This window comes from Tachyglossus aculeatus, chromosome 2 (genome assembly GCF_015852505.1).
Source record: "Tachyglossus aculeatus isolate mTacAcu1 chromosome 2, mTacAcu1.pri, whole genome shotgun sequence".
Lineage (NCBI taxonomy): Eukaryota > Metazoa > Chordata > Mammalia > Monotremata > Tachyglossidae > Tachyglossus > Tachyglossus aculeatus.
Window position 1 is genome coordinate 175,192,187 of NC_052067.1, and position 59,370 is coordinate 175,251,556.

General features: G+C 51.6%; 3 protein-coding genes across 3 annotated transcripts; 2 read left to right on the forward strand and 1 right to left on the reverse strand.

The window, feature by feature from the left end:
* The first annotated feature begins 6,984 nt into the window (after positions 1-6,984).
* LOC119939344 (prolactin-inducible protein homolog) lies at positions 6,985-11,859 on the forward strand. Its single transcript, XM_038759327.1, has 4 exons — positions 6,985-7,222; positions 9,072-9,186; positions 10,598-10,715; positions 11,656-11,859. The coding sequence occupies exons 1-4, from the start codon at positions 7,146-7,148 to the stop codon at positions 11,781-11,783; spliced, it is 438 nt and encodes a 145-aa protein (XP_038615255.1). The 5' UTR covers positions 6,985-7,145; the 3' UTR covers positions 11,784-11,859.
* An 8,958-nt stretch (positions 11,860-20,817) lies between these two features.
* KEL (Kell metallo-endopeptidase (Kell blood group)) lies at positions 20,818-51,949 on the forward strand. The gene is made up of 18 exons (XM_038772016.1): positions 20,818-20,940; positions 23,192-23,333; positions 23,889-24,083; positions 24,410-24,534; positions 26,922-27,068; positions 27,543-27,599; positions 27,713-27,901; positions 28,540-28,694; positions 40,798-40,927; positions 41,031-41,141; positions 42,102-42,200; positions 44,501-44,578; positions 44,816-44,916; positions 46,754-46,864; positions 48,889-48,956; positions 50,399-50,559; positions 51,510-51,605; positions 51,695-51,949. The coding sequence occupies exons 1-18, from the start codon at positions 20,818-20,820 to the stop codon at positions 51,854-51,856; spliced, it is 2,250 nt and encodes a 749-aa protein (XP_038627944.1). The 3' UTR covers positions 51,857-51,949.
* A 285-nt stretch (positions 51,950-52,234) lies between these two features.
* LLCFC1 (LLLL and CFNLAS motif containing 1) lies at positions 52,235-55,486 on the reverse strand. The gene is made up of 2 exons (XM_038742485.1): positions 55,315-55,486; positions 52,235-52,667 (listed from the first exon to the last, which is right to left on the reverse strand). The coding sequence occupies exons 1-2, from the start codon at positions 55,484-55,486 to the stop codon at positions 52,453-52,455; spliced, it is 387 nt and encodes a 128-aa protein (XP_038598413.1). The 3' UTR covers positions 52,235-52,452.
* Between the last annotated feature and the right edge of the window lie 3,884 nt (positions 55,487-59,370).

Genomic DNA, 59,370 nt, shown 5'->3' on the forward strand with positions numbered 1-59,370 from the left:
TGATCTGTATCTTGAAGGACAAGGTTGGGGCCCGGTACAAGCAGCGCAGCTCAGTGGAACGAGCACAGGCTTGGGAGTCAGAGATCATGGGTTCAAATCCCGACTCCGCCAACTGTCAGATGTGTGACTTTGGGCAAGTCACTTAACTTCTCTGTGCCTCAGTTACCTCATCTGTGAAATGGGGATTAAGAGCCCTCTGTGGGACAACCTGATCACCTTATAACCTCCCCAGCATACATAGTAAGTGCTTAATAAATGCCATCATTATTATTGTTATTATTATGGGTTCAAATCCCAGCTCCGCCAATTGTTAGCTGTGTGACCTTGGGCAAGTCACTTAACTTCTCCGTGCCTCAGTTACCTCGTCTGTAAAATGGGGATGAAGACTGTGAGCCTCAAGTGGGACAACCTGATCACCTTGTATTCTCCCCAGTGCTTAGAACAGTGCTTTGCACATAGTAAGCGCTTAAAAAATACCATCATTTTTATTATTATTACAAGGTGAGCCAGGAAAGAGTTGGGGGTGGCGGGGATGATGCTCATGACTCCCCTTCCTTCTCCCCTCCCCCGCCGGACCCCAAATGTACCTATACATAAAGATGTGTACATATCTATAATTTCATAATTCTATTTATCTATTTTAATGGTATTGACACCTGTCTACTTGTTTTGTTTTGTTGTCTGTCTCCCCCTTCTAGACTGTGAGCCCATCGTTGGGTAGGGACCGTCTCTATCTGTTGCAAAATTGCACTTCCCAAGCGCTTAGTCCAGAGCTCTGCACACAGTAAGCGCTCAATAGATATGATTGAATGAATGAATGAACACACGTGCCCCCAGGGGGAAGAGGGAAGAAGAGTCAGTCAGTCAGTCAGACATTTACTGTGCAGAGCACTGTACTGAGTGCTTGGGAGAGTACAATAGAACAATAATAATAACTTTGGTATTCATTAAGCACTTACTATGTGCCAGACACTGTACTAAGCACTGGGGGGGATACAAGCAAATCAGGTTAGACAAAGTCCCTGTCCCAAATGGGGCTCACAGTCTTAATCCCCATTTTACAGATGAGGTAACTGAAGCTCCGAGAAGTGAAGTGACTTGCCCAGGGCCACCCAGCAGATGAATGGCAGAGGCAGGATTAGAACCCATGACCTTCTGACTCCCAAGCCCATACTCTATCCACTACACCATGCTGCTTCCCAATATACCAACATTCATTCATTCATTCATTCAATCATATTTATTGAGCTCTTACTGTGTGCAGAGCACTGTACTAAATGCTTGGAAAGTACAAATCGGCAACAGGACATGGTCCCTGCCCACGATGAGCTTATAATAATAATAATAATAATGATAATAATAATAATAATAATAATGGCATTTATTAAGTGCTTACTATGTGCAAAGCACCGTTCTAAGCACTGGGGAGGTTGCAAGGTGATCAGATTGTCCCACGTGGGGCTCACAGTCTTAATCCCCATTATACAGATGAGGGAACTGAGGCCCAGAGAAGTGAAGTGACTTGCCCAAAGTCACACAGCTGACAACTGGCGGAGCCAGGATTGGAATCCATGACCTCTGACTCCAAAGCCCGTACTCTTTTCCACTGAGCCACCATGCTTCTACCTTGCAGCCTAGAGGCCTAATCTCACCGAGGAGAAGCTGCAGGAAGAGAAGGAAGGGAAGCAGCATGGCTCAGCGGAAAGAGCCCGGGCTTTGGAGTCAGAGGTCATGGGTTCAAATTCCGGCTCCGCCAATTGTCAGCTGTGTGACTTTGGGCAAGTCACTTAATTTCTCTGTGCCTTGGTTACCTCATCTGTAAAATGGGGATTAAGACTGTGAGCCCCCCGTGGGACAACCTGATCACCTTGTAACCTCCCCAGTGCTTAGAACAGTGTTTTGCACATAGTAAGCACTTAATAAATGCCATCATTATTATTATTATTATTAAGGAAAGCTGGGAATCTGGAGCCGCTCCTGAGGCCTGGGAGAAGAGGGGTGTCAGGAAGCTGGTCCCCAGAGAACGTTCCCTCCCAAGATCCGTTTGTAGCCGGTCACAGCCCCGGGGTCTGGAGCAGAGCCTGGGCAAGCCTGGCTCGGGGCTCGGTCTTGAGTGCCAGGAGTAACTCAACCTTCCTGATCCAACTTCCTTCCTGGAACGGGAGGGCAGAGCCGGGAGGGTTTCGAGTGAGGGGGTCTTCCCCTCTCCCCCTCGTCCCCCTCTCCATCCCCCCATCTTACCTCCTTCCCTTCCCCACAGCACCTGTATATATGAATATATGTTTATACATATTTATTACTCTATTTATTTATTTTACTTGTACATATCTATCCTATTTATTTTATTTTGTTAGTATGTTTGGTTTTGTTCTCTGTCTCCCCCTTTTAGACTGTGAGCCCACTGTTGGGTAGGGACTGTCTCTATATGTTGCCAATTTGTACTTCCCAAGCGCTTAGTACAGTGCTCTGCACATAGTAAGTGCTCAATAAATACGATTGATGATGATGATGAGTGAGGGGGTCCATGGGGAGAGGGGGGATTCGGGTGGGGTGGATGGATGAGGCAGCTTGGGGTGGGGGGACCGGGGAGAGTTAGGGGCCCAGCCCGGCCCCATCTTCAGTCAATCGACTAAGTCAAGACATTTATTGAGTTCTTGCCGAGGGCTACACATTGCGCTAAGTGCTTGAGGAGAACAACGGTGGAACAATCATATTGGTTAAGCTGTTACTGTTTGCTAAGCATTGTACTAAGCACTGTACTGTAGAGAAGCAGCGTGGCTCAGTGGAAAGAGCACAGGCTTTGGAGTCAGTGGTCATGGGTTCAAATCCCGACTCCGCCAATTGTCAGCTGTGTGACTTTGGGCAAGTCACTTCAGATGCCCTAGTAGCTAGCTCCTTTTTAGATTTAGAAAAATGATGTTTGTGTAATTAAGAAAAGGCATCTGCAGTTTATTTAGCATTGAAGGTGGACAAGAGTATTTTCTGGCCAGTTTAATATGTGGGAGGTTTAGCTTCTGTGTATATATGTACATATGTTTGTACATATTTATTACTCTATATATTTATTTTACTTGTACATATCTATTCTATTCATTTTATTTTGTTAGCATGTTTGGTTTTGTTCACTGTATCCCCCTTTTAGACTGTGAGCCCACTGCTGGGTAGGGACTGTCTCTATATGTTGCCAACTTGTGCTTCCCAAGCGCTTAGTACAGTGCTCTGCACACAGTAAGCGCTCAATAAATACGACTGATTGATTGATTGATTCTCTGTGCCTCAGTTACCTCATCTGTAAAATGGGGATTAAGACTGTGAGCCCCCCATGGGACAACCTAATCACCTTGTAGCCTCCCCAGTGCTTAGAACAGTGATTTGCACATAGTAAGCACTTAATAAAGGCCATTATTACTAAGTACTTGGGAGAGGACAGTTTTTTTGTTTGTTTTTCTATGGTATTTGTTAAATTCTTATTATGTGCCAGGCACTGTTCATTCATTCAATCGTATTTGTTGAGCATTTACTGTGTGCAGATCATGGTACAAAGCGCTCACTGCTCTAAGCCCTGAGGTATTCATTCATTAATTCAATCACATTTATTGAGCGCTTACTGTGTGCAGAGCACTGTACTAAGCGCTTGGGAAGTACAGGTCGGCAACATATAGAGACGGTCCCTACCCAACAACAGGCTTGCAGTCTAGAAGGTAGATACAAGTTCATCAGGTTGGACACAGTCCCTTTCCCACATGAGGTCCACAGTCTTATCTCCATTTTATGGATGAGGGAATTGAAGCACAGAGAAGTGAAGTGACTTGCCCAACATCACACAGCAGACTAATGGCGGAGCTGGGATTAGAACCCATCTCCTTCTGACTCCCAGGCCGTGCTCATTCCAGTAGGCCCTACTGCTTCTGTTCCCTGCCCGCAGTGAGCTTACAGTCTGGGGCGGGGGGAGAACAGAGACATTAATATAAATAAATAAATTATAGATATGTACAAAAGTGCTTTGGGGCTGAGGATGATGGAAATATGAGGGAAAATCCAAGTGCAAGAGCAACACAGAAGGGAGTGGGAGAAGAAGAAATGAGGACTTACTCGGGGAAGACGTCTTGGAAGAGGTGTGGATCGACGATGGGGAAAGCGATCGTCTGTCGGATATGGGAGGGAAGGGAGTTCCAGGCCAAAGGCAGGAATGGGGGCAACAGGTCAGTGGTGAGATAGATGAGATCAAGATACATTGTGTTGGTTGGCACTAGAGTGAAGTGTGCAAGCTACTGTGAACTTGGCTTGGGCAGGGAATGTGCCTACCAACTCTGTTATATTGTACTCTCTCAAGTGCCTAGTACAGTGCTCCGCACACAGTAAGCATTCAATAAACAGGATTCAGAGATTGATTGGGTTATAGTAGGAAATCAGGAAGCTAGCTCTCTTCCTCCCTTCAAGGCCCTACTGAGATCTCACCTCCTCCAGGAGGCCTTCCCAGACTGAGCCCCTTCCTTCCTCTCCCCCTCGTCCCCCTCTCCATCCCCCCATCTTACCTCCTTCCCATACCCACAGCACCTATATATATGTATATATTTTTGTACATATTTATTACTCTATTTATTTATTTATCTTACTTGTACATTTCTATTCTATTTATTTTATTTTGTTAGTATGTTTGGTTTTGTTCTCTGTCTCCCCTTTCTAGACTGTGAGCCTGGTGTTGGGTAGGGACTTTCTGTATATGTTGCCGACTTGTGCTTCCCAAGTGCTTAGTACAGTGCTCTGCACACAGTAAGCGCTCAATAAATACGATTGATTGATTGATTGATAAGGTAGGGTAAGGCGACTGAGTGCTTTAAAGTCAATGGTAAGGAGTTTCTGTTTGATGAGGAGGTGGATGGGCAACCAGTGGAACTTCTTGAAGAGTGAGGAAACATGGACTGAATGGTTTGTACAAAAATGATCTGTGCAGCAGAGTGAATAATAACCATTATTATTATTATGGTATTGGTTTATTTGATGGCATTTATTTAAGCGCTTACTGGTTAAGCGCTTATTGTGTGCCAAGCACTGTTCTAAGCGCTGGGGTAGAGACAAGATAATCAGGTTGTCCCACATGGGGCTCTCAGTCTTAATCCCCTTATTACAGATGAGGTAACTGAGGCACAGAGAAGTGACTTGCCCAAGGTCACAGAGCAGATAAGTGGCAGAGTCAGTACTAGAACCCAGGTCTTTCTGACTCCCAAGCCCCATGCTCTTTCTACTGAGCCACGCTGCTTCTACAAGTACGGACTGGAAGTATGGAAGTATGGGCTGGAGTGGGGAGAGACGGGAGACAGGGAAATCAGCAAGGAGGCTGATGCGGTAATCCACGTGGAAAAGGATAAATGCTTGGATTAACATGGTAGCTGTTTGTATGGAAAGGAAAGGGTGTGATGTGAAACTGACAGGATCTGGAGACAGATTGAATATGTGGGTTGAATGAGAGAGATGAGTCAACGATAACACCAAGGTTAGGGCCTTGTGAGACATGAAGGACGGTGGTGCCGTCTACAGTCATGGGACAGTCAGGAGGACAGCCGTTGGATGGAAAGATGATGAGGAGTTCTGTTTTGGACATGTTACATTTGAGGTGTCAGGAATACATCCAAGTAGAGATGTCCTGAAGGCAGGAGGAAATACGAAACCACAATATCTCTGCCCTCAAGGATCTCCCAATCTAATGTGGGGAGGAGACAGACAAAAATGAATTTTGTGCAGTGAAAGCTGTCTCACGTCACTGATTTCCAACTACAGCTCGGCCGACACACTTCATTCCTCGAAGCAGCGTGGCTCAGTGGAAAGAGCACAGGCTTTGGAGTCAGAGGTCACGGGTTAAAATCCCGGCTCCGCCAATTGTCAGCTGTGTGACCTTGGACAAGTCACTTAACTTTTCTGGGACTCAATTCCCTCATCTGTAAAATGGGGGTTAAGACTGTGAGCCACCCGTGGGACAACTGATCACCTTGTTACCTCCCCAGCACTTAGAACAGTGCTTTGCACATAGTAAGTACTTAATAAATGCCATTATTATTACTATTATTATTATTATCATCTCGCCACCCACCCCTTGCCCACATCCTCCCTCCCCCTTTAATAATTAATAATATTGATGGCATTTATTAAGCGCTTACTATGTACAAAGCACTGTTCTAAGCGCTGGGGAGGTTACAAGGTGATCAGGTGATCAGGTTGTCCCACAGGGGACTCACAGTCTTAATCCCCATTTTACGGATGAGGGAACTGAGGCACAGAGAAGTTAAGTGACTTGCCCAAAGTCACCCAGCTAACAATTGGCAGAACCGGGATTTGAACCCATGACCTCTGACTCCAAAGCCCATGCTCTTTCCACTGAGCCATGCTGCTTCCTCTGCTTCCAACAGACCTCTACTCTCCCCAACTTCAAAGCCTTATTAAAATCACATTAAAAGCAAGCTGTAACTTTGTTGTGGGCAGGGAATGTGTCTGTTATAGTGTTGTATCGTACTCTGCCTGGTGAGTATATATGTTTGTATGTATTTATTACTCTATTTATTTATTTTACTTGTACATATTTATTATATTTATTTTATTTTATTAACATATTTTGTTTTGTTCTCTGCCCTTCTAGACTGTGAGCCCACTGTTGGGTAGGGACCGTCTCTATATGTTGCCAACTTGTACTTCCCAAGCGCTTAGTACAGTGCTCTGCACACAGTAAGAGCTCAATAAATATGATTGAATGAATGAATGAATTTATTTAAGGAAACAAATGGACAGAGGGCGGATGAAGGGATGGATAGAGGGATGGACAGCAGGAGAGAAGGAGGGAAGGCGGGAAAAAGGTGGAAGGGAAGCAAGAGTGCCACACGCAGTAGCTCAGGGTAGGTGTGTGTGCCCAGGCTTCCCTGCTGTTCTGGCCTTCTCCTGGCTCCGGGCTGTGTGCCTCCCTCTCCCAATGATACTTTTTTTTTCAGAAATGGGAACTTGGAGGCTGGAATTTTTGTGGGAGGAGGAACTGGACCGGGTGCTGATTGGCTGCCCCGAGCACTCCCTGCCCCAACTCCTTTCTCCGGCTATAAGTTTGGGAGCTGGCCTCAGGGAAGCAAGGCTCCCTGGATCTCGACCCCCTCTGGACCTCCGGGATGCGGCGACTGCAACTCCCTGTGATTCTGCTCCTGGGGCTCTGCCTGCAGCTCATGGCTCAGAGCCCCTTCCAACCGTAAGACCGCAGGGGCCCACCACCAACTCCATGATGGGGCCCGACTGAGAGCTCAGTTTGGCACTGGCCCTAAAGGGTGAGGGGTGAGGGACCAAGGGAAGGGAGGGGGTTGGGTGGGGTCTTCCCACTCTTCAGCTCCTCCCACCCTCCCACCCTCCTGAAGTCAGTCTCAGGGTAGGGGTGGGAGCGTGAGCCTCTTTTGCCCCCCGTCCTGCCCTAACAACCTCTCTCCTGTGGACCCCACTCTGTCCCCTACCCACAGTGTCCTTCCCCAAGGCTGGAGCTGCAGAGAGGGTGACCAAGTCCTCCCATGGCAGGGGAGAGGAAACTGAGGCAGGGCCCAGGAATTAGCGAGAGCACGTAGGTAATGAATGGGACCCAGAGTCCGTGTCCTCTTCTTCCTGGGCTGCCCTGCTGAGAAATGGGGCAGAGGGCGAAGTCAAGATGGTGAAAGGTGAGGGCCAGAGCCTGAAGAAGCAGGGTGAGGAGGGCAGAGAGGACTTGACTCTCCAAAGGAAGAACGGGACTGAGTTCTTGGACTGAGGCAGGGGACAGGTTGTTCTGTAGCTGGCCCAGGCTGGGAGCACCACAGGCCACTGAGAGGAGTGGGTTGAGGGGAGAAACTGAGGGGAAGAGGGGAGAGGAGGAGGTGAAGACACTGCTTTCTCCTCTGGGCTGAGAGCTGGAAGGGCCCTAGCCAGAGAGGCTCTGCCTTGTATCTACCCCACCGCTTAGTACAGGTCCTGTCACATATTAAGTTCTTAACAAACACTTAGAGAAGCATCATGGCTCAGTGGAAAGAGCACGGGCTTTGGAGTCAGGGGTCATGGGTTTGAATCCCACTCAATCAATCAATCGATCAATCAATTGTATTTATTGAGCACTTACTGTGTGCAGAGCACTGTACTAAGCGCTTGGGAAGTACAAATTGGCAACATATAGAGATAGTCCCTTCCCAACAGTGGGTTCACAGTCTAAAAGGGAGAGACAGAGAACAAAACCAAACATACTAACAAAATAAAATAAATAGAATAGATATGTACAAGTAAAATAAATAAATAAATGGAGTAATAAATATGTACAAACATATATACATATATACAGGTGCTGTGGGGAAGGGAAGGAGGTAAGATGGGGGGGTGGAGAGGGGGACGAGGGGAAGAGGAAGGAAGGGGCTCAGTCTGGGAAGGCCTCCTGGAGGAGCTGAGCTCTCAGTAGGGCCTTGAAGGGAGGAACTGACTCTGCTACTTGTCAGTTGTGTGACTTAGGGCAAGTCACTTAACTTCTCTGGGCCTCAGTTCCCTCATCTGTAAAATGGGGATGAAGAATGTGAGCCCCCTGTGGGACAACCTGATTGCCTTGTAACCTCTCCAGTGCTTAGAACAGGGCTTTGCACATAGTAAGTGCTTAATAAACGCCATCATTATTATTATTATTATTATCCACGTCAGTGCTTAGTACAGTGCCTGGCACATAGTACGTGCTTAACAACTACCCTGATTATCATTACCAGGCCGAGGGTTGACCCTTCCTCCTAAAAGCCTCCTTTTCCTTTGCCCCCTTCGTCACAAGGGGAGAAGCGGGCATGACTGACCCAGCTCCAGCCCGGGCCCCAGACCCAGCCAGACCCCCAGCCCCAAACTTCCAGCCTTTGGTCCCGACCTGTGGCCCCAGCCTTCAGGCTCCAGCCTCCAGCCTCCAGCGCCACTCCAGCCCCCACCTCTGCCCCTGCTCCTGCCCCTGTATCAGTCCCTACCCCGGCCTTACTCCTTCCTCTGCGCTTCTTATGCCCTGACGCGGGTCCCTCCCGAGGTGGGGGTTCTCAGAAAAGCGTCGGCTCTTTCTCCAGAAGCAAGCCATTCACCGTAGCGCTGATCCTGCCGGAGGAAGAGGAAACTGTGAGAGCCGGGGAGGATTTTGTCGTAACAACGAGAGTGACCTCTAGTTTTACGGAGTGCATGGTGGTGAGAGGGGCAGGGCCGGGCCTGGGACCCCGGGGAATGGGGGTGGCGGAGACCCAACTAATCATCAATCAATCCAAAGTACTTTAAAAGTATTTCGAAAGTATAGAGAAGCAGTGTGGTTTAGTGGCAAGAGCATGGGCTTGGGAGTCGGACGATGTGGGTTCATTCATTCATTCAGTCAGTCATATTTATTGAGCGCTTACTGTGTGCAGAGCACCGTACTAAGCGCTTGGATAATACAATTAGGCAACAGGTAGAGACGGTCCCTACCCAACAAAGAGCTTACAGGCTAGAAGGGGGAGACAGACAATAAAACAAAACAAGTAGACAGGTATCAATAGCATCGAAGTAGATAAATAGAATTAGAGATATATATATACATCATCAATCATCAATCATCATCAATCGTATTTATTGAGCGCTTACTGTGTGCAGAGCACTGTACTAAGCGCTTGGGAAGTACAAATTGGCAACATATAGAGACAGTCCTTACCCAACAGTGGGCTCACAGTCTAAAAGGGGGAGACAAAACCAAACATACTAACAAAATAAAATAAACAGAATAGATATGTACAAGTAAAATAAATAAATAAATAAATAGAGTAATAAATATGTACAAACATATATACATATCATCATCATCATCATCATCAATCGTATTTATTGAGCGCTTACTATGTGCAGAGCACTGTACTAAGCGCTTGGGAAGTACAAATTGGCAACATATAGAGACAGTCCCTACCCAACAGTGGGCTCACAGTCTAAAAGGGGGAGACAGAGAACAAAACCAAACATACTAACAAAATTAAATAAATAGAATAGATATGTACAAATAAAATAAATAAATAAATAAATAGAGTAATAAATATGTACAAACATATATACATATATACAGGTGCTGTGGGGAAGGGAAGGAGGTAAGATGGGGGGGATGGAGAGGGGGACGAGGGGGAGAGGAAGGAAGGGGCTCAGTCTGGGAAGGCCTCCTGGAGGAGGCCTTCATATATACAGGTGCTCAACAAAATAAATAGGATAATAAATATATACAAGTGTTAAGGGGTGGGGAAGGGGGCAGAAGCTAATGCTGACTCAGCCATTTGTCTGCTGCATGACCTGGGTGCATGACCTGCACTTCCCTTCTCTGGGCCTCAGCGACCTCATCTGTAAAATGGGGATGAAGACTGTGAGCCCCGTGTGGGACAACCCCAGAGCTTAGAACAGTGCTTGGCATGTAGTAAGCGCTTAACAAATACCATCATTCTTCTTCTTCTTGTAATTTCCCCCATTCTCCGTGACTCTGGGGAGTGCGGTGGCAATTGGGGAGGGGGTTGGGTGATCTTTTCCCACCGCCCCCCACCCCACCCCATCGTCCCCTGTCTGTCTGTCTGTGTGTCCCCGACGCCGGGCCCAGATCCGAACCAGCGTGCTGACCAATCCGGACCTGACCTTCCCCTACGGAAACTTCAGCTACACGGCCTGTCTGTGCCCCGGCGACCAGCGCAACTTCTTCTGGGACATCATCGCCAACCGTGAGGGCCACCGGGGCTGGGGAAGGGGTCTAGGAGGGGCTAGGGAAGAAGCGTGGCTCAGTGGCAGGAGCCCGGGCTTGGCAGTCAGAGGTCATGAGTTCTAATCCCTGCTCTGCCGCTTGTCCTCTGTGTGACTTTGGGCAAGTCACTTCACTTCTCTGGGTCTCAGTTCCCTCATCTGTCAAATGGGGATGAAGACTGTGAGCCCCACGTGGGACAACCTGATCACCTTGTACCTTTGCCCATAGTAAGCGCTTAACAAATGCCATCATTAGTATGTCTGCTGTGTGACCTTGGGCAAGTCGCTTCACTTCTCTGAGCCTCAGTTCCCCCAACTGTCAAATGGGGATGAAGACTGTGAGCCCCACGTGGGACGACGCGTTCACCTTGTATCCCCCAACGCTTAGAACAGTGATCTGCACATAGTAAGCACCTAACAAAATGCCATCATTATTATGATTTATTAGGGGCGGTGACTAGGGGCCATGGTCTAGGAGGGGCGGGACATAGGGGTTGTGGTCTGGGAGGGGCAGGGCATGTGATGGGAAGTGGCCTGTGATGGGCATTCAGGGAAGGGCCCGGTAAGGGAAGGCATCCGATTGCCGGGAAGGAGCTGGGATCAATCAATCAATCATATTTATTGAGCGCTTACTGTGTGCAGAGCACTCTACTAAGCGCTTGGGAAGCTGGGATGTGTAGGCGGTGGGCCTGGAGCGGGAATGGTGGCCATCCACAGAGGGGTGGCGGGGGTTAGGCGAGACCTGTGGGCAGACAGGGCAGGGGAAGGGCACAGGAACTGAACAGTGCTGGGTAAGAGCCAGAGATGGGGCTCAGGTGGGCAGCGGCGGGGGCGGGGGGGTGACCTGGGCAGGTTGGGAGCAGAGGACGGATTCTGGGGGCGTCCTGCGATGCCATCCCTCTCCCCTACACCGTCTCCCAGGCACAACCACGATAACCGCCATGGCCGAGGCCATAGAGGAGGAAGGCATTTGCACCGAAGACCTGGCCATCAGACCCCCGAGCGACAGAGTTGATTCTCAGACCAAGACCCTGAATGTCAAGGCCTGAGATGAGTCCCAACCCCTGCCTGGAACCCCGGTGACTAGGCCGAGGCCAGGCTGCATATAAACATCCTGCTAACTGCTCTGCTGTGTCTCTGTGGGTTCACATGGCCTCTCTCCCCCCCATGGTCTCACAGGCCCTTCAGGATCCCCGACGATGGGGGGAAACACCTGTGTGCCCCATCCCCACTCCCCCCATTCTGCCAGCTCCGCTCAGCCCTGACTCTGAGCAGAAGGTGAGTAGGCTAGGGGGAGATAGGAGAGGTCCTAGAGGGGATCTTGAATCATAACAATATAATAATAATAATGAAAACAGTACTCATGATAATAATAAGTCCTGGGATCTATATGGGATAATCAGCGGCCACATGGGACTCACAATCTAAGTAGGAGGGAGAACAGGTAATAATAATAATAATAATAATAATAATAATGGCATTTGTTAAGTGCTTACTATGTGCAAAGCACTGTTCTAAGCACTGGGGAGGATAGAAGGTGATCAGATGGTGCCACGTGGGGCTACAGTCTTCATCCCCGTTTTACAGATGAGGTAACAGGCACAGAGAAGTTAAGTGGCTTGCCCGAAGTCACACAGCTGACAATTGGTAGAGCCAGGATTTGAACCCATGACCTCTGACTCCCAAGCCCGGGCTCTTTCCACTGAGCCATGCTGCTTCTCATTGATTCATTCAATCGTATTTATTGAGCACTTACTGTGTGCACAGCGCTGTACTAAGCGCTTCAGAAAATACAATACAACAATAAACGGTGACATTCCCTGCCCACAACAAGCACAGTCTAGAGTCAGGGAGACAGACATCAGTACAAATAAATAAACTTACAGATATGTACATAATGAGCCCACTGTTGGGTAGGGACTGTCTCTATATGTTCCCAACTTGTACTTCCCAAGCGCTTAGTACAGTGCTCTGCATACAGTAAGCGCTCAATAAATATGATTGATTGATTGATAATTTCTTTGGGGCTGGGAGGGAGGAAGGAAGGGAAAAGGAGCAAGTCAGGGGGACGCCCACGGAAGTGGGAGATGAGGAAAAGTGGGGCTTAGTCTGGGAAGGCCTCTTGGAGGAGATGGGCCTTCAATAAGGCTTTGAATGGGGGGAGAGTCATTGTCTGGCGGATTTGAGGAGGGAGGGCATTGCAGGCCAGTGGTAGGATGTGGGCTAGGGGTCGGCATCAAGATAGGCAAGATGGAGGCACGGTGAGAAAGTTAGCACCAGAGGAGCAAAGTATGTGGGCTGCGTTGTAGAAGGAGAGAAGCAAAGGTATAGAATCACGAGAAGCACAGGCTGGGAAGTCAGAGGTAGTGGGTTCTAATCCCAGCTTTGCCACTTGTCAGCTGTGTGACTTTGGGCAAGTCACTTCACTTCCCTGTGCCTCAGTGACCTCATCTGTAAAATGGGGATTAAGACTGTGATCCCCATGTGGGACAACTTGATTTCCTTGTATCTACCTCAGTGCTTAGAACAGTGCTTGGCACATAGTAAGCGCTTAACAAATACCATCATTATAATTATTATTCTTATGTTTGTTATACTGTTGTATTGTGGTCTCCCAAGCACTTAGTACAGTGTTCTGCGTACAGTAAGCACTGTATGATTGATCGATTGACTCCCCATTCTGCAGGAAAGAATCCTGAGGCCCAGAGAAGATAAGTGACTTGCCCAAGGTCACACAGCAGGGAAGTGGTGGAATTGCGATTAGAATCCAGGTCCTCCTTCTCCCTGGTCTGGGGTCTCTCGGCTGACTAGGCCAAGCCGCTTAAAGAGCAGGATTAAAAGACTCCTGCCCTGCGGGCCTCCGACAGGGGCATCTGAACGGCGGGCAGAGAACGGGCTAAGGGGGCCTGAGAGCCCGTCGGTGGAAATCGTCCGGCTCAGCGGGGCAGCTCTCTGAGCCAGCAGCTTGTTGGGATTCAAGCGCTTACTACAGTGTTCTGCACATAGCAAGCGCTCAATAAATACGATTGATGATGATGATCCATGCCTGCGTGGCCAGAGGTGGCCAGAACTGCCCCAGGACACCCAGAAGGGCTGGGAAAAAAGTTAATTCATTCATTCATAAGAAGCAGCGTGGCTCAGTGGAAAGAGCACGGGCTTGGGAGCCAGAGGTCATGGGTTCTATTCCCAGTTCTACCACATGTCAGCTGTGTGACCTTGGGCAAGTCACTTAACTTCTCTGAGCCTCAGTTACCTCATCTGTAAAATGCGGATTAAGACAGCGAGCCCCAGAGGGACAGCCTGATCACCTTGTATCCCCCCAGCGCTTAGAATAGTGCTTTGCACATAGCAAGTGCTTAACAACTGCCATCATTATTATTCATCATCGTCATCATCAATCGTATTTATTGAGCGCTTACTGTGTGCAGAGCACTGTACTAAGCACTTGGGAAGTACAAATTGGCAACATTTAGAGACAGTCCCTACCCAACAGTGGGCTCACAGTCTAAAAGGGGGAGACAGAGAACAAAACCAAACATAGTAACAGAATAAAATAAATAAAATAAATAGAATAGAAAAGATCTGTACAAGTAAAATAAATAAATAAATAGAGTAATAAATATGTACAAACATATATACATATATACAGGTGCTGTGGGGAAGGGAAGGAGGTAAGATGGGGGGGATGGAGAGGGGGATATTATTATTATTCATTCAGTCAATCATATTTCTAAAGTGCTTACTGTGTGCACAGCACTGTGCTAAGCACTGGGGAAAAGGCAATAAAACAATGAACGGTGACAATTCCTGCCCACAATGAGCTCACAGTCTACAGGAGGCAAGACAGACATCAAGACAAATAAAATTAGAGATATATACGTAGATTTGGGTGTCATCAGCATAGAGATGATAGTTGAAGCCATGGAAGCGAATGAGTTCACCAAGGGAGTGAGTGTAGATCGAGAACAGAAGGGGACCGAGAACTGACCTTCAAGGAACCCCTACAGAAAGGGGATGGGAGGAGGAGGAGGAGCCCGCAAAAGAGACTGAGAATGAACGGCCGGAGAGATAAGAGGAGAACCGGGAGAGGAGAGAGTCTGTGAAGCCAAGGTTGGATAGCGTGTTGAGGAGAAGGTGGTGGTCCGCAGTGTTGAAGGCAGCTGAGAGGTTGAGGAGGATTAGGATAGAGTAGGAGCCGTTGGATTTGGCAAGCAGGAGGTCTTTGAGGACCTTTGAGAGGGCAGTTTCCGTGGAATGTAGGGAACGGAAGCCAGATTGGAAGGGGTTGAGGAGAGAGCTGGCATTGAGGAATTCGAAGCAACGCGTGTAGACAACTCGTTCAGGGAGTCTTGTTCTATGCTGTCGAGTCGTGTCCAACCCATAGTGACGCCATGGACGCATCTCTCCCAGCATGCCCCACCTCTATCTGCAATCGTTCCGGTAGTGGATCCAGAGAGTTCTCTTGGGAAAAATACAGAAATGGTTTACCATTGCCTTCTTACATGCCGGAAACTTGAGTCTCTGCCTTTGACTCTCTCCCCTGCCTCTATTGCCCAGCACCTGGGAGTTTTGACTTGGAGGAGATGGTCTGCCACTAGCTAGCCACTGGCCAAACTAGGAATAGAATGGGTAGGCCTCCACTTCACTCTCCCTCCCATAAGCCGAGACTGGTAGAGGACTGGAAACTCTCCAGCCATCCTGAGAGGGGCCGCTGCGGGGGTGGGTGGCTGGATAAATGAGGCTTTCCCCTGGGGCGACCCCAGCTGTAGCCACCAGACGACATCACACTCCACGGACAATCGCCGGACCCTTCCTGGTCTGGCCCAGTACAGACAGACAGACAGACACAGACCAGCATGGATCAGCATGGATCGGCAGACAGCCCTGCCCCAGGGGTTGGGAGGAGATCATAATAATAATTATAATAATGATCATTGTGGTATCTGTTAAGCGCTTACTGAGTGTCAAGCACTGTACTAACCACTGGGGTGGATGCAAGGAAATTGGGTTGGACACAAAGTCCCTGTCCCACATGGGGCTCCCAGTCTCAATCCCCATTTTACAGATGAGGGAACTGAGGCCCAGAGAAGTGAAGTGACTTACCTAAGATCACACAGCAGACAAGTGGCGGAACAGGGATTAGAACCTGGGACCTTCTAACACCCAGGACGAGTGTCTATCCACTATGACATGCTGCTTCTCTAGGATGAGTTCGGAAACCAGGGTGAGGTCCTCAATCAATCAATCCATCAATCAATCATATTTATTGAGCACTTACTATGTGCAGAGCACTGTACTATGCGCTTGGGAAGTACAAGTTGGCAACATATAGAGACAGTCCCTACCCAACAGTGGGCTCACAGTCTAGAAGGGGGAGACAGAGAACAAAGCAAAACATATTAACAAAATAAAATGAATAGAATAGATATGTACAAGTAAAATAAATAAATAAATAGAGTAATAAATATGTACAAACATATATACAGATATACAGGTGCTGTGGGGAAGGGAAGGAGGTAAGACAGGCAGGATGGAGAGGGGGTTGAGGGGGAGAGGAAGGAGGGGGCTCAGTCTGGGAAGGCCTCCTGGAGGAGGTGAGCTCTCAGTAGGGCCTTGAAGGGAGGAAGAGAGCTAGCTTGGCGGATGTGCGGAGGAAGGGCATTCCAGGCCTGGGGGATGACATGGGCCGGAGGTCGACGGCGGGACAGGTGAGAACGAGGCCCGGTGAGGAGATTAGCGGCAGAGGAGCGGAGGGTGCGGGCTGGGCAGTAGAAGGAGAGAAGGGAGGTGAGGTAGGAGGGGGCGAGGGGATGGATGGACAGCCTTGAAGCCCAGGGTGAGGAGTTTCTGCCTGATGTGTAGGTTGATTGGTAGCCACTGGAGATTTTTGAGGAGGGGAGTAACATGCCCAGAGCATTTCTGGACAAAGACAATCAGGGCAGCGGCGTGAAGTATGGATTGAAGTGGGGAAAGACATGAGGATGGGAGATCAGAGAGAAGGCTGATGCAGTAGTCCAGACGGGATAGGATGAGAGCTTGAACAAGCAGGGTAGCAGTTTGGATGGAGAGGAAAGGGCGGATCTTGGCAATGTTGCGGAGCTGAGACGGGCAGGTTTTGGTGATGGCTTGGATGTGAGGGGTTTATTGAGCGCTTCCCTCAAGAAACTCATGGCAGAGAAACAGCTGTTGGCCATGTGCTCACCCTGAGTGAGTGTTCAGGGCCTTCGAAAGTGAGGGTAAGATGGGATAGATGGGAGAAGCAGCATGGTTTAGTGGATAGAGCACGAGCCTGGAAGTCAGAAAATCATGGGTTTTAATCCCTGCTCCACCACTTGTCTGCTGTGTGACCTTGGGCAAGTCACTTGAGGCTTTCCCCTGGGGCGAAAGGCCCTACTGAGAGCTCACCTCCACCAGGAGGCCTTCCCAGATGGGGCCCCCTCCTTCCTCTCCCCCTCCTCCCCCTCCCCATCACCCCCGCCTTACCTCCTTCCCCTCCGCACAGCACCTGTATATGTGTATATATGTCTGTATTTATTTATTTACTTATTTATCTATTTTATTTGTACAAACTTATTCTATTTATTTTATTTTGTTAATATGTTTGGTTTTGTTCTCTGTCTCCCCCTTCTAGACTGTGAGCCCACTGTTGGGTAGGGACCGTCTCTATATGTTGCCAACTTGTACTTCCCCAGCGCTTAGTACAGTGCTCTGCACACAGTAAGCGCTCAATAAATACGATTGAATGAATGAATGAATGAACTTCTCTGGGCCTCAGTTCCCTCAGCTGTAAAATGAGGATTGAGACTGTGAGCCCCACTTGGAACAGGGACTTGTGTCCAACCCGATTTGCTTGTATCCACCCCAGTGCTTAGTACAGTGCCTGGCACATAGTAAGCACTTAACAAATACCATCGTTATGATGACTATTATTAAGAAGGGAGGGAGAGGCTGTTCCCTACCCTGACCTTAGTCCTCACACCCTGGCTCCGCTGACCACTAGTCATCCAATCCTGCTTGCCACTCTAGCCCAGGCCCTGCCCTGAGTTTATCCCTGTTGGCTCTGAGCCCTCACTGGTCAAGCCCACTTCCTGCCAGAGTCTCCTCTGCCCTGGGTCGTTCACAAGATGTAATAATTACTATCATGATCATTATTTATGCGGTGCCAATTCTGCGACAAACACTGAACAAAGTGCTAATGTAGAAACAAGCTAAACAGAGAAGACACTGTCTGTCCCACTTGGGGCTTAAAGTCTAAGAGGGTCAGAGAGCAGAGATAATAATGATGGTATTTGTTAAGCGCCTACTATGTGTCAAGCGCTGTTCTAAGCGCTGGGGTAGATACAACCTAATCAGGTTGGACACAGTCCCTGTCCCCCATGGGGCTCAGAATCTTAATTGCCGTTTTACAGATAACTGAGGTCCAGAGAAGTGAAGTGACTCACCCAAGGTCACACAGCACACAAGTGGCGGAGCTGGGATTAGAACCCATGACCTTCTGACTCCTAAGCCCGTTGCTCTATCCGCTATGCAATGCTGCTTCTTTACCCCCATTTTACAGGGGTGGAAACTGAGACCCAGAGAGGTTGAGTGACTAGCACAAGGTTTCAACAGAAACAGCGTGGCTTAGTGGCAAGAACATGGGCTTGGGAGTCAGAGGTCGTGGGTTCTAATCCCGGCTCCGCCACTTGTCTGCGGTGTGACCTTGGGCAAGCCACTTCACTTCTTTGGGCCTCAGTTCCTTCATCTGGAAAATGGGGATTAAGACTGAGAGCCCATGTGGGACAACCTGATTACTTTCTCTTCCTCCCTTCAGGGCCCTACTGAGAGCTCACCTCCTCCAGGAGGCCTTTCCAGACTGAGCCCCTTCCTTCCTGTCCCCCTCTCCATCTCCCCCATCTTTCCTCCTTCCCTTCTCCGCAGCACCTATATATATGTATATGTTTGTACAGATTTATTACTCTATTTATTTATCTTACTTGTACATATCTATTCTATTTATTTTATTTTGTTAGTATGTTTGGTTTTGTTCTCTGTCTCCCCCTTCTAGACTGTGAGCCCGCTGTTGGGTAGGGACTGTCTCTATGTGTTGCCGACTTGTACTTCCCAAGTGCTTAGTACAGTGCTCTGAGCACAGTAAGCGCTCAATAAATGCGATTGATTGATTACCCCAGCTCTTAGAAGAGTGCTTGGTGCATAATAAGTGCTTAACAGATACCATAATTATCATTATTATTATAAATAAACAGGACTGGGCTCCCAGAGGGCACAAGAGGAGGGATTTCAGGGCAGGGAGAGAGGCTGGCCGCTCACAGACAAGTCCAGCCGACCGGACAAGGAGCTGTGGACAAGCCCCATGTTGGCCCTGTTGGCCCCAGCTCCTCCTCAGGGCTCCCAGGCACCTCCAGTCTCTCCTCCAGCCTACCCAGGTGCCCTCATTCATTCATTCATTCAGTTGTATTTATTGAGTGCTTACTGTGTGCAGAGCACTGTACTAAGCGCTTGGGAAAGTACATTACAGCAATAAAAGAGAGACAATCCCCGCCCACAACGAGCTCATGGTCTAGAGGTGGGGAGACAGCCCATTGTTGAGTAGGGACCATCTCTGTTGCCAACTTGTACTTTCCAAGCACTTAGTACAGTGCTCTGCACACAGTAAGTGCTCAATAAATACGATTGAATGAATGAGTATCAATACAACAGACAACAATATAAATAAATAAAATGACAGATATATACATAAGTGCGGTGGGGCAGGGAGAGGGAGGAAGAGTAAAGGGAGTGAGTCAGGGTGACGTGGGAGCGGGAGATGAGGTAAGGGGGGCTTAGTCTGGGAAGTCCTCCTGGTGGAGATGTGACTTCACTAAGGTTTGAAGGGAGGAGAGTAATTGTCTGATGGATTTGAGGAGGGAGGGCGTCCAGGCCAGAGGTAGGATGTGGGCCAGGGGTCCACAGCCACCCAGTCTCCCCAGGCACCCTAATCTTGACCTCAGCTTCTCTTCCAGCCTCTCCAGTCTCCTCAGGTACCCTCAGGGAGGCAGAAAAGAAGGGAGCAGGGAGGGAGCTGGGAGGCAGGTAGGGAGGCAGGCAACAGGCTGTGTCAGCGTGCTGAGCAGGACACTGAGCCCTGGGAAAGCAGGACAGAAGAAGGAGACGGTGGGCCCAGTGAAGTCAAACAGCTTCGGCCTTCCAGGAACTTGGGGGAGACCAAAGGCACTAGTTAAGGCGGCCACCAGAGCCAGAAACAGAATATCAGAGGTGGCCCACTTCTCTGATATTCCTGCCTACCTCTGCCCCATCTGAGTGGGGTTGGAGCAGGCCCGGCAGGCCAGGATGATGATGACTGTGGTATTTGTTAAGTGCTTTCTATGTGCCAGGCTCTCTACTAAGCGCTGTGGTGGATACAAGCAAATCAGATTGGACACAGTCTCTGTCCCATGAGGAGCTCACAGTCTCAATCCCCATTCTCCAGATGAGGTAGCTGAGGCCCAGAGAAGTGAAGCCACTTGCCCAAAATCACCCAGCAGATAAGTGACGGACCTTCTGAGTCCCAGGCCCGTGTTCTAGCCACCACGCCAAGCTGGGCAAGGTGGGGTGGAGGCCCTCGGGCCTGTTTGGGACAGGCCGGGGAGGGGGGCGGTGGCGGGCAGCCCGGCCTTACCCTTCACTCTTTCCCCTCAAGAACCCCCAAGATCTAAGCCGGGCAAGGAGAGATGGGGACGGGGGACAGGCGGTGGGGCGAGGAGGAAGGGAGGGGCAGCTGGGAGGCAGGAGGGGCCCCCAGTGGCCCCTCTGGGGTGGCCAGATAAGGCAGGAGGGGGTGGGCTGGGCTGGACTGGGCTTGGGGCCTCCAGCCCGATAGCACAGCTCTCCCATCAGCTGGCAGCCATGTGGGAGTCGCGGCAGGCCGCGGGTGGAGCCTCCCTTCTTCAGGACGGGGGAAACGGAGGCACAGAGGGAGCAGGAGGTGGGCCGGTGGGCCGGAGAGAGCCGCATCGGGGTGGGGCGGGGCAGGGGGCGTGAGGCCGCTCAAGGCTACCCCGGAATCAAGCCCTGCTGGGACAGAGCGGGGCACAGAGCGGGTGAATGGACGCTGAGAGCGGAAACAGCCGAGATGTGGACAGAGACATGGAGAGTCGCGGAGAGACCCAAAGAGACAAAGACCGAGCGGGTAGCAACCCGTCACTCTACAGAGCAAGGAGGCAGCAGGTACCCTCACCCAGACTCCCGACTCCTCCTTCTCATCATCATCAGTGGTATTTATTGAGTGCTTACTCTGTGCAGAGTACTGGACTAAGCACTTGGAAGAGTACAATACTACAGAGTCAGTAGACACAAGGAGTTTATAGTCTAGTCAGGGAGAGAGACATTATGTTGATTATATGTTGCCGATTTGTCCTTCCCAAGCACTTAGTGCAGTGCTCTGCACACAGTAAGTGCTCAATAAAGAATGAATGAATAATCTATAATATCTAATTCCAGATCGAGACCCACAGGTCCGGGAAGGGCTTGCTCCCCGCTCCACCCCCACCCCAAGGGGCTTCCGGACCTTTCCTCTCCTTCTGCCCTGCCCTGTAAGGGCCAGGAGCCCAGGCAAAGTCCCCTTCCCCTTCAGGAGCCCCCTGGCCCCTGCCCCCCGAGAACGTGCTCCTCCTCCCCAGTTCAGTTCTGGAGGGTGGGCAGAAGGGGGATGGTGGAGGAGGAGAGGGCCTAGACTAGAGAAGGAATAAGTGTGGGCACAATCCTAACTCCACTCCCTAACTATTCTCCTGGCCTTCCATCGACTCCCACCCCCACCCCGATCCCCCCAACTCCTCCCTGCCCACCTTTTGTGTCCCTGCGGCTGCCCGTTGTACCACCATGCTCCGGGGCCCAGCCCAGCTCACCCCCTGACCCCGGGGTCAGGTCTCCTCGCCATGATGCCGGGGTGGGGTGGACTGGCGGGTTGTGGAAAAGAGTCCCAGAGCCCCCTGCCCCTCCCCCGGCCCCCTCCCATTTTCCAGAGCTTCGCCTCCCACCAGGGGTGACCACAAGGCCCCGATCCACTCACCCCCGACCCCATCCTCTTCAGCTAGCAGCTGATGGGGGAGGGGGAGGAGGGGCCAGCCATGACACTCTGGTCTGTCTTTATTTCTCATTCTGCCCTTCTAGACTGTAAGCCTATTGTGGGCAGGAACTGTCTCCCTTGATTGCTGTATGGTACTTTCCAAGCCCTTAGTGCAGTGCTCTGCCCCATTCAATAAATACGATTGAATGAATGAATGAATGAATGCCCCATCTCCCTGACAGATTCATTCATTCATTCATTCAATCGTATTTATTGAGCACTTACTGTGTGAAGAGCACTGCACTAAGCACTTGGAAAGTACAAGTCAGCAACATATAGAGACAGTCCCTACCCAATAACGGGCTCCAGTGTAGAAGGGGGAGACAGACAACAAAACAAAACATGTGGACAGGTGTCAAAATCGTAGGAACAAATAGATTTAAAGCTGTATGCACATCATTAACAAAATAAATAGAATAGTAACAGATTGTAGACAGACATATTGTAGGTGCCTTGAAAATTCTCCTAGACTGAAACCCCCTTGAGGGCAGGAGCTGTGTCTTTGGCTCTATTGCTCTCTCCCAAGTGCTCGGTACAGTGCTCTGCACACAGAAGACATGACTGTTTATTGCTATATTGTACTTTCTCAAGCGCTTAGTACAGCAGAAGTAAGCATGCCTTAGTGGATAGAGCACAGGCCTGGAAGTCAGAAAGTCATGGATTCTAATCCCAGCTCAGTCACATGTCTGCTGTGTGACTTTGAGGAAGTCACTTCACTTCTCTGGGCCTTGGGTCCCTCATCTGTAAAATGGGAATTAAGAGTGTGAGCCCCATGTGGGACAGGCATTGTGTCCTATGGGACTTGTACCTCCCCCAGCACTTAGAACAGTGCTTGGCACATAGTAAGCGGTTAATTAGTACCATAATTATTATTACAGTGTTCTGCACACAATAAGCACTCAATACGAATGAAGGAATAAATAAATATTATTGTCAGGGGTCTCTCTGACTCCCTGTCTCTCATCTCAGCATGGCGTAGTGGACAGAGCACCGGCCCGGGAGTCAGAAGGTCACGGGTTCTAATTCCTGCTCTGCCGCTTGTCTGCTGTGTGGCCTTGGACGAGTCACTTCATTTCTATGTGCCTCAGTTCCCTCATCTGTAAAATGGGGATTAAGATTGTGAGCCCTATGTGGAACAGGGACCATGTCCAACCCGATTTGCTTGTATCCACCCTAGCACTTAATACAGTGGCCGGCTCATAGCAAGCGCTTAACAAATACCGGAATTGCTATTATTCTCATTATCATCTTCCCGCATCTCCCTGACCCCGTCCCCGTGGCCATCGCCTTGGGTTTCTGTCTCTCTCCTCTCACTCTGGTCTCTTCCCACCCGGTGCGGCCCAGTCCCGGCAGCACGGCCTGGAGGAGGCGTCCCCCCAGGAGCAGAGTCGGCGCTGGTCTCCCCTGGGACGGACGCTGGGGACCCTGGTGTTCTTCGGCCTGCTGGTGGCCTTCTCCGTCCTGATGGTCTACAACCTGCTCGGCTGCAGCCCGCGTACGAGAGCCGACCCCTCCCCACCACCCCCGTCCAGCCTCTTCCTGCCCAGCCTCTCCCCTCCCGACCTCCCCCCCCGCCAGCCTCCGGTCTAGGTCTCCACCTCCCTAAGTAGGGAACTGCCTGGTCCCGGGGCATCTTCCCCATGCACCCCAAACCCCAAACCCCTTGCCCCTATAGTAATAATAATAATGGCATTTGTTCGGCACTTACTATGTGCCAAGCAATGTTCTAAGCACCGGGGTAGATACAAAGTTATCAGGTTGTCCCCTGTGGGGCTCACAGTCTTCATCCCCATTTGAGGTAACTGAGGGCCAGAGAAGTGAAGTAACTTGCCCAAAGTCACACAGCTGACAAGTGGCGGAGCCGGGTTTAGAACCCACAACCTCTGACTCCCAAGCCCGTGCTCTTGCCGCTAAGCCATGCTTCTTCTCTAAACGCTGATCTCCAAACCCCTAGCCCTGAGCCCAAAATCCCTAGCCCTGATCTCCAAACTCCTAGCCCCAAGCCCCTAGCCCCTAGCCCCAAGCTCACAGATCTCCCTCTTGCCCACAGGCCCCTGCCAGAGTCCGGCATGCACAGCCCTCCTTGCCCGCTACAGCGCGGCTAGCAATGCCAGCGTCTCGCCCTGTGCAGATTTCTACAGCTTCGCCTGCGGGGGCTGGGGGGCAGGGGACCCCCCAGGGGTCGGGTACAGCACCTTCCGCACCCTGGAAGAGGAGAACCACAACCGGCTCCAGAAGCTGCTGGGTAAGGACGAGGCGAAGCCCCCCACCCCCACAGACCAGGAGGAGGGGGAATGAGTGAGTGGGGAGAGAGATTGTAAGCCCAGTGTGGGCAGGGATTGTACTTTCCAAGTGCTTAGTACAGTGCTCTGCACACGTAAGCGCTCAATAAATAAGACTGAATAAATGAGAGGGAGGAGAATGGTGGCCCCCAGGCAGTGAGGAGAGGGTGACCCCTGTGAAGTGGGGCGAGGGGGGCCCCGCGTGGGAGTTGCCCGGAGACAGAGATCCATCCCGGCACGTGGAGGCTGGCGTGACCCCGTGCCGGCCGTCCCGGGGTGTCCTTCCCAGAGGCCGCGCCCGCCCCCAGCCCAGGATCCGCGGCGGAGAAGGCCTTGGGCTACTACCGCTCCTGCATGGACACGGTGAGCATCGAGACACAGGGCATCGGCCCGCTCTCGCAGGTCATCCAGCAGGTCAGTGCCCCCAGCCAGGACCGCGTCGTCATGGAGGGGGGAGGAGGGGGCCGGACACCGGGGAAGGGCTTCTGTCCTCCAGCCTCCCAGCCCGGACCCCCAACCTCCAACGCTCAGCTCCAACCCCCAGTCACCAGTCAATCAATGGACTTTATTGAGCGCCTAGTGGATGCAGAGCTCTGTACTAAGCACCAGAGAAAGTACGCTATAACAAGCATCGGTGGACCCAATCCTTGTCCACAAGGAGCTTACAGTCTACAGAGGGAGGCAGACGTTAGGGAAGCAGTGTAGCTCAGTGGAAAGAGCACAGGCTTTGGAGTCAGAGGTCATGGGTCAAATCCCAGCTCTGCCACTTATCGGCTGTGTGACTTTGGGCAAGTCACTTCACTTCTCTGTGCCTCAGTTACATCATCTGTAAAATGGGGATTAAGATTGTGAGCCCCCTGTGGGACGGCCTGATCACCTTGTATCCCCCCAGAGCTTAGAACAGTGCTTTGCACGTAGTAAGTGCTTAACAAATACCATCATTATTAAAATGAATGGCAGATAGGGGGAGGAGTGTAATACAAGAATATTTTTTTAAGTGGCATTTATTAAGCGCTTACTATGTGCAAAGCACTGTTCTAAGCGCTGGGGGGGAATACAACGTGATCATGTTGCCCCACCTGGGGCTCACAGTCAATCCTCATTTTACAGATGAGGTAACTGAGGCTCAGAGAAGTTAAGTGACTTGCCCAAGGTCACACAGCAGACATGTGGTGGATCCAGGATTCGAACCCATGACCTCTGACTCCAAAGTCCGGGCTCTTTCCACTGAGCCACGCTGCTTCCCTAATATTTGCCTGAGCCCTGTCAGGCTGGGGTGAGATCAGAGGGCAAAGCCAAGGTCATAGTCGAAGCACAGTCGAACCCCTGGCCCCGCCAAACTGTGAGCTCGTCGTGGGCAGGGATTGTCTCTCTTCATTGTTGTACTGTACTTTCCCAAGCGCTTAGTGCAGTGCTCTGCACACAGTAAGTGCTCAATAAATATGACCAAAAGAAGGAATGAATGAAAGCAGAGAAGCAACATGGTCTAGTGGAAAGAACTCGAGCCTGGAAGTCAGTGGACCCGGGTTCTAATCCCAGCTCTGCCACCTGTCTGCTGTGGGACCTTGGGCAAGCTTCTTAACTTCTCTGTACCTCAGTTACCCTATCTGTACAATGGGGATTAAATTCTACTCCCTCCTACTTAGACTGTTAGTCCTATGCGGGACAGGGACTGTGTCTGAACTGGACAACTTGTATATCTACCCCAGTGCTTAGAACAGTGCTTGGCACATAGTAAGCACTTACGTGGCTCAGTGGAAAAGAGCCCGGGCTTTGGAGTCGGAGGTCATGGGTTCAAACCCCGGCTCCACCAATTGTCAGCTGTGTGACTTTGGGCAAGTCACTTGACTTCTCTGTGCCTCAGTTACCTCATCTGTAAAATGGGGATTAAGATTGTGAGCCCCACGTGGGACACCCGATCACCTTGTAACCTCCCCAGCGCTTAGAACAGTGCTTTGCACATAGTAAGTGCTTAATAAATGCCATTATTATTATTATTATTAACGAGTACTAATATTGTTATAACTATTTTCGTAGTTAGTGGAAATAAAGAAGAGAAGCAGCGTGGCTTAGGGGAATGAGCACGGGTTTGGGAGTCGGAGGATGTGGGTTCTAATGCCGGCCCCACCGCTTGTCTGCTATGTGACCTTGGGCAAGTCACTTCATTTCTCTGGGCCTCAGTTACCTCATCTGTAAAATGGGGATTAAGACAGTGAGCCCCCACATGGGACAATCTGATTACCTTCTATCCACCCCAGTGCTTAGAACAGTGCTTGGCACATAGTAAGTGCTTAACAAATACCATAATTATTGTTATTGCCATAATTATTATTATTATTATTATTATTAAATAAAGGGCTTAGCCTGGGAAGGCCTTTTGGAGGAGATGGGATTTTAGAAGGGTTTTGAAGAAGGGGAGAGTGGCGGACTCTCAATTATAAAGGAAGAGCAAGTTCCAGGCGCCAGAGAGAAAATGGGCAAGAGCTCCATCCTCAGCCCCTATTCCCAGGCCAACCACATCCTCAGCCCCCAGTCCCCGACCCATCCTAATCCCAGGCCCAGCCCCATCTTCAGTCCCCATTCCCCGGCCCAACCCCAGCCCCAGTCCCAGCCCCATCCTTATCCCCAATCCCCATCCCCAGTCCCAGGCTCAACCCCAACCTCAGCCCCCAGCCCCAACCTCAACGGTAGCTCCCACCTCGGCTCCTTCTTGGGCCTGGGCTCCCACCGGTTGACATCCAGGGCAGCGGACCCGGGGACAGAACGGGGTGCAACCCCCTGAATCCTGACCTTTTCCTCAGCTGGGAGGCTGGCGCATCGCGGGCCCCTGGCGGCCCCCCAACTTAAACCAGACCCTGAAGCTCCTGATGAGCGAGTATGGCTCCTTTCCGTTCTTCCGAGCCTACCTGGGGCCCAGCCCGGAGCCCCCACATGAGCTCGTCATCCAGGTGAGGGGGCCAGAGAAATGGGAGGGGCCGAGGGGTAGAGGAGTGGGAGGCCAAGAGACGGATGGGCTCAAGTGGGGAGAGACAGGAGGCAGGGAGGTCAGAGACAGTGTGACTTAGTGGCAAGACCACGGGTTTGGGTCAAAGGGCATGGCTTCTAATCTCAACTCTGCCCCTTGTCTGTTGTGTGACCTTGGGAAAGCCACTTCACCTCTCTGGATCTCAGTGACCTCATCTATCAAATGGGGCTTAAGACTGTGAGCCCCACCTGGGACAGCCTGATGACCTGGCATCTACCCCAGTACTTAGAACAGAGTTGGGCGCATAGTCAGTGCTTAACAAATACCATCATTATTATTATTATTGGAACAGTATTTGTGCCAGGCACCGCCCTGGTCCCCAACCCCCGTGGTCCCGGCCCCCTCCCCGTTGGGGTCCCCCCCACCCCTCCTTCTCTGCAGCCTCTGTCCTCCCCAGATCGACCAGCCAGAGCTCATGATTCCCTCCCAGGACAGCCAGGGCAACTACCCCCAGGTACCGGCCTCCCGGGGCGTGGGACGGATGGATGGGAGGGATGGGGCGGATGGCGGGGCGGGGCGGGATGAGGCTGGCAGGACCCCCACCTGTGGCTCTGCTCCCCCCGCCAGATGCTGAGGGCCTACCTGGCCTACCTGACGCGTCTGGGGACTCTGCTGGGAGGGACTCCCGACGTGGCGGGCAATCATGCCTCCATGTCTCTGTCCATCTCGTCAATGCTGCAGAAGGAGCTGAGGTCCCTGGAGGAGCGGCGGGCGGGGGGCCGGCTCTTCCAGCCCACCACGGTGGCCCAGCTGCAGGTAGCCGGACCGGGAGGTGGGGAGGCGCCCTGGGTGGACGGACCTTTCCTTTTGAGTCTCCTGAATCTTGGGCCATCCAACCCCGGACCCACCAGTTTTATTCTTGGTTCCGATTCCTCCTCCTCACCTGCCAAGGCTTTTTGTTCCCTTCTCACCCCTCCGTCCTCACCACCCTTCCCTCCCCTCTCCTCACTAACCCCTCTCCCCAATCCCCATGCCCTCATCGACCCTCCCTCATCTTCTACTACCTTACTCCCCCTCTCCCCTCCCTCTCCACCCTCCCCATCCCTCTCCCCACTCCCTGCCATTTTTAGGACCTGGGTTCTATTCCCGGCTCTGCCGCTTGTTCACTATGTGACCTTGGGCACCACACTTAACTTCTCTGTGCCTCAGTTACCTCATTTGCGAAATGGGGATTAAGATTGTGAGCCCAGGGTGAGACAGGAACTCTGTCCAAACCAATTACCTGGTATCTACCCCAGTGTTTAGTCCAGTGCCTGGTGGATAGTAAGCACTTAACAGACACCACAGCTATCATTATTATTATTATTATCTCTCCCTGGGAGGTGGAGGACACCTCTTTCTGTGCTGTGTCTCCTCCAGAGCCATCTGTGTGTGTGTGTGCCTGTCTCCCACAGAAAGAGGTCCCCATCTTCGACTGGTTGTCCTGTCTGCGGGCCACCTTCTCTCCAATGCCTCTGGAGCCCTCACAGACCTTGGTGGTGCACGACCTGGACTACCTGAAGGGCGCGGCCCAGGTCATCCAACAGCTGCAGGAGCAGGCGAGAGGCAGGTGGGTGTGGGGTGGTCAACTGGGCACCACGGTGAGGGGGAAGGGGGAAGGGGGAAGTGGAGAGACCCCTCAATCACGGGGGGGGTTTGGTAATGGAGGTCACAACTGCTGTCGCCACTGCAGAGGATGGTCAGTGCTCCTCCCCCAGAGGGCTCGTTCTCTGGAGCGCTCCCCCCCTGGAATTCGCCCCTAGAATGCAAGTTCTCCCTTGGAATGTTTCCCCGGAGCTCTTCTGATTTTCTGTGATGGCCACAGCAGCTCCACCAATCAATCCATCAAATCAACAACCAGATTTATTGACCACCTACTCTGTGAGGACCACTATATTCAGCAGTGGGGAGAGCCCAACAGAGCTAATATACATGATTGTTGGCCTAAAGGGGCTTACAGCCTAGCCAGGGAGACTAGATTACTAATAGGAGGAAGCAATGGAGCATAAATGATGGGTACAAAACTTCTAAGGAGCATGACTCCCCAGGGATTGTAATGCATGACTCCCCAGGGACCGTAATGCGGACGTGCTAACATCGTACTTGGGCTGGCAGGGGTAGAGGATGGGGAGAGGAGAGCTTAGCTTAAGTAAGGGAGGCGTTTTGGAGGCTATGCGGTGTTGACAAGGCTTGGAAGGTGGGGAGAAGAGTGGCTTGTCAGATATCAATCAATCAATCAATCGTATTTATTGAGCGCTTATTGTGTGCAGAGCACTGTACTAAGCGTTTGGGAAGTACAAGTTGGCAACATATAGAGACGGTCCCTACCCAACAGTGGGCTCACAGTCTAGAAGATATGAAGCAGGGAGGGTGTTCCAGGCCAGAGGCAGGATGTGGGTGAGGGGTCAGCCCTGAGGTAGATGAGATTGAGGTACAACGAGGTATTAGTGGAATAAAGGGTATGAGCCGTGTTGTAGGGGGAAAGGAGGAAAGAGGGGAAAGGCAGATTAAGTGTTTTAAAGCCTAGGACTGGGAATTTCTGCCTCGGGTAGGAATGAATGGGCAAGCTTCGGAGGGTTTTGAGGAGCTGACAGAATGGGCACAGAGCAAGGTTGAGAAAAATGATATACGAGCACAGAGTGAGATATGAGGCCTGAGAAGGGAGAGCCTGGAGACAAGGAGGCCAGCAAGCCCTAGTGAAAGAAGCCCGGGCTGAGGAGTCAAGAGATCTGGGTACTAATCCTGGCTCCAACACTTGCCTGCTGTGTGACCCTGGGCCTCAGTTTCCTCATGTGTAAAATGGGGATTCAATACCTGTTCCCACTCCCCCTTATACTCCCCTTACACTCCCCCTTAGAGAAGCAGTGTGGCTCAATGGAAAGAGCACGGGCTTTGGAGTCAGAGGTCATGGGTTCGAAACCCAGCTCTGCCAATTGTCAGCTGTGTGACTTTGGGAAAGTCACTTAACTTCTCTGTGCCTCAGTTCCCTCATCTGTAAAATGGGGATTAAAGATTGTGAGCCCCCTGTGGGACAACCTGATCACCATGTAACCTCCACAGCACTTACAACAGTGCTTTGCACATAGTAGGCACTTAATAAATGCCATTATTATTATTATTATAGTGTAAGCCCCTTGTGGTCCAACCTGCATCTATCGTATCAATCAATCATATTTACTGAGCTCTTGCTGTGTGCAGAGCACTGTACTTACTATGTGCAAAGCCCGGGGTTTGGAGTCAGAGGTCATGGGTTCGAATCCCGACTCCACCACAAGTCTGCTGTGTGACCTTGGGCAAGTCACTTAATTTCTCTGAGCCTCAGTTCCCTCATCTCTAAAAATGGGGATTAAGACTGTGAGCTTAACAAATGCCATCATTATTATTATTATTATTACTAAGCGCTTAGGAGAGTACAATATAACAATATAACAGACACATTCCCTGTCCAAAATGAGCTTACAGTCTAGAGGGGTGACAGACATTAATAGAAATAAATAAATGACAGATACGAGTATAAGTGCTAGGGGGCTGGGATGCGGGGATGGATAAAGGGAACAAGTCAGGGTGACACAGGAAGGAGTGGAAGAAAAGGAAAAGAGGGCTTTGTCAGGGAAGGCCTCTTGGAGGAGATGTGGCTTCTATAAGGCTTTGCTGTGGGAGAGAGTCATTGTCTGTCCGATTTGAAGAGGGAGGGCATTCCAGGCCAGAGGCAGGATTTGGGTGAGAGGTCGGCAGTGAGATCGAGGTAGACAGGTAGGCAATAGATAGATAGGGAGAGGGTTAGAGAAAGCTATAGATAGGTAGAGATCAAGGTACAGTGAGTAGGTTTGGATTGGAGGAGCGAACTGTATGGACTATAGTAGGAGAGCAGTGAGGTGAGGTAGGAGGGGGCAAGGTGACTGGTTTTAAAACCGATGGCAAGGAGTTTCTGTTTGATGTGGAGGTGGATGGGCAACCACTTCGAGTTCTTGAGGAGAGGGGAAACACGGATACCATTTCTGTGGAAGAATGATAATAATATAATAATAATAATAATGGCATTTCTTAAGCACTTACTATGTGCAAAGCACTGTTCTAAGCGCTGGGGAGGTTACAAGGTGATCAGGTTGTCCCACGTGGGGCTCACAGTCTTAATCCCCATTTTACAGGTGAGGGAACTGAGGCACAGAGAAGTTAAGTGACTTGCCCAAAGTCACGCAGCTGACAGTTGGCGGAGCCGGAATTGAACCCATGACCTCTGACTCCAAAGCCCGTGCTCTTTCCACTGAGCCATGCTGCTTCTCTCATGATCCGGGCAGCGCAAGGCAGGGAGGTCGGCAAGGAGGCAGATACAGTAACCAAGGTGGGATAAAATAAGGGATTGGATTAACGTGGTTGGCAGTTTGGATAGAGAGGAAAGGGAGGATTTTAGCTGTATTGTGAAGGTCGAACCGACAGGATTTAGTGATGGACTGAATATGTGGGTTGAATGAGAGTGAGGAGTCAAGGATAACACCGAGGTTATGGGCTTGTGAGACAGAAGGGATGGTGGTGTCATCTACAGTGATGGAAAAATCAGGGGGAAGGGCCGGGTTTGGGTGGGAAGCTAAGGAGTTGCATTTTTGATGCGTTAAGTTTGAAGTGGCGGCAGGGCATCCAAGTAGAGATGCCTTGAAGGCAGGAGCCAATACGAGACTGCAGAGAGGGAGAGAGATCAAGACTGGAGATGTCGATTTGGGAATCATCTGCATAATTGTGGTAGTTGAAGCCATGGGAGCGAATGAGCTCTCCACAGGAGTGGATGTACGTGGAGAATGGAAGTGGGGCCAGAACTGAATCTTGGGGGGACACCTCAGGGGGGTGGGAGGCAGTGGAGAAATCCCTGAAAGAGACGGAGAATGAGCAGCCAGAGAAATAGGAGAACCAGGAAAGGGCAGCGCCAGCGAAGCCGAGGTTGGATAATTCATTCATTCAATCGTATTTATTGGGCGCTTACTCTGTGCAGAGCACTGTACTAAGCGCTTGGGAAGTACAAATCGGCAACATATAGAGACGGTCCCTTCCCAACAACGGGCTCACAGTCTAGAAGGGGGAGACAGACAACAAAACAAAACATGTAGACAGGTGTCAAAATCGTCAGAATAAATAGAATTATAGCTACGTGCACATCATTAACAAAATAGAGTAGTAAATATGTACGAGTAAAATAAACAGAGTAATAAATCTATACAAACATATACAAGTGCTGTAGGGAGGGGAAGGAGGTAGGGCGGGGGGGGGATGGGGAAGAGGAGAGGTAAAAGGAGGTTCAGTCTGGGAAGGCCTCCCGGAAGAGGTGAGCTCTCAGTAGGGCTTTGAAAGGAGGAAGAGAGCTAGTTTGGCGGTTGTGTGGAGGGAGGGCATTCCAGGCCAGGGGAAGGACGTGGGCCGGGGGTCGACGGAAAGACAGGTGAGAACGAAAAAATATGGAATGCTTCACGAATTTGATTCCAGAAGGGGAGGGTCGACAGTGTCAAAGGCAGCTGAGAGGTGGAAGAAGATTAGGATGAAGAAGAGGCCGTTAGATTTGGCAAGAAGGAGAGCATCGGTGACCTTTGAGAGGGTAGTTTCTGTGAAGTGAAGGGGACGGAAGCCAGATTGGAGACAGTCAAGGAGGGAACTGGAGGACAGGAATTGGAGATAGTGGGTGTAGACAACTCGCTCCAGGAGTCTGGAGAGGAATGGTAGGAGTGAGGTGAGGTGATAACTGGAGGGAACCGTGTGGTCAAGGGAGGGTTTTTTTCAGGATAGGGGAGACATGGGCATGTTTGAAAGCAGTGGGGAAGAAGCCATGGGAGGGCGAGCAGTTGAAGATGGTGGTTAGGGGTGGAAGAAGGGAGGGGGCAAGTCATTTGATAAGGTGCAAAGGGATGGAGTTGGATGCATAGGTGGAGAAGTGGAATTTGAGAGACGGCAGATCTCCTCTTGAGATACTGATGGGAAAGATGGGAGAGTTGAAGAAGGGACAGGATGAGGGAATGACTGGGGAGGGGCAGGTGAAATTTTTAGGGAGAACACGCCTGATAGTTTTGGTTTTCTTAATAAAGTAGGTGGCCAGGTCATTAGGGGCAAAAGATGGGAGAGATGGAGGGACAGGGGTTTGAGGAGAGAGTTAAACATCTGGAACAACTGGCGAGGGCGGTGGGCACGGGTGTCAATAAGGATGGAGAAATCATTTTGGAGAGCAGAGGAGAGGGCAGAGTTAAATCGTGCAAGGATAAACTTGAAGTGGACAAGGTTGGCCTGATATCTAGATTTCCACCAGCAGCGCTCTGTGGCCCGTGCACAAGAGCGAAGGAGGTGGACTTTGGTGGCGATGTAGGGTTGTGGGTTAGTGGTATGAGATCAACGAAGGGACAGGGGAGCGAATGAATTGAGTTCAGTAGAGAGTGTGGTGTTTAGAGCGTCAATTGTGACCCACCCTGTTTGCTTGTATCCTCCCCAGTGCTTAGTACAGTGACCGGGACGGAGTAGTAGCTTAACAAATATCATTATTATCCTTCTAGACTGTGAGCTCGCTGTGGGCAGAGAATGTGCTTATCGTTGTACTCTCCCCAGAGCTTAGTACAGTGGTCTGCACACAGTAATTGTTCAATAAATAACGATTGAATGAATCAAGAAAAGGTAGTTTGGATACGGAAGCTAAGTGGGGCCTGATGAATTGAGAAAATTGGATGGAGTCAAAAGATCAGAGGTCTCTGTGGAGGAACAGTAGAGATTTATGGGGCGGAGGTGTGTGGGAGAGAAGTCAAGTGAGGAGTTTATGGTCAGAGAGGGGGATTTCAGAGTCGGTGAGGTTAGAGATTGTGCAGCGGCTAGAGACGATTCATTCATTCATTCATTCAGTTGTATTTATTGAGCGCTTACTGTGTGCAGAGCACTGTACTAAGGGCTTGGGAAGTACAAGTTGGCAACATATAGAGACGGTCCCTACCCAACAACGGGCTCACAGTCTAGAAATGAGATCGAGTGTGTGTCCAAGATGTGTGTGTTAAGCCCAGTGGTTAGCCCATAGTAAGCACTTAACAATACCAGTGTAAAATATGGCTGACACAGTTGTGGCGATGGCTATGACCAGCATGGTGGCAGTTGAGCTGGAGATGAAAGAATAGATCCCAGAGATGTTCATTCATTCATTCAACTGTATTTATTGAGCGCTTACTGTGTGCAGAGCACTGTACTGAGCGCTCAGAAAGTACCATTCCAAGTGCAGATGTTGTGATGGTATGGGTGATTGACTGAATTGGCAGGTTGAAGGATCATATCAAGTTTACAGGCTGGTGAGACGGGGGCGGGAGATGGCGGTGGTGTCTACAGTGATGAGAAAACCAGGGGGAGGGGAGGGTTTGGAAGGAAAGATGAGGAGTTCAGTTTTGGCCATGCAGAGCTTGCGGTGTCAGTGGGTGCTGACTTCTTCTCCAGCTGAATACGCAACCTGCCCTGCAGATGCTGGTTCTGGGGTGGGCAGAGTGGCTGTCCACACCTAAATAAATATCGTTGATTGATTGACCACAACCTGTTTGGCCAGGGAGGGGGTTCACAGGCTCTTGACCTAGCAGAACAGCGAGGTTAGGGGGGGAAGGGAGTGAAGGCAAGGAGGGAGTCAGGCCTCTGTTCCCCTTCTGCTCTCAGTCCCATATTCCTCTGCCTCCCCCTAGCTCGTCACCCGTTTCCTCTCAATCAATCAATCATATTTATTGAGCACTTACTGTGTGCAGAGCACTGTACTAACCGCTTGGGAAGTAAAAGTTGGCAACATATAGAGACAGTCCCTACCCAACAGTGGGCTCACAGTCTAAAAGTCTTCATGCTTCATGCTGCTGCTGCCCGGATTATCTTTGTCCAGAAACGCTCTGGACATATTACTCCCCTCCTCAAAAACCTCCAATGGCTACCGATCAATCTGCGCATCAAGCAGAAACTCCTCACCCTGGGCTTCAAGGCTGTCCATCACCTCGCCCCCTCCTACCTCACCTCCCTTCTCTCCTTCTACTGCCCAGCCCGCACCCTCCGCTCCTCCACCACTAATCTCCTCACTGTACCTCGCTCTCGCCTGTCCCGCCATCGACCCCCGGCCCACGTCATCCCCCGGGCCTGGAATGCCCTCCCTCTGCCCATCCGCCAAGCTAGCTCTCTTCCTCCCTTCAAGGCCCTGCTGAGAGCTCACCTCCTCCAGGAGGCCTTCCCAGACTGAGCCCCTTCTTTCCTCTCCCCCTAGTCCCCCTCTCCATCCTCCCGTCTTACCTCCTTCCCTTCCCCACAGCACCTGTATATATGTATATATGGTTGTACATATTTATTACTCTATTTATCTATTTATTTATTTATTTTACTTGTACATTTCTATCCTACTTATTTTATTTTGTTGGTATGTTTGGTTCTGTTCTCTGTCTCCCCCTTTTAGACTGTGAGCCCACTGTTGGGTAGGGACTGTCTCTATGTGATGCCAATTTGTACTTCCCAAGCGCTTAGTACAGTGCTCTGCACATAGTAAGCGCTCAATAAATACGATTGATTGATTGATTGATTAAAAGTCACACTCTCCTGTTGTCCATCCGTCTGACCCCCTTCTCCCTGTCTCCTTCCGGAATGGGGCAGGTTGGATTGGGCTGGGCTGGAGATCCTGGCCCGTGCAGCCTGTCGGACCAGGGCCTCCTGTCTCCTTCCTCATCACTTTCCGGGCTTCCCCGGCCTGAGAAGCAGCATGGCGAAGTGGCTAGAGCCCGGGCCTAGAAGTCAGAAGGCCATGGGTTCTAATCCCCACTCTGCTACCTGCCTGCTGTGTGGCCTCGGGCAAGTCACTTCACATAATAGTAATAATGGCATCTGTTAAGTGCTTTCTATGTTCCAAGCACTGTTCAAAGTGCTGGGGTAAATACAAGGTTATCAGGTGGTCCCACGTGGGGCTCACAGTCTTAATCCCCATTTTGTAGATGATGTAACTGAGGCATAGAGAAGTTAAGTGGAGAAGCAGCGTGGCTCAGTGGAAAGAGCCTGGGCTTTGGAGTCAGAGGTCATGGGTTCAAATCCAGGCTCCACCACTTGTCAGCTGTGTGACTTTGGGCAAGTCAATCAATCAATCAATCAGTTGTATTTATTGAGCGCTCACTGTGTGCCGAGCACTGTACTAAGCGCTTGGGAAGTACAAGTTGGCAACATACAGAGACGGTCCCTGCCCAGCAGTGGGCTCACAGTCTAGAAGGGGGAGACAGAGAACAAAACATATTAACAAAATAAGATAAATAGAATAGACATGTACAAGTAAAATAGAGTAATAAATATGGACAAATATATATGCATATATACAGGTGCTGTGGGGAAGGGAAGGAGGTAAGGTGGGGGGGATGGAGAGGGGGAGGAGGGGAAGAAAAAGGAGGGGGCTCAGTCTGGGAAGGCCTCCTGGAGGAGGTGAGCTCTCAGCAGGGCCTTGAAGGGAGGAAGAGAGCTAGCTTGGCGGGTGTGGGGAGGGAGGGCATTCCAGGCCGGGGGAGGACGTGGGCCGGGAGTCAACGGCGGGACAGGCGAGAACGAGGCATGGTGAGGAGATTAGCGGCAGAGGAGCGGAGTGTACGGGCTGGGCTGTAGAAGGAGAGAAGGGAGGTGAGGTAGGAGGGGGCGAGGTGATGGAGAGCCTTGAAGCCCAGGGTGAGGAGTTTCTGCCTGATGCGTAGGTTGATTGGTAGCCACTGGAGATTTTTGAGGAGGGGAGTAACATGCCCAGACCATTTCTGGACAAAGACAATCTGGGCAGCAGCGTGAAGTATGGATTGAAGTGGAGAGAGACACGAGGATGGGAGATGAGGAGGCTGATACAGTAGTCCAGATGGGATAAGATGAGAGCTTGAACGAGCAGGGTAGCAGTTTGGATGGATAGGAAAGGGCGGAGCTTGGCAATGTTGCGGAGCTGAGACTGGCAGGTTTTGGTGACGGCTTGGATGTGAGGGGTGAATGAGAGAGCAGAGTCAAGGATGACACCAAGTTTGTGGGCTTGTGAGATGGGAAGGATGATAGTGCCGTCAACAGTGATGGGAAAGTCAGGGAGAGGGCAGGGTTTGGGAGGGAAGACAAAGAGTTCAGTCTTGGACATGTTGAGTTTTAGGTGGCGGGCAGACATCCAGATGGAGATGTCCTGAAGGCAGGAGGAGATGCGAGCCTGGAGGGAGGGGGAGAGAGCAGGGGCAGAGATGTAGATTTGGGTGTCATCAGCGTAGAGATGATAGTTGAAGCCGTGGAAGCCAATGAGGTCACCAAGGGAGTGAGTGTAGATCGAGAACAGAAGGGGACCAAGAACTGAACCTTGAGGAACCCCCACAGTAAGGGGATGTGAGGGGGAGGAGGAGCCCCCAAAAGAGACTGAGAATGAACGACTGGAGAGATAAGAGGAGAACCAGGAGAGGACGGAGTCTGTGAAGCCAAGGTTGGATAGCGTGTTGAAGAGAAGGGGGTGGTCCACAGTGTCGAAGGCAGCTGGGAGGTCGAGGAGGATTAGGACAGAGTAGGAGCCGTTGGATTTGGCAAGCAGGAGGTCATTGGTGACCTTTGAGAGGGCAGTTTCCGTGGAATGTAGGGGATGGAAGCCAGATTGGTGAAGGTCGAGGAGAGAGTTGGTGTTGAGGAATTCTAGGCAGCGCGTGTAGACGACTCGTTCAAGGAGTTTGGAAAAGAATGGTAGGAGGCAGATGGGGCGATAACTAGAAGGTGAGATGGGGTCAAGAGAGGGTTTTTTTAGGATGGGAGAGACATGGGCATGTTTGAAGGCAGAGGGGAAGGAACCAGTGGAGAGTGAGTGGTTGAAGATGGAAGTGAAGGAGGGGAGAAGGGACGGAGCGAGAGACTTCATGAGATGAGAGGGAATGGGGTCAGAAGCACACATGGCCGGAGTAGCACTTGAGAGGAGGGAGGAGAGCTCCTCTGATTATACTGCTGTGAAGGATGGGAGAGTAGCAGAGAGTGTTGAGAGCCGGGGGGTTGGAGAAGTCGGGGGAGTGACTTTGGGGAGGTCGGACTTGATGGATTTAATTTTGTTAATGAAGTAGGAGGCCAGATCGTTGGGGGTGAGGGAAGGAGGAGGGGGAGGAACCGGGGCCCTGAGAAGGGAGTTGAATGTACGGAAGAGCTGGCGGGGGCGATGGACATGGGTGTCAATAAGGGAGGAGAAATAGTTTTGTCTGGCAGAGGAGAGGGCTGAGTTAAGGCAGGAAAGGATAAACTTGAAGTGAACGAGGTTGGCATGGTGTTTAGACTTTCGCCAGCAGCGTTCGGCAGCTCGAGCATAAGAGCGAAGGAGGCGGACAGTGGCAGTGATCCAGGGCTGTGGGTTAGTGGTACGAGAGCGGCGAAGGGAAAGGGGAGCGAGTGAGTCTAGCTGAGTAGAAAGGGGAGAGTTGAGAGCAGTAACCTGATCATCAAGACTGGGTAGAGAGGAGAGGGAGGAGAGGTGGAGTGTAAGGCGCTCAGAAAGATGGATGGGGTCCAGAGAATGTAGATCTCTGTGAGGGAGTAATACAGATTTACAGGGGAAAGGAGTGTGAGTGAGGAGGCAGGTGAGAAAGTTATGATCAGAGAGAGGGATTTCAGAGTTGGTGAGGGTGGACACAGTGCAGCGGTAGGAGATGATGAGGCCGAGGGTATGACCAAGTTGGTGAGTGGGCGAGGTGGGGTGGAGCAAGAGGTTGGCAGCGTCAAGGAGAGATAGAAGGCGGGAGGCAGAGGAGTCACTAGGGAGCCCCACATGGGACAACCTGATTACCTTGTAACCTCCCCAGCGCTTAGAACAGTGCTTTGCACATAGTAAGCGCTTAATAAATGCCGTCTTAAAAAAAAAAAGTGATTTGCCCCAAGTCACACAGGTGACAAGTGGCGGAGCTGGGATTAGAACCTGTGACCTCTGACCCCCAAACCCGGGCTCTTTCCACTGAGTCACGCTCTTTGCTGTGCCTCAGTTCCCTCATCTGTAAAATTGGGATTGAGACTGTGAGCCCCATGAGGGACAGGGACTGTGTCCAACCCGATTTGCTTGTATCCACCCCACCACTTAGTACAGTGCCTGGCACATAGTAAGGGCTTAACAAATACCCTAGTTATTATTAGTAGGCCTGGAGAGGGATGGGCCTGGTTGAGGAGACCGCCTCTAGGACAGGGAAGCAGGGAGGCAGGGGCCTAGCTCAGCCCCTCTCTGCATCCTGCTGATCAGGGGGTGCTGACCCTCTAGACTCTGAGCCTGGTGTGGTTAGGGATGATGGTCTCTCTTTATTGCTGTATTGTACTAGAGAAGCAGCATGGCTCAGTGGAAAGAGCCCAGGCTTTGGAGTCAGAGGTCATGGGTTCAAATCCCGACTCTGCCAATTGTCAGCTGTGTGACTTTGAGCAAGTCACTTAATAATGATAGCATTTATTAAGCGCTTACTATGTTATATGTTACCAACTTGTACTTCCCAAGCGCTTAGTACAGTGTTCTGCACACAGTAAGTGCTCAACAAATACGATTGATGATGATGATGATGATGATGATGATGATGTGCAAAACACTGTTCTAAGCGCTGGGGAGGTTACAAGGTGATCAGGTTGTCCCACGTGGGGCTCACAGTCTTAATCCACACTTTCCAGATGAAGGAAGTGAGGCCCAGAGAAGTGAAGTGACTTGCCCAAAGTCACACAGCTGACAAGTGGTGGAGCCGGGATTTGAACCCATGACCTCTGACTCCAAAGCCCGGGCTGTTTCCACTGAGCCACACTGCTTCTCTGTGCCTGTTACCTCATCTGTAAAATGGGGATTAAGACTGTGAGCCCCACGTGGGACAACTTGATCAGCACTTGTAACCTCTCCAGTGCTTAGAACAGTGCTTTGCACATAGTTAGTGCTTAAGAAATGCTATCATTATCATTATTATTATTACTTTCCAAGCGTTTAGTCCAGGGCTGTGCACACAGTAAGTGTTCAATAAATTTGATGGAGTAAATGAATGGAGACAGGCAGGAGAAAGAGAATCAATCAATCAATCAATCATATTTATTGAGTGCTTACTGTGTGCAGAGCACTGTCCTAAGCGCTTGGGAAGTACAAGTTGGCAACATATAGAGACAGTCCCTACCCAACAGTGGGCTCATAGTCTAGAAGGAGAGACGGAGAACAAAACAAAACATAATAACAAAATAAAATAAATGGAATAGATATGTACAAGTAAAATACATAAATCAATCGAGTGATAAATATGTACCCTAGAGAAGGCAGGGCAGGGGACGCTTTGGCTTTGGAGATGGGCCTGGGGCTTTTGGGAAGCTCTGGCCTGGGGGGAGGCCTCAGGTAACACACGTGTGTGTGTGTGTACACGTGTTTAATAATAATAATAATGGTATCTGTTAAGCGCTTACTATGTGCAAAGCACTGTTCTAAGCACTGGGGAGATTACAGGGTGATCAGGTTGTCCCACGGGGGGGCTCACGGTTTTAATCCCCATTTCCCAGACGAGGTCACTGAGGCCCGGAGAAGTGAAGTGGGTTGCCCCAAGTCACCCAGCTGACAGGGGGCGGGGCCGGGATTTGAACTCAGGACCCCTGACTCGACAGCCCGTGCTCTTTCCACCGGGCCACGCTGCTCCTCGTGTGTGTGTGTGTGTGTGTGTGTGTCTGTGTGTGGTCCCCCCCCCCCCCCCCAGCGACGCCCTGCAGAGTCACATGTTGCTGGGGCTGGTGGGGACCGTGAGCCCGGCCCTGGACAGCCGCTTCCAGGAAGCCCGCCGGAACCTCAGCCGACAGCTCAGGGCGCTGGACGCCCGGGACCCCCAGGTCGGCGGACGGGGGGACGGGGGGACGGACGGACGGACGGGGGGCGGGGGGGCGGACCTAGGAGCTGACCCCCGACCCCCGACCCCCCGATCCCTCCCCCCAGCCGCCGGTCCCGCGCTGGAGGAAATGCGTGCAGGAGACGGGGACCTTCTTCGAGCCGGTCCTGGGGCCCCTGTTCGCGCGCCACGCCTTCGGACCCGACACCAGCCACCACGTACGGCACAAGCGCCCAATGCCGCCGGCCGCACCCCACCCGCCGAGCCGGGACCCCGCCGACACGCCCACCGCAGCCCCGGCCAATCCCGGCCCGCCCCCGGCCCTCCCTCGGCCCCGCCCCCCGCAGCCCCGGCCAATCCCGGCCCGCCCGGCTCAGGCTCCGCCCACCCCAACACCACCAGTCCCGCCCCGCCCCCGGCCCCGCCCACCGCATCCCCGGCCAATCCCGCCCCGCCCAGAACCGGCCCCGCCCAGCCCAGCACCATCCAATCCCGCCCCGCCCACCGCATCCCCGGCCAGTCCCTCCCCGCCCCCGGCCCCGCCCACCGCAGCCCCGGCCAATCCCGCCCCTCCCTCGGCCCCGGCCACCCCCAGCCCCGGCCAATCCCGTCCCGCCCAGCTCAGGCTCCGCCCGCCCCAGCACCACCAATCCCGTCCCGCCCCCGGCCCTGCCCACCGAAGCCCCGGCCAATCCTGCCCCTCCCTCGGCCCCGCCCACCCCCAGCCCCGGCCAATCCCGCCCCTCCCTCGGCCCCGCCCACCCCAGCCCCGGCCAATCCCGCCCCTCCCTAGGCCACGCCCACCCCAGCCCCGGCCAATCCCGTCCCGCCCAGATCAGGCTCCGCCCACCCCAGCACCATCCAATCCCGCCCCGCCCACCGCAGCCCCGGCCCATCCCGCCCCTCCCCCCGGCCCCACCCACCCCAGCACCACCCAATCCCGACCACGGCCCCGCCCAGCCCAGCCCCGGCCAATCCCGTCCCGCCCAGATCCGGCCCCGCCCACCCCAGCACCATCCAATCCCGCCCCGCCCAGATCCGGCCCCGCCCACCCCCGGCCCCGGCCAATCCCGCCCCTCCCCGCCCCGGCCCCGCCCCGATAAGCCCCGCCCCTCCGCGTCCCCTCCCCGCCCCCTGCCGGCAGGGGCCGGGCTGAGCGGGCCTCCGCCTCCGGGCAGGCCGCCGGGCTTTTCTCCGAGGTCCGCGACGCCCTGCTGCGGCGCCTGCAGCGCCTCCAGTGGCTGGATGAGGACAGCCGGGCCCGAGCCCGGGACACGGTACGGGGAGGGGGGGGCGGCCGGGGGCCGGGGTTATTTTATTTTATTTTTATTTTATTTTGTTAGTATGTTTGGTTTTGTTGTCTGTCTCCCCCTTCTAGACTGTGAGCCCGCTGTTGGGTAGGGACCGTCTCTATGTGTTGCCGACTTGTACTTCCCAAGCGCTTAGTACAGTGCTCTGCACACAGTAAGCGCTCAATAAATACGATTGATTGATTGATCAGAATAATGCATACGTACATACACCATGTATACGCACATGTACGTACCTAATCAGCATGGACACATGCAACAGTGCTTTGCACATAGTAAGCGCTTAACAAATGCCATCATTATTATTATTATACCCCTTGCCTGCACATCATGCCCAATGCACATCATGCCCAATTCACACGTACAACAGCCTTCGACACACCCTTCTCCTGTAAATATTATCCAACACTGTCCTCTCCGGGTTCTCCTCCTGTCTCTCTGGCCGCTCGCTCATTCTCAGCCTCTTTGGTGGGCTTCTCCTCTGCCTCCCATCTGCTGACTGCGGGGGTCCCTCAGGGTTCAGTTCTGGTTCCCCTTCTGTTCTCCATCTACCCCCACTCCCTTGGAGAACTCATTTGCTCCCACGGCTTCAACTACCACCTCTATAATAATCGTAATAATGATGGCATTTGTCAAGCACTTACTATGTGCCGAGCTAATCAGGTTGTCCCACATGGGGCTCACAGTCTTAATCCCCATTTTACAGATGAGGGAACTGAGGCACAGAGAATACGGTTGATTCCCTAATCTCCCTCTCCAGCCCAGATCTCTCTCCCTCTCTGTAGCCTTGCATTTCCTCCTGCCTTCAAAACTTCCACACTTGGAAGTTTTGAACTCCCCCTCGTCCCCCTCTCCATCCCCCCCATCTTACCTCCTTCCCTTCCCCACAGCACCTGTAAATATGTATATATGTTTGTACATATTTATTACTCTATTCATTTATTTTACTTCTAAATATCAATTCTATTTTATTTTGTTAGTATGTTTGGTTTTGTCTCCCCCGTTTAGACTGTGAGCCCACTGTTGGGTAAGGACTGTCTCTATATGTTGCCAACTTGTACTTCCCAAGCGCTTACTACAGTGCTCTGCACACAGTAAGCGCTCAATAAATACGATTGATGATGATGATGATGATGATGATGTTCTGCAGTCAGCTCAAGCTTAACGTGTCTAAAACAGAGCTCCTTATCTTCTCACCCAAACCCTTTCCTCCCTCTGACTTTCCCGTCACCGTAGACGGCACCACCGTCCTTCCCATCTCACGAGCTCGTAACCTTGGCCTTATCCTTGACTCCTCTCTCTCATTCAACCCACATATTCAATCCATCACTAAATCCATTCAGTCCCGCCTTCACAACACCGCTAAAATCCACCCTTTCCTCTCCCTCCAAACTGCTACCACATGAATTCAGGCACTTAGCGTATCCCGCCTGGATGACCGTAGCAGCCTCCTTGCTGATCTCCCTGCCTCCTGTCTCTCCCCACTCCAGTCCAGACTTCACTCTGCTGCCCGGATCATTTTTCTACAAAGACTTTAAGGCCGTGCCTCCCCACTCCTTCAGTGGTTGCTCATCCACCTCCGCACCAAACAAAAACTACTCACCGTTGCCTTTAAAGCCCTCCATCCCCTTGCCCCCTCCTACCTCACCTCACCACTCTCCTACTCCAACCCAGCCCGCACACTTCGCTCCTTTGATGCCAGCCTTCTCGGGGTGCCTCCCTCTCGTCTAGCTCACCCACCTCCTGCCTCTGACCTGGAACGCCCTCCCTCCTTATATCCGACAATTACCTGCCCCACTTCACCTGCACGTACTGTGAAAACACACGTGCACACATCATGTGCACACGGACAATTCCAAACCCATACATTCAATCAGTCGTATTTATTGAGTGCTTACTGTGTGCAGAGCACTGTACTAAGCATTTGGGAAGTACAGGTTGGCAACGTATAGAGACAGTCCCTACCCAACAGTGGGTTTCTTACACACATACCCCCATTGTGCACTTATTGTGAACACAAACAGTCACACACCGTGCACAGAAGCCCACACACACTCCTGAGAAGGGATGTCCCAGCGGAGCGTCTGTATGTTTGGTTTTGTTCTCTGTCTCCCCCTTTTAGACTGTGAGCCCGCTGTTGGGTAGGGACCGTCTCTATATGTTGCCAACTTGGACTTCCCAAGTGCTCAGTACAGTGCTCTGCACACAGTAAGCGCTCAATAAATACGATTGATGATGATGATGATGATGATCCCTCCTCCTGCCAGGTGGCCAGTTTGCGGATGGAGATGGGGGCCCCCGAGGAGATGCTGAAGCTGGAGTCAGTGGACCAGGACTACCAGGATGTGAGCCCCCGGCCCCTCCCTGAGCCCCTCCCAGCCTCCCGTCGGGTCACCGTGCGGCCGGACCCCTGGGTCCCCTCTCCTGCGTCCCCTTCCAGCTCTAGGCCCCATGCCGGGTGCTGCCCGGGACCGCGTGCGAGTGTGTGGGTGCTCTTGTGCGAGCGGCTGCGGCGGGGTGTTCCTCGGAGCCCACGGGGCCCCCCCACTCCGGCCTCGTGCCCCCCTCTCCCCTCCCCGCAGGTGCAGCTGGGCCCCAGCTTTCTGCAGACCGTGCTGAGCTGCATGCGCTCCCTCCAAGCCAGGAAAATGCGCAGAGTCCTACAGGGGTCCCGCTCACACCGGTAATAAGAATAGTATTTGTTAAGCTCTTACTAGGTGCCGAGCACTGTTCTCAGCGCTGGGGGAAATACAAGGTCATCATGTTGTCCCGCATGGGGTTCACGTCTTCATCATTTTACAGATGAGGGAACTGAGGCACAGAGAAGTGACTTACCCAAAGTCACACAGCTGACAAGTGGCGGATAATATAATAATAATAATGATGGTGTTTGTTCCTTCATTCAATCACATTTATTAAGTGATTACTATGTGCCGAGCACTGTTCTAAGCGCTGGGGGAGATACAGGGTCATCATGTTGTCCCGCATGGGGTTCACGTCTTCATCATTTTACAGATGAGGGAACTGAGGCACAGAGAAGTGAAGTGACTTACCCAAAGTCACACAGCTGAAAAGTGGCGGATAATATAATAATAGTAATGACGGTATTTGTTCCTTTATTCAGTCATGTTTATTAAGTGATTACTATGTGCAGAGCACTGTACTAAGTGCTTGGGAAAGTACACTACAACGATAAACAGTGATATTCCCTGCCCACAATGAGCTCACAGCCCAGGGGTGGGGGGGCAGACATCAATACAGGCACTTATTATGTGTCATGCACCGTACAAAGCGCTGGACTCAGTCCCTGTCCGATGTGGGGCTCACAGTCTCAATCCCCATTTTACAGATGAGGTAACTGAGGCACAGAGAAGTGAAGTGACTTTGCCCAAGGTCACGCAGCAGACAAATGAGGGAGCCGGGATTAGAATCCATGACCTTTCTGACTCTCAAGTCTATGCTGTACCCATTATGCCATGTACTAGCCTCTCTCCCCGCCCCCCGCCCCCAACTGGGGGCTGGAGAAAGGGGGCACGACCGAAGTTGGGACGGTGGAGGGGCGGTGTCCCCAAAGCCACCCCCCACATGAGGCTCCAGACTGTAAGCCCCTTGTGGGGTGGTAATGTAATAATAATGGCATTTATTAAGCGCTTACTATGTGCAAAGCACTGTTCTAAGCGCTGGGGAGATTACAATGCGATCAGGTTGTCCCATGGGGGGGCTCACAGTCTTCATCCCCATTTTACAGATGAGGGAACTGAGGCACAGAGAAGTTAAGTGACTTGCCCAAAGTCACACAGCTAACAAGTGGCAGAGCTGGGATTTGAACTCATGACCTCTGACTCCAAAGTCCGGGCTCTTTCCACTGAGCCACGCTGCTTCTCAAAAGCACTGTTCTAAGCGCTGGGGAGGTTACAAGGTGATCCGGTTGTCCCACGGGGGGCTCCCAGCCTCAATCCCCATTTTACAGATGAGGGAACTGAGGCACAGAGAAGTGAAGTGGCTTGCCCAAAGTCACACAGCTGACAGTTGGCAGAGCCGGGATTTGAACCCATGACCTCTGACTCCAAAGCCCATGCTCTTTCCATTGAGCCACGCTGCTTCTCTATTTAGAACAGTGCTTGGCACACAGTGAGCGCTTAACAAATACCATCATTATTATTACTCCCCCCAAATGCTTAGTACAGAGCTCTGCAAGCTCTGTGTCTGCAAGTGTGTGTAAGTAATGTGTCTATTTATTGTTATATCGCACTCTCCCAAGCGCCTAGTACAGTGATCTGCACACAGTAAGCGTTCAATAAATATGATTGAATGAAGGAATGAATGAGTGGCGGTGGCTGGAGGGGAGGGCAGGGTGTGGGCAGGGCAAAGGGGGCGTCAGGGGCGAAAGGAGGGGGGCACAGCAGACGCTTCGTGTGTGTGTGTGTGTGTGTGTGTGTGTGTGTGTATTTTGGGGGGAGGTGGTCCTTGAAGGGTTCCCCCTCCCCAGTCCATCCATGAATGAATCCCCTCCGCTCCAGATGGCAGGTCCCACCCTGGGCCGTGAGCTCCTACTACTCCGTGTCGGACCACGTGGTGATCTTTCCTGCCGGCCTGCTCCAGCCCCCCTTTTTCCACCCCGGATACCCCAGGTACGGGAGAGGAGGGGCCCAGGAGGGAGGAGGGACAGTGATGATTTTTCTCAAGTCAGTCAGTCAATCATATTTCTTGAGCACTTCCTGCTTGCAGAGCTCTGTACTAAGCATTTAGGGGGAGTAATAATAATGATGGTGTTTGTTAAGCGCTTACTATGCGCCAAGCACTGTTCTAAGTGCTGGGGTAGATACGAGATAATCTGGTTGTCCCACGTGGGGCTCAGTGTCCATCCCCATTTGACAGATGAGGTCACCGAGTCACAGAGAAGTGAAGTCACACAGCAGACAAGTGGCTGAGGCGGGATTAGAACCCATGTCCTCTGACTCCCAAGCCCCTGCTCTGCTCTTTCCACTAAGCCACGCTTACCCTATTGCTCTTGGGAGCCAGAGGACGTGGGTTCTAATCCCGGCTCCGTCCCTTGTCTGCTGTGTGACCTTGGGCAAGCCGCTTCACTTCTCTGGGCCTCAGTGACCTCATCTGTCAAATGGGGATTAAGACTTTGTGCCCCACGTGTGACAACCTGATTATCTTGTATCTATCCCAGTGCTTAGAATAGTGCTTGGCACACAGTAAGCGCTTAAATACCATATTATTATTTTTGCTATGTGCCAAGCACTGTTCTAAGAACTGGGGGAGGTGGACAATGTGTTTTTTACTATGTGCTAAGCATTGTTCTAAGTGCTGGGGGAGATGGACGATGTGTCCTTGTCGCTCATGGGGCAAGCAGTCTAAGTGAGTGTTGTGGGGAGGTTGGGGAGGATTTGCGGGGCCGGGGAAAGGATGGAGGTGAATTGGCCGCCTGGAGGTGGAGGGGTGCAGGGGTCAGAAGAGCTAGACTGGGGGTGAATTTTTTTTTTTTTTAGCATTTGTTAAGCGCTTACTGTGTGCAGAGCACTGTTCTAAGCGCTGGGGGGGATACAAGGTGATCAGTTTGTCCCACGTGAGGCTCACAGTCTTCATCCCCATTTTACAGATGAGGTAACTGAGGCTCCGAGAAGTTAAGTGACTTACCCAAGGTCACACAGCAGACATGTAGGGGAGCCGGGATTCGAACGCATGACCTCTGACTCCAAAGCCCGGGCTCTTTCCACTGAGCCACACTGCTTCTTGATTCAATTCTTCTTCTTTCTTCTTCTTCTTTCTTCTTTCTTCTTCTTTCTTCTTCTTTCTTCTTCTTCTTTCTTCTTTCTTCTTCTTTCTTCTTTCTTCTTCTTCTTTCTTCTTTCTTCTTCTTTCTTCTTCTTTCTTCTTCTTTCTTCTTCTTCTTCTTCCTTCTTCTTCTTCTTCTTCTTCCTTCTTCTTCCTTCTTCTTTCTTCTTCTTTTCTTCTTTCTTCTTCTTTCTTCTTTCTTTTCTTTCTTTTCTTCTTCTTCTTCTTTCTTTTCTTCTTTTCTTCTTCTTTTCTTCTTCTTCTTCTTCTTCTTCTTCTTCTTTCTTCTTTCTTCTTCTTCTTCTTTTCTTCTTCTTCTTTTCTTCTTCTTTTCTTCTTTCTTCTTTCTTCTTCTTTCTTCTTCTTTCTTTTCTTCTTTTCTTCTTCTTTCTTTTCTTCTTCTCCTTCTTCTTCTTTTATTCTTCTTTTCTTCTTCTTCTTCTTCTTTTCTTCTTCTTTTCTTCTTCTTTTCTTCTTTTCTTCTTTTCTTCTTTTTCTTCTTCTTTTCTTCTTTCTCTTCTTCTTCCTTCTTCTTCCTTCTTCTTCTTCTTCTTCTTTTTCTTCTTCTTCCTTCTTCTTCCTTCTTCTTCTTCTTCTTCCTTCTTCTTTCTTCCTTCTTCTTCTTCTTCTTCTTCTTCTTCTTCTTCTTCTTCTTTCTTCTTCTTTCTCCTTCTTCTCCTTCTTCTTCTTCTTCTTCTTCTTCTTCTTCTTCTTCTTCTCCTTCTTCCTTCTTCCTTCTTCCTTCTTCCTTCTTTCTTCTTCCTTCTTCCTTCTTCCTTCTTTCTTCTTCCTTCTTTCTTCTTTCTTCTTTCTTCTTCTTCTTCTTCTTTGCTTCTTCTTCTTCTCTGAATTGACCTCTCCCTTTCCCCAGGGCCGTCAATTTTGGGGCCGCCGGAAGCATCATGGCGCATGAGCTTCTGCACGTCTTCTACCACCTCTGTGGGTAACGGCGGGGCCGCCAAGTGCCAGGACACCGGAGGTCGGGGCGGAGCGGCGGGCACAGGCAGGGCTGAGGAGAGCGGAGGGAGAAGAATGGGGTGCTAGGGCCAGGGGCAAAGTTCGGGCACCCGCCAGATTGGAGCCGGTGGAGAGAGAAGCGAAGGATGCCGGCGGCTGGGCATGGGGGCAAAGCTTGGGCACGGGGTGGGCGGGGAACAGCGGAGAGAGAAGCGAGGGGTACTGCGGGTTGGATGCAGGGGCAGAGCCGTGGGCACAGGGAGCGTTGTGGACTCGCTATGGGCAGGGAATGCGTCTGTTTCTTGTCGTAGTGGACTCTCCCCAGCGCTTAATGCAGCGTTCTGCATCATTCATTCAATCGTATTTATTGAGTGCTTAATGTGTGCAGAGCACTGTACTAAGCATTGGGGAGAGTCTATTACAACAATAAATAGTGACATTCCCGACAGTCTAGAGGGGGAAAGACTGCACACAGTAAGCGCTCGATAAATTCATTCATAGAACAGTGCTTTGCACATAGTAAGCGCTTAACAAATGCCATCATTATTATTATTATTCATTCATTCAATCGTATTTATTGAGCGCTTACTGTGTGCAGAGCACTGTACTAAGCGCTTGGGAAATACAAGTTGGCAACATATAGAGACGTTCCCTACCCAACAACGGGCTCACGGTCTAGAGTGGGGAGACAGGCAACAAAACAAAACATGTAGACAGGTGTCAAGTCATCAGAATAAAGAGAAGTAAAGCTAGGTGCACGTCATTAACAAAATAGAATAGTAAATATGTACAAGTAATAATAATAATAATAATAATGGCATTTATTAAGCGCTTACTATGTGCAAAGCACTGTTCTAAGCTCTGGGGAAGTTACAAGGCGATCAGGTTGTCCCTCAGGGGGCTCACAGTCTTAATCCCCATTTTACAGATGAGGTAACTGAGGCACAGAGAAGTTAAGTGACTTGCCCAAAGTCACACAGCTGACAATTGGCAGAGCCGGGATTTGAACCCATGACCTCTGACTCCAAAGCCCGGGCTCTTTCCACTGAGCCACGCTGCTTCTCTAATAAGTAAATTACAGTAAATTAGAGTAAATAATAAGTAAAATAAATAGAGTAATAAATCTGTACAAACATATATACAGGTGCTGTGGTGAGGGGAGGGAGGTAGGGCAGGAGGAATGGGGAGGGGAAGAGGAAAGAGGGGGCTCAGTCTGGGAAGGCCTCCTGGAGGAAGTGAGCTCTCAGTAGGGCTTTGAAGGGAGGAAGAGAGCTAGCTTGGGGGATGTGCAGAGGGAGGGAATTCCAGGCCAGGGGGAGAAATACGACTAACTGATGGTGGAGAGAGATGCGGGGGACACTGGGGGTCGGGGCAGGGCTGCCCTGGATGCACTCCGGTCTGACCGCCCCTCGCCTCACCCCCAGTGCTGCCCGGGGGTTGCCCAAGTTGCGACAGGACGTTTGTGCAAGAGGCCTTACGGTGCCTGCGGCTTCAGTACGAGGGTCTCCGGGCAACCCCTGACAATAGTTCACGGACCCTGCTGGAGGACAGCGCCGACGTCGGGGCCCTGACCATCGCCCTGCAGGTACGCCCTCTAAGTCTCCCTCGTTCCCCGGGGTCCCCACCCCCAACTCATTCATTCATTCAGCTCTGCCATTTGTCTGCCGGGTGACCTTGGGTAAGTCACTTCACACTTCTCTGGGCCTCAGTTCCCTCATCTGGAAAATGGGGAATTAATAATAATAATAGCGATGGTATTTGTCAAGCGCTTCCTATGTGCCAAGCACTGTTCTAAGCACTGGGGTAGAGCCAAGGTAATCAGGTAGGACACAGTCCCCGTCCCACGGGGAGCTCACAGTCTCAATCCCCATTTTCCGGATGAAGGAACTGAAGCCCAGAGAAATAAAGTGACTTGCCCAAGGTTACACAGTGACAAGTGGCGGAACTGGGATTAGAACCCACGACCTCTGATTCCCAGGCCCGGACTTTTGCCACTAGGCCATCCTGCTTCCCATGAGGTTGAGATTGTGAGCCCCACACGGGACAGGGACTATGTCTAACCTGATTTGCTTCTATCTACCCCAGCGCTTAGAACAGTGCCTGGCACATAGTGAACACTTAACATATTTGTTAATTATTATTATTATTATCATTATCATTGCGTGTTTAAAGTTGGCAGACTACTGTACTAAGCACTTGGGACAGTACAACACAACAAGGAACAGACACATTCCCTGCCCACAGACATTAATATAAATAAATCAGTGACAGATGTGGACATAAGTGCTGTGAGGCTGGGAGGGGGGAAGAACCAAGGGAGCAAGTCTGGGCAGAAGGGAGTGGGAAAAGAGGAAATGAGGGCTTAGGGTAGGCCTCTTGGAGGAGATGGGCCTTCAATAAGGCTTTGAAGAGGGAGGGAGAGTCATTGTCTCTCCTCTGCCCGCCCTCTGCCTGCCCTGGGGATCCGGAAGTGGGGGGCAGGCTCTGGGAAAAGGGGTTCCGGGGTCCCCCCCAAAGACCCTGTCCCCTCCGCAGGCCTACAGGAGGCATCTGCAGCTGCAACGAGGCGAGACCACCCTCCCCGATCTTGGAATCAGCCCCCGGCAACTCTTCTTTCTCAGCTTTGCCCACGTAAGACCCTCTGGCGGGTGGATGGGCCCAGGGCTGACCCTAACCCCCCACCCCCGCCACCCCTCGCCCGTGACTGCCTCTTCCCGCAGGTGATGTGCGGGCGCCCGCAGCCCGAAGACCCCCGGGAGACCCACAGCCCGCCACCCCTGCGTGTCCGGGTGCCCCTCAGCAATGCCCCTGCCTTCGCTCGCCATTTCAACTGCCCCCCAGGCACCCCGTTAAACCCCCTTCAGCGCTGTAAGCTGTGGTGAGGCCTGAGGAGCCCCCCACCTGCCCCTTCCCACGCACCCCAGGGACCATTCCTCGCCCCCACCCTCTCTGTTTGGAAATAAAGACCCACGAGGCCTGGGCCTAGACCACTCGTCACCCCCGACGTTGCCTATCGCCGTCCTGTGTCCAGGCTGTAACGGGGCCTGAAAGGGAGGTGGGGCGAGGGGGGCTATTGGGAAGGAGGGAATGCCAGAAGGGATACGGGGTTGGGGGGGGGGGGGTCTGGAGAGAGTGGGGGAAGGGAAGGGCTGGGAGAGAGACGGGGTCAAGGCAGGAGCTGGGCCGACAGACGTGTTAAGCTGGAAGGAGGGAGCAGAGAGGCAGAAGGACAGGACCCCTGGACAGATGGACAGCGAGGCCTGGCTCTCTTTGGGTTTATTTGCCACTGCTGCTGCTGTCCAGAAATCTGAAAGGAGGCGGCACGGGGTGTGGGGAGCTCCCCTCCCACCTCATCAGGCCTTCTCAGGCCAGGGGGAGGCCTGGGGGTTGGGGATGGGTCAGTAGACAATCACAAAGCGGAGGTAGATGTCCAGGTCCTCATCCAGGAACCAGCCGATGAGCTCGGCCTCGACGTCCCTCACAAAAAAAACAGGATGCTGGCCAGGTTGAAGCAGAATGCCAGGTCGAAGAGGTGGTCCTGCAGAGCCACCGCGCCGCCCTCCTCCGCCACCTCCTCTTCCTCGCCCTTCTCCCTGTCCTCCTCCTCCTCGGACCTTGCCATGTTCACGGGCTGGAACTCCTCCCCCACAGAGGACACGATGAATGTCTCTTCCAGCATCTCCTGCCCCTCACCTGGGCCCCGGGGGAGAGAGCAGAGGGATCAGGCCCCAGGTCGCCCACAGCCCCAACCCCCCATCCTCACTGGGACTAGAAGGGTGCCCACCGGGGAGGTTTGGCCAGGAAGTACCCACTGGAAGCCTGGAAAGGGGGGCTGCTGCTGGCCAGAGCTCCTGGGGCAGGTGGCCGAAGAGGACAGCTTGTTGAAAACCAGGACATCCAGCTCAAGCCCATATCTGCTGTGAGCAAACTACATATGTGTGCACATGTGGGGCTGTATGCATGCACACAAGCGTGACTGTTTGTGTGTGTGTGTGTGTTCACAGGAGTGCAGGGATAAGTGTGGGTGTGAGCACAGGAGTACATGCAGGTGTGGGAGGGTATATGGGTGTGTGTACTAATAACGATGGTATTTGTTAAGCACTTACAGTGTACTAAATGCTTGGGTGGATATAAGTAAATCGGATTGGACACAGTCCCTGTCCCATGTGGGGCTCAGGGATGGAGTCTCAATCCCCATTTTCCAGATGAAGTAACTGAGGCCCAGGGAAGTGAAGTGCCTCGCCCAAGATCACACAGCTGACAAGTGGCGGAGCCGGGATTGGAACCCATGACCTTCTGACTCTTAGGCCCGTGCTCTATCCACCTCACCATGCTGCTTCTATACATGCTGTGAGCCCACTGTTGGGTAAGGACTGTCTCTATATGTTGCCAACTTGTACTTCCCAAGCGCTTAGTACAGTGCTCTGCACAAAGTAAGCGCTCAATAAATACGATTGATTGATTGATTGACATGCTGGTGTGTGATCACCGGAGTATATATGGATGTGAGTGCATGCAGGGACGTGTGAGGTGTGACCTCCCCTTCCCCACAGCACTTGTATATATTTGTATATATACAAATATACAGGCTCCCCCTTATAGAAGGCTCCCCTTTCTAGACTGTGAGCCCACTGTTGGGTAGGGACCATCTCTATGTGTTGCCAACTTGTACTTCCCAAGCGCCTAGTACAGTGCTCTGCACACAGTAAGCGCTCAGTAAATATGATTGACTTATTGATTGTACAGATTTATTACTCTATTTTATTCATACATATTTACTATTCTATTTTGTTAATGATGTGTATATAGCTTTAATTCTGTTTGTTCTGACAATTTTGACACCTCTGTACATATTTTGTTTTGCTGTCCATCTCCCCCTTCTAGACTGTGAGCCCACTGTTGGGACGGGACCGTCTCTATATGTTGCCGACTTGTATTAGCCAAGTGCTTAGTACAGTGCTGTGCACACAGTAAGTGCTCAATAAATACGATTGAATGAATGAATGAATGAATGGAGTATATATGGGTGTGTGTGCATGCTGGTATGTGAGCGCTGGAGTGTATACAGGTGTGAGTGTGTACGTGGGTGTGTGTATTTGTTGAGGTCCGGCTCCCCGAGAGCCCCGGGAGCCCCTTGGCTGGACCCAGGGCCATCGGAGGGATGGAGAATCAATCAATCATATTTATTGAGCGCTTACTGTGTGCAGAGCACTGTACTAAGCGCTTGGGAAATACAAGCTGGCAACATATAGAGACAGTCCCTACCCAACAGTGGGCTCACAGTCTAAAAGGGGGAGACAGAGAACAAAACCAAACATACTAACAAAATAAAATAAATAGAATAGATAGGTACCAGTAAAATAAATAAATAGAGTAATAAATATGTACAAACATATATACATATATACAGGTGCTGTGGGGAAGGGAAGGAGGTAAGATGGGGGGGATGGAGAGGGGGAAGAGGGGGAGAGGAAGGAAGGGGCTCAGTCTGGGAAGGCCTCCTGGAGGAGGTGAGCTCTCAGCAGGGCCTTGAAGGGAGGAAGAGAGCTAGCTTGGCGGATGGGCAGAGGGATTGGGGGCATTCCAGGCCCGGGGGAGGACGTGGGCCGGGGGAGAAGGAGTGGTGACTGGAGTTGGATGGGTCAGGCAGATTAGTCAAGCATTTAGTCCAGTGCTCTGCACACAGTAAGCACTCAATAAGTGATTGAATGAATGAATGAATGAATGCCAGGTCCAGGGGCAGATGTTGGGGATTGTCCCCTCTAAGCAGGATGCCAGGCCCCCGGCTCTTCTTGGAAGGTAGCTGTGTGTTGTGGGGGGTGGGTGTGTGACCGGGGGAGACTGATGGAGAGTACGGGGCAACACGTGACTGGCCTTCTCAGGCCAGATCCCACCCCCCGGACCTCACTTCCAGTGGCCCCTGACAAACCCGGGGCCTCCAGATGGACCGAGTTGGACCCTGCCCCACCCCAAGCCCCTCGCAGCCCCTTGAATAAATGTAACACTTGTGATGCTTGGTAAGCACTTACTATGTGCCAGGCACCATAGACCTGGGATGGACACGAGATAATCGGGTTGGACCCAGTTCCCGTCCCCCGTGGGGCTCCCAGTCTCAATCCCCATTTTACAGGTGAGAGAACTGAGGCCCAGAGAAGTGACTTGTCCAAAGTCTCACAGCAGACAAGTGGCGGAGCTGGGATTAGAACCCATGACCTTCCGACTCCTGGGCCGATGGTCTGTCCACTAGGCCGTGCCCATTTCTGTACTGGTCTGGAGGCTCAGGGCACTGACCCACCCCAGCCTCCGTGCCCCCCGCGCCCCCGCGCATTCTCCCCTGGACCTGTGGGCAACACCGCGTCGTCCTCCTTTGGGGGGCTCCTCCCGTGCCGGCCCAGCCTGCCCTTATGGGGGGTCACCCCGGCCAGCGGCAGCAGCAGCAGCAGCAGCAGTAGCAGCAGTGCGATCACTGCCAGGGGGGGAACCCGGCGGAGGGCCACCCCCGACCACTCCATGGAGAAGACCCGCACCCACCACCCGCACCCTCGGCTGCCTCCTCACAGGATCTGTGACTTCACCAGACCGTGTGTGATGTCACAATTGAGCCCACCCCAGCCTCCCCAATGCTGGGTTCCACCCCAAGTCGGGGGGGGGGGGGGGGGGGGGGCTGCTCCTGGGGGGATGGGGGGGGGCGTCTGGAGAAACTGGGGGGTCTGCTGGAAGGGACTGGGGGCTTGCAAGAACTGACCTCTCTTTGGGACATTCCTTCATTCAGTCGTATTTATTGAGCACTTACTGTGTGTTAGAGCACTCTAGTAAGCGCTTGGGAAAGTACAGTTCAGCAATAGAGACAATCCCTGCCCACAACGGGCTCACGGTCTAAGGGGCGGAGATAGACATCAATACAGGTAAACAGGCATCAATGTAAATAAATGAAATTACAGATATATGCATATTAATAATAATAATAATTAGGGTATTTGTTAAGCACTTACTATGTGCCAAACACTGTTCTAAGTGCTGGGATAGATACAAGTGGAAAGAGCCCAGGTTTGGGAGTCAGAGGTCGTGGGTTCTAATCCCTGCCCCACCACTTGTCAGCTGTGTGAATTTGGGCAAGCAACTTCACTTCTCTGTGCCTCAGGTACCTCATCTGTAAGATGGGGATTAAGACTGTGAGCCCCACGTAAGATAACCTGAAAACCTTGTATCTTCCCCAGCGCTTAGAACAGTGCTTGGCATATAGTAAGCGCTTAACAAATACCATCATCCTTAGTGTTATTATACAAGGTAATCAGGTTGTCCCACGTGGGGCCTCCAGTCTTAATGCCCTTTTTCCAGATGAGGCCCAGAGAAGTGTAACTTGTACTTCCCAAGCGCTTAGTACAGTGCTTTGCACACAGTAAGTGCTCAATAAATACGATTGAATGAATGAAGTGGCTCGCCCAAGGTCACACAGCAGACAAGAGGTGGAGGCAGAATTAGAACCCATGACCTTCTGAGTCCCAAGTCCTTGCTCTTGCCAAATAAGGAGAGACAATCCCTGCACACAATGAGCTCAAAGACAAGAGGTAGGGGAGACAGACATCAATACGAGTTAAGAGGCATCAATATAAATAAATGGAATTATAGATCGATACCTAATAATAATAATAATAATAATGGCATTTATTAAGTGCTTACTATGTGCAAAGCACTGTTCTAAGCGCTGGGGAGGATACAAGGTGATCAGGTTGTCCCACGGGGGGCTCACAGTCTTCATCCCCATTTGACAGATGAGGGAACTGAGGCCCAGAGAAGTGAAGTGACTTGCCCAAAGTCACCCAGCTGACAAGTGGCGGAGCCGGGATTTGAACCCACAACCTCTGACTCCAAAGCCCGGGCTCTTTCCACTGAGCCACGCTGCTTCTCTAAGTGGTGGGGGGTGGGGGGAGCGGGGAAGTGCCAAGGTACATATCTATTACTCTATTTTATTAATGATGTGTATATATCTATAATTCTATTTATCGATTTTGATGGTATTGATGCCTGTCTACTTGTTTTGTTTTATTGTGTGTCTCCCCCCTTCTAGACTGTGAGCCCGTTGTTGGGTAGGGACCGTCTCTATTGCTGTATTGTACTTCCCAAGCGCTTAGTATAGTGCTGTGCACACAGTAAGCGCTCAATAAATATGAATGAATGAATGAATGAATGAATGAATGAGAGACGCCTGAATGAACCTTCTTCCCCCCTCCCGGCTTCTTCCCCTCCCCTCCCCTCTCCCCCCTCCCCTAAGCCACAGCCTCGGCCCGTTGGCTCTCAGACAGTTTATTATGGGTAATTAGCCCGGGGTAATTACGCGTCTGCTTCCCCGAGGGCCCCACCCTGGCAGCTCCAGCGCCCGGCCTCAGGGAACACTAGCCGGGCCTAGTGGCAAGACCACAGGCTCGGGAGGCAGAGGATGTGGGTTCTAATCCCACCCCGCCCCTTGTCAGCATGTTGTGTGACCTTGGGCAAGCAACTTCAATTCACTGTGCCTCAGTTACCTCATCTAGAAAATGGGGAATGAGACTGGGGGCCCCACGTGGGACAATCGGGTTACCCTGTATCTATCCCAGCACTTAGAACAGTGCTTGGCACATAGTAAGTGCTGAAAAATTACTATTATTATTATTATCCAGTCTGGGGAGAGTCTCTCTCTCTCTCTCTCTCTCTTTCTCCCCCGCCCTGCCCACTCCTCACTCCTGGGCTAGGAATGGGGAGACCAATCTGGTTGGAGTTTGGCATGTGGAGAGGGGAGAAAGGGAGAGCTGACCCCTTCCCCTAAATGGGGTGGAGCTGGAGGTTGGGAAGCAGCCATGGCCCAGCTGGACACCAGCCATGATAATAAAAATAATAATAATAATACTTCTTAAGCGCTTATTATGTGCCAAGCACTGTTCTAAGTGCTGTGGTAGATACAAGTTAATCAGGTTGGAGACAGTCCCTGTTTCACAAGGGGCTCACACTCTTATCCCCATTTCTTACAGATGAGGTAACCGAGGCCCAGAGAAGTTAAGTGACTTGCCCAAGGTCACGCAGCAGACATGTGGCAGAGCTAGGATTAGAACCCAGGTCTTTCGGACTCCCAGGCCCGGGCTCTATCCACTAGGCCGAGCTGATCCCACCCCCAGGCCCCGGGCCCAAGAGTGAGACAGTTCGACAGGTCACTGTTGTGGGGAAAGTGGTGGGCTCTGGCTCATGGGGCCGGCTTGAGCCAGGAGGGGCTGGGGGGTGCTGGACACCAAAGCCCCCCAAGTCTCCCCTGTCCTCATCTCCCTGACCACAGGGAAATAAGTCACCCAGCAGTGGGACAGTGGCTTGCCCGGCCCGACCCCACTGGCTTTCTGTGAAGCCCAGGCGGGGCCAATGTTCGAGTCCGGGAGTGGGGAGGAGGCAGGACTGAGTCTCCCCCCTCCTCCTGCCCTATCCCCCTCCCCCAACACACACACCCTTTCCATCCCCCTCATCCTCCCCTTCCCCTTTTCCTTTTCCCTTCTCTCCCTCTTGTGCCCCTCCCCCTCTCCATTCCTCCTTCCCCTCTCTCCCCTTCCCCCTACCACTTCGTATTTCCCTCCCCCTTCTCTCTACTCTTCCCCTCCTCTCTCCCTCCCTTCCTTCTTTCCTCTACTCACGCCTTTCCCTGTTCCCCAAAATATTAACGAATAACTGTACTATTTGTTTAGCACTTACCATATGCCAAGGTCTGAGCTAAGCACTGGGATAGATACAAGATGAACAGACCAAACATCGTCCCTATCCCATATGGGGCTCACAGTCTTGGAAGAAGGGAGAACAGGTATTGAATCCTCATTTTACAGATGATAATAATGGTAGTAGTAGTAGCAGCAGCAGTATTTAGGTGGGGAAACTAAGACACAGAGAAGTTAAGTACTTGCCCAGCATCATCCAGCAGGCAAATGGCGGAGTGCAGGTTAGAATAACCATGGTACTTGTGCATTCATCATCATCATCATCAATCGTATTTATTGAGCGCTTACTATGTGCAGAGCACTGTACTAAGCACTTGGGAAGTACAAATTGGCAACATATAGAGACAGTCCGTACCCAACAGTGGGCTCACAGTCTAAAAGGGGGAGACAGAGTACTTGTGCATTCATCATCATCATCATCATCATCAATCGTATTTATTGAGCACTTACTATGTGCAGAGCACTGTACTAAGCGCTTGGGAAGTACAAATTGGCAACATATAGAGACAGTCCCTACCCAACAGTGGGCTCACAGTCTAAAAGGGGGAGACAGAGAACAAAACCAAACATACTAACATACTAACAAAATAAAATAAATAGAATAGATATGTACAAGTAAAATAAATAAATAGATAGAAATGAAAGAGTTGGAATAGATAGGCTGTACA

What these genes read in the sequence shown, in the direction of transcription:
- LOC119939344 (XM_038759327.1), top strand. Translation starts at nt 7,146, where the DNA reads ATGCGGCGACTGCAACTCCCTGTGATTCTGCTCCTGGGGCTCTGCCTG. An exon ending in GTTTTACGGAGTGCATGGTG is followed by an intron (nt 9,187 to 10,597) that starts GTGAGAGGGGCA and finishes CGCCGGGCCCAG; the next exon opens with ATCCGAACCAGCGTGCTGAC. An exon ending in CTGGGACATCATCGCCAACC is followed by an intron (nt 10,716 to 11,655) that starts GTGAGGGCCACC and finishes ACCGTCTCCCAG; the next exon opens with GCACAACCACGATAACCGCC.
- LLCFC1 (XM_038742485.1), bottom strand. Translation starts at nt 55,486, where the DNA reads ATGGAGTGGTCGGGGGTGGCCCTCCGCCGGGTTCCCCCCCTGGCAGTG. An exon ending in CGACGCGGTGTTGCCCACAG is followed by an intron (nt 52,668 to 55,314) that starts GTCCAGGGGAGA and finishes CCCGGGGCCCAG; the next exon opens with GTGAGGGGCAGGAGATGCTG.
- KEL (XM_038772016.1), top strand. Translation starts at nt 20,818, where the DNA reads ATGGACGCTGAGAGCGGAAACAGCCGAGATGTGGACAGAGACATGGAG. An exon ending in ACAGAGCAAGGAGGCAGCAG is followed by an intron (nt 20,941 to 23,191) that starts GTACCCTCACCC and finishes CAGTCCCGGCAG; the next exon opens with CACGGCCTGGAGGAGGCGTC. An exon ending in CCGGCTCCAGAAGCTGCTGG is followed by an intron (nt 24,084 to 24,409) that starts GTAAGGACGAGG and finishes TGTCCTTCCCAG; the next exon opens with AGGCCGCGCCCGCCCCCAGC.